General features: G+C 41.0%; 2 protein-coding genes across 6 annotated transcripts; both read right to left on the minus strand.

Moving 5' to 3' along the window:
• Window positions 1-3,153: 3,153 nt before the first annotated feature.
• Window positions 3,154-12,835, minus strand: HSD3B1 (hydroxy-delta-5-steroid dehydrogenase, 3 beta- and steroid delta-isomerase 1). Of its 4 annotated transcripts, none has more exons than XM_048926929.1 (4): window positions 12,723-12,835; window positions 12,281-12,488; window positions 8,026-8,190; window positions 3,154-4,903 (listed from the first exon to the last, which is right to left on the minus strand). In XM_048926929.1, the coding sequence occupies exons 1-4, from the start codon at window positions 12,774-12,776 to the stop codon at window positions 4,089-4,091; spliced, it is 1,242 nt and encodes a 413-aa protein (XP_048782886.1). In that variant the 5' UTR covers window positions 12,777-12,835; the 3' UTR covers window positions 3,154-4,088. The 4 variants fall into 4 exon arrangements, with proteins under 4 accessions (XP_048782886.1, XP_048782906.1, XP_048782896.1 ...); XM_048926949.1 differs by having other exon boundaries at window positions 12,281-12,492; window positions 12,723-12,834; XM_048926939.1 differs by having other exon boundaries at window positions 12,281-12,492; window positions 12,745-12,814.
• A 5,189-nt stretch (window positions 12,836-18,024) lies between these two features.
• Window positions 18,025-31,752, minus strand: HAO2 (hydroxyacid oxidase 2). Of its 2 annotated transcripts, none has more exons than XM_048930857.1 (8): window positions 31,630-31,752; window positions 29,179-29,332; window positions 28,300-28,451; window positions 26,569-26,852; window positions 25,995-26,210; window positions 24,104-24,262; window positions 21,114-21,183; window positions 18,025-19,800 (listed from the first exon to the last, which is right to left on the minus strand). In XM_048930857.1, exons 2-8 carry the CDS (start codon window positions 29,307-29,309, stop codon window positions 19,745-19,747), a joined length of 1,068 nt encoding a protein of 355 aa, XP_048786814.1. In that variant the 5' UTR covers window positions 29,310-29,332; window positions 31,630-31,752; the 3' UTR covers window positions 18,025-19,744. The 2 variants fall into 2 exon arrangements, with proteins under 2 accessions (XP_048786814.1, XP_048786823.1); XM_048930866.1 differs by having other exon boundaries at window positions 21,114-21,188.
• Window positions 31,753-72,089: the final 40,337 nt, after the last annotated feature.

Here is a 72,089-nt window from a genome sequence, read left to right on the forward strand (position 1 = left end):
ACGTACTGAGGAACGTGGTTTAGTGGGAAATGCTGTTGGTAGGTCAATTTGCAGTGAATCATGTTGCATGTGACAGAAGCTTATTGAGCCCCACGGTGACATTTTCTTATTTCCCTTCCCTCATATATAGCAATGCCATGAACTGATAGAACAGGGTAAAGGAAATCATGACAGAAGTAACTGCTTTCTCTCTGTAATCATGTCAGTAGTATATTAAGAGGGCTCAGATCAAGTCCCTAGAAGCCAGGAAACTTGAACATTACAAAACATGCCTGTCTCAGCCATTCCTTACAGACAGAGTCTGCTGTGCTGTGCTCAGAGTAGAACAAATTTCACGTGTCCATTGTTCCTTGTGGCAGTTCTGAAATGTGACCTGAGACAGGCAGCACAGCTTCACCAAGGGCAGATTGTGCCTGACTAATATGATGGCCTTCTACAGTGGGTTGACAGCATCAGTGGACAAAGGAAGAGCAACTGATGTCACCTACCCAGACTTGTGCAAGGCCCGTGGGACTTGGGAGCCACATCTCATCCTCATCTCTAAATTGGAGAGAGAAGGCTTGGAAGGCTTTGCTGTTTGGGGGTGAAAGATTTGGTTGGAAGGCTGCAGCCAGAGGGTTGTTACCACTGGCTCTATGTCCAGGTGGAGGCCAGTTGTGAGTGGTGTCCCCAGGGTTCTGTCTTGGGACCGGTGCTCTTCAGCATCTTTACCAGTGATGTAGATAATGGAATCAAGAACACTCTTAGCAAGTTTGCATATGACACCAAGCTGAGTGATGCAGCTGACACAATAGAAGGAAGGGATGCCATCTCAAGAGACATGGACAGGCTTGAGAGGTAGCCCATGAGTACTTACTGTCCTTCGTGGGGTAATCATTCTTACCCAGAGATATTCTGCACCTCAGAATCCTGCTGGGCAGAGAAGAGACTTGTATTTACCAGTCTTCTGGATAAATTGTAGGAAATGTGAATACAATTCCATGGCCTTGGACCAATCCGGACTTTGACAGCTGAAGCTAGCACAGAAGCAAAGCAGAAGTACACTCCCACCTTTGTGTATTGTGCACTTGCTAGCATCCAGATGAGGGAGAGATGACTGCTGCTGTTGTTAAACAGTGTTTTGCCTGATACAGAATGGGTTTGGCTTCATTTTGGTTAATTCTGGAGCCTGGGCTTAAAAAAAGTGCAGAAAATCACACAGCTGGGCTAAGCAGCAGGGATTTGATCCTCCCAGCCTGGGAGTGGAAGACCATCTTAAACATTTGCAAATTGATCCCATGAGATCAATTCAAACAAATCATGGCTTCAGTGGAGAACTAAAATATTTATTAAAAATTTCCTATTCTTTTAAGTTCGATGCTGAGGAACGTGGGTCATGCCATAATGATAGCACTGCTGCCTTACAGTCCTCACACCAATGTGCTGCTCATCTACCTTGAGCAGAATAAGGTGAGAGAAATGCCTCTTGTCTGTTTTTGAACTTCAGCACACACAGAAATTTTCTTGGCGTAGGTTCTATCCATGCATTTGCAACTCCAAATCTCTCCTGCAAGTCACTTCTCCTTCAAGCTATCTCCAAGCCTCCTCATTCTATAAAGGACTTACTAGCACACAGTGCAGCAGGGATAGATCTTCTTCAGCGTGAGACAGATCTGTGTGCATGTTAATAACGGATAAGCTCTGACAGAGATGTTCAGTGAAGTGATGGCATTCATTCAAATAACATTTGCAGAACTAGTTTGCTGAAAATTTGCAAAACCTGCGATGGAATCTCAAATGGCTTATATCACTGTCCCCAGAATATGACTGGAAGTTCTGGTTGCTAGTATTCTACTGCTTTGGATATTGCCTAGTTAAACTAAAATGTTACTAAAGAAAATGGTGATGTTTGCATTAGGACAGTGTAATGTCTAGGACATTGATTAATTAAGATCAATACAGACTTTAAGCTGCCAGCATATCTGAAATCTAGTCTGGTAAAGTGTTTCTGTTCCTGAACATCCAACCATCCTGAACAGAGCATCCCATCTTTTAGAATTGTTTTCAGCAACTGAACTGTAGATTTAAGAATAAAATGTTGAATCATACTTTATGTTCAGGAAAGGCATTTGTTCAGACAGTTGCTAGATTTTTGGACCTATGTTCTCACTCCAATTTATAGGAGGGAGAGGAGGCTCTTTAGTACATGTATACCTGATGGTGAGATGAAGACACAATGGGTCGAATGTTAGCCAAACCAGTTGATTACAAATCCGAGTTGCTCAGGAGTATGGGGAAGACGGGTGATAGAAAACGTACAGGAAATAAAAGCAAGGAGTCTCTGCAGAAAGAAGACAGGTGGTCACCACCGTGGGTGCTGTTGATCCCAGGAACTCGTTCAATCACTGCAGGGGATGGGAGAAAGCCAAGGAGCTTTGCAGCAAGCGGGCCACGGGGAGGGGGGGGGGAGGGATGCTTTTTCCCCTCAGGGAATTACTCCGTCCAAGGTTTTTTTTTTCTTTGGGAGTTCTTCTCCAAAGTACTTATTTTAGGGTGGGCCTTTTATCCTCCACTTTTCAGTTTCCCTTTTATTCATTCTTCTTTTCTCTCCATTGGTGTGACACCCGTGGCCCAACAGATCAGCCAGCAGGGAGTGGTGCCTTTCACACCTCCTGGGGGCTCAAAGGTTGCTTGAAATCCATGCTTAAATAACCGTCCACGGTGGTGAGGAAGGAAAAAAAACACCAGTAAGCATAAGGGAAAGCAGGGTGGGGGTAAGGGAAAGGGAAAGGTTCCACAACTGCTACAAAATATTTCTTGGGCTTGGTTATACTCCATTTGGGCAGAGTGAAGGTATTACTTACACCACACCACATCACTGCGTGTTGCTCCCAAGTTACATATGAATAGAATTTTCCATCTGAGCATTTCCAAATCAATTCAAATGCTGAGAGATATATGCACTAGTTTGGTGAGTTCAAGTACTGTTGTAATCTATAGAAATTGCACAAGATAGTGTGTGTAGGGTGCCCCACCATACAAACCATAAGAGTACTACCACAGACACACACATCTCTTATCCAAAATCAAAAAAGGCCTCACAAAACTAGGTTTGAGCCAACCCCTCCTCCCCCCCCCCAAAACAACCAACCAACCAACCAACCAATCAAACCATAACAAAACAAAATGAACCAGTTGTTTTCTTTCACAACACAAGCTGCACAGAGCCAGAAGGAAAAAAACACAGGAATGGGATACATGCACATGCACCTACTGGCTAATGTTAACCTCTGCTCCCAGGTGAAACCTGAAAATAGTGTTACATTTCTTTTCAGCCATGTTTGTCATTTCTCCAGTGTTCTCAAACATCTTTAATCTGCAGCGGAATGTCCCCAGTGACCAAGGCTGTCCTGCAGTATTTTTCTCCTTTCCATCACGTTGCAGCTCTAGTTCTCCTGGGCTGCCATCAAGTTTGATAAATCTTAACTAGGAAAATGAGAAGAGATGAAGAACAGATATAACGTCGTTCCTTTCCCTCTACACAGCTGCCTTCATTAAAGATAATGTTGCACCGAACACTGTGCTGTTGGCTTACTCTGCCCATATTTCCTCTCAGGTTGTACTGTCAGTACTGCAGAAAGCTGGGCAACATTTTTGAAAAAGTGAGCAAGATTAGTGACTGCTTTTGCTATCGAGTGGCTTCTGCCTGCTGTGTAATGCTGAATGAGTTGGGTATAGCTTAACACACTCGTAAACTGTAGTCATCTTTCTAGAGCAAATTGTGCCTTTATTACTTTAAAAAGCCTTAAAGAATACGTGGAGTCAGAAGAAGGGCTGTGTGGAGTCTTATTCAACATCTTCGTGCTGCCCAAGTGTAGGACTAGGACTATACAATAACATTACCCTGATCAGACTGTTCTTGACAAACAAACGGACATTTCACCTTTATTTATTTTGGTTCTGGGGATGATTGAGGCTGCTGTTACACTTTCTTTTTTTCTCTTTTCAATTAAACACTGGGTAGTTATTTGCTGTTGCTGTTTACCCAGCTGCCTTCTGGTTCATGAGGGGCCAGCCTTGGTGAGGCAGCCCTCTGCTCTTCTTAGCATTTAGGCTTTCTTGCTTTTTAAGTACTCCCTCCTCTGTGGGACGATGGAGGCAATCCACTGGCTGGTGTACCTCTTTGCCTCTTCCCATGTATAGCGGGGCACGTAGCCAAAATCCCTTTGTGCCTTTCTGTAGGAGAAAGTGAAGGGGGTGTTCAGCAGAGTGACCAGGTGGCGGTTGGTTGAGGGGATGTATCTGACAAAGGGCCTGAGCATGAAGCTCACGATCTCCAGCAGCAGTGAGAAGTAATACAGCATTGTCAGAGGCATGGGGAGCCAGGGCTCAATTCCAAAGCCCAGCTCCTTGGTCAGCTCGTAATTTAGGTCTGCGTAGCTCATGTGAGGAGTGTCATCTGAGATGTAGTAGAACTGCCCCCTGATGTGTCTGGCTTTCTGTGGGACCTGCAAAGCTTTGGCCACCTGCACGTGTGCCCAGGCAATGTTCCCCACATACACGGGGTTTACTAAAGCCTCCTTCCTGGAGAAACGCAGGTAGACGTTTTTATTCAGCAGGCACTTATCCAAATGACCTTGAAGAAATGGACATCCTTCTCCAAAAATGTACATGGATCTCAGGGCACAGGTCACAAGCGTGCCTCCATCCTTCAACATCTGGCCATCTGCCTTCAGCACAGATTCCTCTGCCAGCCTCTTGCTCTGAGCATAAGGAAATTTGGATGTACTCTCATAAGGTGTATCTTCATCACCGTTGAAAATTGGGTCACCCTTGCAGTTTGGGCCTGCTACCTCTATGGTGCTGGTATAGATGAAGTGCTGAACATTACCACGAGCACATGCCTCCAGCAGCATCTGAGTACCTTCAAAAGAGAAATATGGAAGTTAGGAGGCATGTAGCTGAGTCAACTGAAATAGGCTCCAGCTGGAGCTTCCCAGATAGAGAAAGGTGGACCTATTAGGTCAAGGACAGCATCTCTGGCCTGAGCTCCGCCAGATCTCCTCTCTCTACAGCGGTAGGAATCCTGTCCTGAGCTGGACATGTTCATTGATACTAGGCCTCCCCTGAACCTGTTCTAAAGTGGTGTCAGTGTAGCTGCAGAAGTTTTACAGGAATGAACATTTCATTTTAATTCTGTGGGTTGCTTTTTTATGCTTGAGTAAAATGTTGCTCCATCAACACAATGTCACAAGCCTCCATCTCATCAGTTTTCTATGGCATATGCTGAATATTTTGCTTCCTAGGCTTAAGGATGCTCCTGGGTGGTTTCTAAGCAGGGACAGAATTAATGTGGAACCTGATGGTTTGCTTCAAAACTTCACCCAATGGGAGTTCATCCATCATTCAAAGGGAATCAGGAGGGCTTGAAGAGAAAGACCTTATGTCAGAACGACACATGATATCAGGTAATCAAAAACCACAGATTAATGTGCGTGCTTCCATTTCTGGAATATCCTGGCTTTTGCTTTTAACTTCACTGCAGCTGCTCGTAATGTGACTTTTTGTATAATATTTTCAAAATGTGGGATTTCTTACTTTCAACATCTTATAATAATGCTTGTCTCAAGGGTAGGAGAGGTAAGAGATATTTTAGTATTTTGTTTGAATTAAAAACTGACTCTTTTTTCTTCTGAGTTTTGAGGCAGAAATCACCTTATATGTTGTGCATGGTGTAATGAGAGACATTACAGATGAAAGAGACAGTGCCTTTGAAAGAGAAGATACAGCTCAGAGGTTTGAAAATCCATGGACATGAAACAGTAAACCAAAATCAGAAAGATATCACTAAAAACCTGGAGGATAAAATCCTGTGTTTGCAGTAAGGCACACAAGTATGTTAGCAAGTCTTCTCAGTCTATTAGGACAACAGCCAAAGGCAGCACAAAGCATCGCAAAGGAAAATATAGTGATAGAAGTGGTTCAAAGGAGTGAGAAATGTTGCCAGCAAAATATGGCTCCATTAATGAAGAAGGGATGAAAAGAATTTAAATTGTTAGGGCACAAAAATTCTGTTTTCCAACTTGAACAAGAAAATAAGAGATGTTGAAACAAATGCAGTGTGAATCTGGGTGAGGCTGTAGGAAAAACTAAAGCAGTACAAAGAATGAAAAGTTACACAGCTGGCAATAAAGTTTACATGAAAAGTAAATCCAAGCAAATCACTGTGTTTAGGTAACACACAGGCCAGGCTGTTCTCAAAAAGTAATGATTAAATTACATTAATTTAAAAATTGATAGTTTAATTAACTATTCCTGCTATCAGCGCTGCTTAAAAAATGTAGGAAAGTGGAAAAGTACGGAAGAACTGGGTAAAATCAAGTGGAAAGCAAGTCTAACTCAACAAACATAGCATCATCATGGCAGTTGCTTTCCTTTTGGGTTCAATTTCACCCAAACAAAACGTGCTTTATTTGAAAATAAAGGTTGTGTGGTAAAACATGAAAAGCTTCTTACAGTAATGAGAATTTAAGCATCTTTCATATATCATGTCATAAGGTAAGCCTTCCATGGACCCGATCTGCAAGTTGGAATTGAGCAAAGTCCGTCTTCCTTCCATGTCAATATTGCAAGAACAAGGACTAAACACAGACCTGAGGATCTGATTCACAGGGAGTACATTTCTGGATTACAATTACTTATTTTTTTCATTCCTTTTCTCCTAAAAATTTAATTTGTTTCCCTTCTCTTCCTAATTGGATACTCTATCCTTGAGGCTTTGTGTGAAATATGAGACAATCTCCACATCATGGCAAATTTAACTCACAATTTATTGATCTTCTCACACTTTGACATGAGGTTTGAATTTGGAGATACCACGTGTGCTTGCTTTGTTGCATTTCTTTCTAGAGATCCCATTCAAAAGGCCTGAAGTGGGGAGGTTCCCACTTGAGAGTATGGTTGCCAAAAGAAGGCCAACTTCTCACAGGGATTGGACCCATCCCTTACACGTTCTCAGGCTTTGCCAGTTCCCTTGAGGGATCCACTCACACCCAGATTGCTCCAGTTTGTGGAATATAAGATCTAGGAACTTTCCCCTGCTGAGTATCCTATGTTTGTATGTCCAAATTAGAAGCCAGGAAGATTTAAATCAAAAATTCATTGGGAATTGAATGGATTTTTTTGTTTGTTTCTGTTCTGGTTTGTGAACATGCACATCTGGTTCCTGGACACATTTTTGTTATAAATGTTATATTTCTGGGAGAAGGAAAACTTTAATCCTACATGCTTGTGAAGTACATAGCAGTGTCTTGGTTGGGCAGAAAGCCGAAAGAGCATCAGAGTGGATATGGAAGGGAAAAGGGAAGAGAACTTTGATATTTAACATCAGATCTTGTTAAAACAACAACAACAACAACAGATTGTAGCAGGACAAATTATCTCTCTGAACTACTCCTCCTGTATATTTATTTTTTCATACCACACAATGGACAGCTTTACAGGATCTTGCCTTTTTGACCTTCTCTCCAGCAGGGTCCTTAACAGCTACCTACTGGGCTCCAATTTGTGGTCCCTGCCAATCTGCAGCTCTGACAGACCAGAAATGAAAGGGTCTGGAAACTGAATATACAGGTGATGGGCCAGGCTGAAACAACCAAAATGCCATCCCACTGTTTTAGAATGCGTGTAAGAGCGACAATACAACTACAAAGACTACTCTCTTACTCTGGACATGGATGTGCAGTCAATATAAGAGTGTAGTCTTTTATATTGTAGAAATGTGTTTTGCGTATTTCTACAGAGGAGGTCCTTCATTTGTGGTAGAGAAGAACAAAGAACCAAGAAAGTTCTTCATGTCAATAAGAACATCTTCCCCATATCCTCACCTAGGAGCTGAAGCATCAGTATGCACAGAAGGCAGGCAGTGCACATTCACAGCACAGAGGGTTTGTGGATCAGAGGGATGAGGATTAACTTTTTCTTTTAGGGAATATAGTGAAATTTTGTGACAGGCAGGGGCCTGAGGAAGGTGTTTTGCCCTCTCACCTGTCACGTTGACTTCCCAGAGCAGCTGCTTCTCCACGAGGCCCAGGGTATCGATGATGGATGCCGTGTGGATGACGAGCGAGACCCCCTGACAGGCACGGTGCAGGAACTCCACATCTCGGATGTCCCCTTCCAGGATTTTCACCTCAGTCTTGCCTTGAAACTCTGCAGAGGCAGCAGAAAACAAAGCAAAGTCCTTCTAGGGATCCTAATGTGAGTGCTGGCAGAAGTGATGGAGGGCTGTGTGCTTGCTGAAGCTGGTGAAACAGAAGGAATTTTCCAATGGCTGTAATGTCAGGGGCTAACTGCAGAGCTATAAGGCCTATGTTGCATCACTTACCACACTTTCAGAGCCATATTCAATGTAATTCCTTATATATATATATATTTTTTTTTTAAAAGAAAATAATAAGAAATCCTTTCCACTGCCAGCAGGGACCTTCAGGTATGAAACTGATCTATTTTAAATTTCACAAGGGGAGCAGCTCTAGCTATATATGTTCTAGAGGCTGGCTTCTTATTAAAGTATTAACCCAAGCACCAAACAGCCAGACACTGTGTGCTCCCGTCTTGAACGTGAAGAATGATCCCTCTCCACCTACAGGAGGCACAGAGGAACTTACAGACTGAAGCCATGCTGCTCTGCTGGGAATCTGGTAACCTGCCTGCAGCTTTGTCAGGGGAGAGGTTTTCTCAGTGCAAACTGTGTCTTCTAAGGACGTGGTGTCTTCACAGCAAGTCCTCACCCAGATTTGCTATGCATACACTAGAGGGCTCCCCAGGCACAGACAGATGCTGTGTCTTCTTCCAGCTTCAGTGAATGTACATAAGGCAAGGACTTGATTAATTCACATAGCTTTTAACCTCAGCCATGGCTAAAATTGTGTGCATGCTACTGTTTTGTCACTGGTTCTGAAGCAGGCAGGATTTTACCCCGTATCTTTAATGGAGAAACACTGACAGACACAGCTGCTGAGACGTGGAACTGAGTGTGAGATACCACTTACAGTGGTTTTCTCTCTTCATCTCATAACCTAACAGGATTTAATCCTGCCTTAGTTTAACAATTGTTCTGTCACAACAAGTCTGAGGGCCTTATTTTTTTACATCCTCTTGATCTGGAATATGGAACAAGAGCCTAATTGCTTAGTGTTTCCAAAAACTCACTAAATTTAAAGCTGCTGCTCTCCCACCGCAATCACTCACATGCACCGTCCTGTGCTCTTTAATTTTACAGAGCACACTTATTTCCTAGGGCTCTGTTTTCAGGTGGTTTACACTGATCTCTACCCATATGGATGGAGATAGGCTTTTTGTGAAGCATCTGGTAGATTTGCTCGAACAAATATTTGTCTTTGCATAGTCCATAGAGGGATGCCTCCACGAGTAATACTTTGTGGGGATGCACTAATCCAAAGGACTGAACTGTGTGATTTTCACGATGTAAATTCTGACATACATGTACTTTAGAGTGGTTACTGTGGCTGGGCACAAGCTAAGCAAATTGAGGGTTTTACACATGAAAATCAAAGCTCTCAGGAAAAATATAAAAGGAACTGCCTTTTATAAATCTGATCACAGAGATGGTGGGTATCAGTCGTTGGAAAGCTGCGGTCCAGCTGCTTTGTGCTTTGCTTGGGCTTGCAATTGAAGTTGTGGTTATAAGAAGCTGAGTTGTAAGCAGTGCTTTCCACTTGCTACATGGTAGTTTCTGTTTGGAAATGTAATGTTTACTTAGTAAAATACAACGTCCTGTCGTGAGCAGTGTCTGACTCAAAAATCCAGTCAGATTATTACAAACTCTCTTTCTTTTTTCCTATGATGTCCTGTACATGAGAGCTTTCTACTTTCCTGGGTAAATTGATGGTTCATTAAAGTTCATTAAATGGTTCATTAAAGATCTAAATTCACTCATTCACAGGACAAAATTGAAAACTGCATCATACTTTCATATGTAAAGGGCAATGCAGGCTATTAGTTTCTTTAGCCCAGGGAGGCTGAGATGTTTATTCTGTTCCCATTTCAGCTGCTGAGTTTTTCCACAACTACTTTACATTTCTTTTTGAATACGGTGAAAAAGGCAAATCTACCACATTGAACTAAAAGCCAGGAGACTTCCCAGCTTTCTCCCAACAAAAGTACAGGGTGAAGAAGAAAAAAAACACCAAACCAAGCCAAAACAACAAGAAAACTAAAAACAACAAAGCGCCATTCCTTCCTTCTCCCCCTACTTTTCCTCTACTTTGGAGCATCTCTGGATTAGTAGTGCAAAAACCTGACCTGCACGCATACTTGTAAACAAAAAGAACTGCATAACTGAAACCAGAGAAATGATGTAATGGAAATGAGAGGTAGAAAACCTGTGGCACCAACTACCTTGTTCCATACCACATTAATTCTCAACCATGCAGTACAACTGGGCAGGTCCCAGCTTGCAGCACATTACATTGAGGGGACTCTGCCAGACTCCCTATGGGTGTGGAAGACAGCAAATGCCACTGTTCTATATGGACTGGGTGTGATTGTAGAAGTCTCAGCAGGAAACTTGCTTCAGTAAAAGACAAGCGTCCTTGAGTGCCCTCAGCAGAAACTGGCACAAAGAGCTGCAACTTGCACATGCTCCTGTGTCTTATTAACCATGAACCTGACTCTGCACAATGTTCCAGACATAAGGTACTTGGAGACAGAAAGTGACTCGGTCAGACAGAAAGTGACTCGGTTCTGCTCCTGGGTGTTCAATAAATCCAAATGTGTGCCAGTAAGCCAAAGTCACTGCAGTGAAAATATTGGAGGTGAGAAGACTTCAGCCCCATGTCTGCAGTAGCTTTGCATTTGGAGGAGGGATTGCTGTTCTAGGGAAGGGCTTGAAGGGGAATAGTGGGAAGCTACATCAGATGTCCTGAGCACAGGCACTTGAAGACATTCAGCTACAGAAGCTCATAGAAACAGAAGGTCCAATAGTCAAAGTGCAGCAGCGTATGGCAGTTAAAACACAGCTGAACTGCATGCCAGCTGTACTTAGTGCCTGTTTGTGGGAGGAAAAGAAGGGGGAAAGAAAGCTCTGATTTTTCCTGAGCTGGTTCTGAACAGCTCAGGTTCAGATAGGCAGCAGGAATGTAACAAGAGCGGGAGAAGGCAGTGACTGGGCAATATTCTGGGAAGGGAAGGGGGAGGAGGGGGAAAGAGGGCACAGCTCTTTTCTGTGAACACAAAAGAATGGCGAAACTTCTGCTGCAGCCCAGCCGAACTGTGTTCACACACGCTACTGGTGCTGCCAGAGCCCGTGCAGCTGCAGGCTTTGACACTGTGGGACCTGCCTGGAAATCAGAGCAGAAAGGGCTGCTGCAAAGCTCAAGGGCATCTAGCAAATCCACAGAGGAATGGTGAATGAGATTTAATGAGAAGGAAGTTTCATAAAGGTCATATAAAGCCATTCTGAATGCTTGCACAATTTGCGCCAGGTTTATGGTGTACTGTTACTACTTTTCAATGCCACTTAAGCACTTTGTAGAGAGATTGTGGCTCTTAAGCGAATTATATTGGGGTATTCCATAAAGGTTCCCACAAAGGTAATGTCAGCCTGGGGGAAGAATAGCTTTGAGGGTATGATGTAATGAAAGAATGCATGTCAGTTAAATGTCCAGTCAGATAGACACTAAAGAATATGATTAGGTACCCATGTGGCTTGTTATAGAGGTGCTCAAGATCCCAGGAAATGGGGTACAGTGAAGTACAAAATAGTTTTCTGAGCTGCTTTCTCTACCACAGACTGCTGCTGACAGTGAATGTACTTCTCTTTTATGCTGTTTCCAGCCCATTCAAAGAAACAAAGTTCTGGCTTGCCCTTTGAAATGGGTCCTGTCTCTTCTGGGCATATCACAAATTTTCTGCCCTCCAAGCAACTGCAATAATAATAATAATCAAATTTTAAGCTATATCCACAGAAACCTCAGCCAGTGCCGAGAGTGCAAAGGGAAAGCCAGGCTGAAGGCAGTTTGTTTGCTGCACTATCAGTACATTGATCTTAATGAATCCTCAGGGCCTGGTGAAGAAGACTCTTGCTATCAAGTCTTATGACTGATTTCTGTGCTGGAGAGAGAGAGAGAGAGAGAGATAGGAATAAAGCAAAACTTCCTTGAAAGAAAATCTTTGCCAACAAAGCTGGGTTTGAGTGAGAGGTAAGGACATCCAACCATCCACCTGAGCCAGAACCATGCATACTCATAGCTCACCATGCTCACAAGATGGTACTCACTTCCAAAACTCCAGAGTGCCTCCCTGCTGAAGGCTTTGTCCAGCAGCCGGATCTCAGCCAGCGCCTCATCTTCTTCCAGCAGTAAGCAAACAATCCTCCGGCCAAGGAACCCTCCTGCGCCGGTCACCAGGCAGCTTACCCCTGCCAGTGACATTGCTTTGGTTGCTCCTCTTTGTCTCTGTAGAGCTTTGAGTGCTCCAGTCACCTCCTGCCTGAGAAAACAAACATGGGGCGTCAATCTCCAGAGACAGATCAAAAAACAGAAAGAGAGATTATTGGAAAGCAAACTGACCCTCACATTAAACAACAATTTCTAAAGCATTTCTTTCTTTTGCTAGCTACTGCTACCCAGTAGTAGCCTATGCTACTTTCCCATGCAAAGTAAAATCTATTTATGAACTATTACAAACCGAGGACGTTAACTTATCTGAAAGTGCTCGACCTCAGTGCTTAATAAACCCCACCAATGTCCGCTTTGGTTCCTCCTCTCTAGCATTCAGAAGGCTGTGGAGGAGATTTGCCTGTATTTATGCACCACACCACTTTGATTCCCCTCCCTCTCACACGTCTCCTTTGCTACAAATATGGTACTTCCACCCCTCCTCTTTCAGAGTGGAACGTCCTTGGTGCAATTGGGTCTAAACACCCAATTAGGCTTGGTCCTATATCCTAGGAGCAAAAATCCTTGTTCTAATCATTCTCTAGCTGTGCTTGCTTCTATAATAGTAATAAGGGAGAGAACATTAAATGTAAATAGAAGGAGTAGCTGTTCATACTATTTGCAGAGTCTTTCTGGATGCTGAGCTCCCCCATTACATTAAGGGTTTCTCACTCTGTGCAAAACAGAAGATTTTTTATTTGTCTGGAATATGTGAGGCTTTTAGATTGATGAAATGGTCTAAGGTATAGAGTGGTTAAATTTTAGCTGCTGGAAAATATTCACCTCTGAAATGTCTGGTGTGGAATGTCTATTAAAGTAAGGGTGTGGCTGGCTACACAGTGAATGGTGTCATTGTTTTCTATGCCACCAGAAAAAGGGGAAAACACTCAGTTACTTCTCACTAGGGTTTCATCTCAGTTTTAGCAAAATTCTTTCCAAGGGTGGGACCAGGTTAGGGCTTAGGTGCCAGCTTGAAGTGCATAATGTCCTCATTGCCTTCCCAGGTTACTGTGTCCTAGCAGGATGCCCTGACTTCTCCTCTTTCTCAAACATGGACAGTAAGACTGAAGCAAAACTGTTGAACAGGTAGCCATTTAAAATCTGCCAAGGGATATTACAAAGAAGCCCAGCAACATACCTGACTGTGCTGAAATTGCTGAAAAACTGGAGTGGATCTAAAAAATGCTTAATTGTGCTTTTGCAACTAAACACTCCTAAACTCCCTGTTTTATTCTGTGATTGATTTTTGTTCACTCACAAAAGAGATGCTTGAAGAACAGCTATAGAAACTGTACCTCCAGATAACAACAGGAGAACAAAACCATCTTTGTTCCAGGAGAATAGAGCTTCTAGCTGACATGTGGTAAAATTTTGGCAACTGTTTCAATGACACTGTCCTTGAAATCCCTTCCTGACCCCAAAAAAGCTTTTTAAAAAAAAAAAAAAATGTTATCTGTGTTTCTTTCCTTGGCTCCTCTCAGATAGGACCTTGATTTTGTGTCTTCTTATCAGAATCTGGTGCAAATTAGTTTTGTGCAGCAAAGTTTGCACGATTTGCAAGGAAAAATGTACTGTATAAAGACTTGCAAGTGGTGCTTCGTAAGTTAACTTTAGAAAGCAAATAAAATGCCCTAAAGGTGTATTATAAAAAGAGTCAACACAATGGAGCCTCTTAGGATATGAGACATTTTCCTACATCGTGCTTACCTACCAGTATGCCCAAACTTAGCTGGAACTTATGGAACAGCTTCCCTGAGCAGTGAGTTCAGAGCACACCAGACTCCTGACCATCAGGAACAACTTGAAAGAATTCAAGGCTATATTGTGGGTTTGGGATTTGTAAACCAAACCATAATTTAACAGTGTGTACCAAGTTAGTCATTTTTTAACTATGTTGTCTTCCTCCTCCTTGGCTTTATCACAAAACAAGGCCTTCACAATCTGACATTTTCCTGCTGTACACAGTCTAAGAGTGGATGTCCAAAAGTCATGTTTCAGAAAATTAGAGCTTGTGGATTTTGGCTCCTCTGGGAGAATTGCTGCACATATAGACCAAGCAGGTCATCTGGTATAAATGCAACCTATTGTGTCCCATTGCACCCATGTCCCCCAGTATACTGGCCCAGGAACTGTGTTGGTGCTCCAGGTTTTTGGCTGCTTACCATGACAAAAATACTTCGGGGTAACAGTTGGCTGACGGAGAAATGAAGAAAAAAAATCACATCAGCAATGAGAACAAACTGAATCATGATACCAGAAGGAATAAACACAATAACCTTTGCAACGCACAGAAGTTTTAGGTGGCATAAAATAATTACACTTTTACAGGAGGTTAATTTGTTATTGTGCAATCAGGCAAATGGAGCTATCAAGGAGCAGGAAAAGAAGGAAAGATCCCATCCCTTTGGGCAGAAATAAAACCTTAAGGGTTGAGGAAGGAGGTCACTAGATTGTGCCTGGGTGTCCAGAGTGATGACAGCTGAAGCAGAGAAAATCAAAGACACGTGTATTATTTTAACTGGACCTTTTACTGTCTAAACATAGAGTAATTGTGACCAAGAAAAAAAGCCATGAAAAATCCACATGGTTTTCATATCTAGTGAACACACTTCTTAACATGATATGCCTGTACGCTCAAAATGCCTACATGCTGGCAACTCTGGGAAGGAGGGTATGCTTTGAGATGTAGATTTACTTAAGGAAAGCTTCTTCCCTTCCAGACAGGGGGCTCTGTTACCTGGAAACATTTTTCATTCACTCTGATTACAAATTGACAAGGAGCAACAATACTTAAATAATTAACTTTTGGACAACTATGCTTAATGAAATTCTGAGTTATCACAACTTCACACACTGGAGAACAGTTTTAAGGCACATCAACCAAAGTCTAATGATGACCACCTTAAGAGGACTCAGTGTTTCTGTGCATTCAGGCCTGACCAAAAAGCAAAACCAAACCCTCCTATCTCAGTAGTATCAGTTTCTTTTGGCAGAAGGGAGAAAGTGAATGTAAGCTTTTGTTACTTAATCTTCAGGATTAGAACTTTAGTATTCTTTTTTCATATGTGTTGCAGCAAATGTGTTGAGCAATTAACTAGAAATTAACATTTAGTCTCATTTTCCCTTTAATCTTAGGTAGAAGTGTATTTTCTCAAGTGTAATTGATGGGTAAATTACACGTTTAAAGGTCATAGAAATTTGCAACATATGCCAAAGAAAAATGTTTAATTTGGATCCATTTTGCAGATAAACATTCTTGTAAATTGCCTGACTGCCTGTTTCTGCCACATCCTTCAGGGATGTTGAGAAGCAGCAGGGTTTGAGTACATACATACATGTTTACAGTCTTTCTGGATACAGCTTTTTTGGAATATTTGATCTTGCTTGAATTTTTATGAGAGATACAACAGTCACACACAGAAAGCAACAGGACAGAGTGTGTCTTTGGTATGCATTGGCAAAGATTTATTCCAAAATCTTGGAAAACTTGAGGAATAGGATTGTACAACACTGTCTCAGCCTAATGGAATCCCATGAGCTCTTCTTTTAAGTTCATTCACCAAATATTTTTCTTTTTTTCCTGAGAAAATGCATTCTGACACCTCTTCAGCAGAGATTTATGTGCTGCCTCAGAAGCCCCATGATAGTAAGGCAGGGTACAGATTTGATGTATTGCTCTTATTTTGTGATTAAATTGATGTTCCCCTACAATTTAGATTGGAAGAAGCCTCTGGAGATCTCAAAGCAGCTGCAGGTTAAGTGAAGTTGCTCAGGGCCTTGGGCAGTTAGGCTCTGAATACCTCTATGGATGTAGATATCTTGAAGCCTCTGGGTTCCTATTGCAGAATGTGACCGCTCTCATGACAAATTTTCCTGCACTAATTTCAAATTGGAACTCCTCACATTGCAACTTGCACCCACTGCCTTTCATCCTTTTTCTGTGCACAAGCAAGAAATTTGGCTGCAGATTCTGTGTCCCCACACTTGTGTAGTAGAAGGCAATGGTAAGATCCCCTCCATCAGCTTTAACCTTCCAAAGCTAAGATTAACAAACTCAGCCCATGTGGTCTCCTCTTGTACAGCCTTGAAGTCCATCAAAGGGTGTGATGTGTTATTATTCATGAGTCTTATCTGCCTGGCTGTGAGTCTGCCCACAAGGTTTGTTTTTACTGGAACAGAGAGAAAGGCCTCCATGTGAAGGCCTCTGCAGGATTACTGCAGCCACTCTTATCTCTGTGAGAAATTCAAGTCTAAACAGCATGAACTAACATCTCTTTTCTGTCTGCCTAAGGACACTTTTAAGTAGGGCATACGCAGAAGGTCAGTTCTTGGTAGCTTGGCTCCAAGGGAAGTGGGCAATGTGACTGCTACCAGCTGCACAGCTCACTGCTGTGAACTGGATGTATGTGACCAAATGTGCAATGGTGCAAACTTTTTCCATTTCTTCTTGGCAACTGCTCTGCATCCCACTGGAATAAACTGGTGCCCACGGCACTATGGGAGAGTACAGCTAGGACATTCAGATCCCTTTTCTTCACTACTACTCACTGTTGTGTGACACTAGCACAAGCTTGACAAGGAAAATCTTCCCTTCTCCTTAGACCCTCATTTGTACATTAAAGAATTAACAGTGGAATTACAGTCTTGGTTGATGATACTGCTCAGTTCTTAAAATCCTCCTGGCTGTGGAAGGGAAGGGATGGCAGGGGACAACGTACATAACAGCTCTGAAGTCTGTTGTCTTAAAAAAGAGAGCTGCACAAAAATGGTGTGGCAGGATGTTGGAAGGTCCAGCAGGTTTCATCATTACTCTGTGTTTTTGTTCCCTGGATGTACAACTCAGAAAAATCTGGAGAACATCCAGCAGAGAAAAAGTAGAAATGTTGGACCTCCTGAGTCCCACACCAACACCCTGGGCAGAACTCTACTCACTCTTCCAGAATTGCCTTTGCACTACAACTATATTCATATTAAAATGTATGGCTCTTCTGCAATAACAAGCAAAATAATTACAGAATCTGGTGATTGTGTTGGCTTAAAATCTACTACAGACTACAGACAATCTTACTTTTACCTCTTATGTATCATGTGAGTCCTTAAATCTCCTTTTATTTCACCATCAGTTCCTAATCCCTGCACAGCGGGTAGAATGCCAGGGAGCAGGCAAATAACAGACATTACCTGCAGCACTTCTATGCACACCAAAAAGGCAGCAGTAGGGCCTGGTGGGATTTTTTTGAGCTGGGTGGTGGAGACTTGGGCAGCAGTTCTGGATTCATGTATCTTCACATCAGCTGAGTCCTGTTTGGCATGACTCAGTCTCTCCTATTCTTGCAAAACCAGGTGATTAGCAGAGAGGAGAAAGAAGAAAATAGCTGCAGGTGTACAAGAAATGGATTCTTGTGTGCATGGGAAAAATGGGAGGTGCATGAAACAGAGGATGTACCCAGAATCTTGGCACCCCTCTGGCACTAAATGACATTTGGTGTTCTCAGCATACTTCAGCCAAAAAAAAAAAAAGAAAAAAAACAACAGTGGCTGTCTGGCCTTAAAATTTCCTTTAGAGAAAGCAAGGAGTCAGGTGTCTTAGCAGATATTTTTATTGCATTTTTAAAGATGAAACACATTATCAGTTTTCATAGGTAGTTTACCTGGGCTTATTTAAAAGACTTGATTAAGCCTGAGTAGTTAAATCAGCTGAAGTCTTTACAGAGATTAAGCTTGTTTCCAGTTAAACTGGACTGATTCCCCATTGATTTACACAACATCACAACATATTTATAAGAAAGACCAAAAGACTATGCAGCAATTTCAGCTGTTTTAGATGAATTCTGTTTATGGCTATACTTGGACAGCATTACACAAAGATTAATAATTGTTGAGCTCCTCCTAGGCAGATGACCTCAAACACAACTTTAGTGGCAGTATGTCATAGCTGAAGTATTTGGGAAAGAAAATTGCTGAAAACCACCTTCTTGGTACTCCAGAGGCTAAAGCTAATTACAAATAGCACAAAAATAAGTGCCACTGCTATGTATGGAAATGAAACATGCAAACCACTTTATAAGAGCCTGGTGGGAATGTGTGATTGAGATAGCAAAAACAGACTGGAAGCATGGAGTCAGACATTGGCAGGAGATAGCAGCCAATTTTAGGAGTTTGGAGAGAGGAGGTTGTGGCCACTTTTCAGAGATCTGCAAAGCTGTGTGACACTGGGGGCTTGTGTTATCTGGTGATGTATAAAAATAGTAGCCTAGGTGAGGACTGAAATATTTCTGAAGAAATATAATCAAAATAATGGAGAGGGGGGATTGACAGGGGCAGTGAGATGATGAGAGGAGATGGAATAAAGAAGAAAGGGAAAGGAAAGACTCAGTGGTGTCACTGAAGATTGTGTTCTAAGGAATGAGACTGAAAAAGAAATATCCATGTGAAAGAGGACATCACCACCATTGATGACCAGGGGGTGGCACAGGCAAGGATGTGCTTCCTCATGGGAAGGGACAGGGAACTCTCAGTGACAGGGAACCAATGAACATGCATTTCTGCTCCTCAGAGGTGTATGCTTCTTGCATGGCAGCAGGTCTGGGACTGAAAAATGTGTACTGCTGAGGTGGTACCAGCAGCTCCTACCTATCTGCAATAACTCATCCATAGGCAAAAAGACCAGGAAGCCAGGAGCATCTGATCCATTTATTTGGTACATTTATGCATCCAGACTACTGTTCTGATGAGCGTACAGACCGTATTAACCATCTTCAGGAGGAGATGTGCTCTGCAGGGAGCAGAGCCCATTGCTTTGATGTGTTTCTCTACATTCTGAAGAAGACAATATCTACTCCACATTAAAGGGGAGATATGGTGTCTGTTATCTGATTTATCTAGTTTCCGTACCTGCTATGAATTCATCCAGGAAAGCCCAGGCTATGGAGGATACAGCCACAGTACTGCCTGGAGTAGAGAAGCATGTAGCTTGAGCTGCAGTCAGACTGTAATCTGGCTGCCAGAAAGAACTGATTTTTGGGAGTAAAGCCCAACACAGAAAATGTCAGGAATTAGTCACTTTAAATTATATGTATTTAAGCAGGTATAATCTATCTGAAGTGTTAAAGAAGTCACTGGTCTCAAAAAATCAAGTAGTGATTGCTGCTAATGCAGAGAGCCTTTCCCAACAGCCTCAGGAGTTTCCTGAAGTCCTTCTCAGTCATGTTATATACTCAACATTTTCACTTCTTTCTCTTTCTTCAGTCTATTGTGGAACTTCAGCCATTGGCTTCTTATGCTCAGGTGTTGCAGGAGACTGTTTACAGCTTTGAAAACTGAACCAGGTCTTGGCCAATTTCTGAGATGCTGGCACAGCCTGAAATAGATGAAGAAATGAAACACATTAGTGAGAGAGAAAGGTCTGCACATAAAATGTCTCTGACTCATAGCCTATAGGCCTCATCTTGTGTGAGCTACATGTGGGCAGGTTGGCATCTCAACTGCTCAGGTCCCTGTCACTCAATGGCACCTTCTCCTTTGAGATTAAGCACTGGGCTTCCAACACAAGAAGAGTTGTACATGGTAAAAAAATAAAAATAAAATTAAAAAATTCTCACTCCAATAGTAGGGAGTAGTAGGGAACTATCTGATTCAGCCAGAAGTGAAAGAAGACAGAAAGGACAGAGGGCTGAGAGCCAAGTGACTGGAGAGAGATTTACAGTGTTGTTTCATTTAGTCAAATCTGAGTGGAATTGCACAGTCCTTCCAAAAATCCCCAACCAACCATTCTTCATGAGTTTGGTGCCTGTTTGCAAGTATAAGAGACTTTTGGAAAAAACCTGTAGTAATCTTTACTAGTAAAAAAGTAGCCACCCAAAAAGCAGACTATGAAGAAACCTCTGAAGAAACATATGAAGAAACCTATGAAGTGGGATTTCAATCCCAGTCTTCTAGTCAGCATTGCTGTCCAATTGAGTTTATAGTCACTGAAAAAGAAAAGTCTTTAAAACATTATTAGAATTGCGACAGGACCTTTTTGTTGATGTTTAAATACTTCTGCACTGGACCCTATTGCTCTACTTGTTCATGTACATAACTGGAATCCAGACTGCAAATTTGCTTTTCAACACAGGGTCAAACATGGCAAATAGAGGTGGGAGCACAGGTGAGAAACTGAAGTAGGGACAACAGTAAAATCTCAGAGGAGAGAGAAGATTTTAAGCATGTGGAATGCAGAGATTGGAATCAGTATATATAGACCATACTCTGCAATAGACAGAGAAAAAATCTGCTTTTTTTCTGAATTTTCCATGTGTTAAAAAAAAAAAAAGACAACAGTACAGTTCCCATCAAAACAGAAATTCCAACTTTTGCTCAGCTCTATTTAGCAGTTTTACATTTCATTTACATTTACATTTCATTAGTTTAAATTTGACCAGAAATCTGCTTTAATGTACTTCCTTGCAAACATCATTGCTGTGACACCTCAGATGCAAAGTAGTGCAAAGTAGTTTTGCAGGAGCTACAGCATCATCTTAAATATAACAACCAGAACCAGCACAATTTCATTTCACATGGATTCCTTTTCTGTGACCACCAGGCTTATGATTTAAATGCCTTGCACGTGGAGCTCTAGTTGTATGTCAAACCTCTGTGTCACCAATTACAAACCACCTGCCAAATGCTTACCAGCTAAGGCCATCGACAAACGAAACTCATCATGCAGAATCCTCAGAACATCTTGAAGACCTTCTTCACCCTGCTCTAACAAAGAAAACAGTCAGGGCAAAAGGAGCACTGGCACAGATCAGTGCTGCAGGATGCTTGCACAGTGAGAACTGGGACAGTCCCTCAAGGCAGTGCCAATTCCTGTCTCTCGAGCAGATGAATGATTAAAATGATATGCTGGATGTGCTCAGCTCATTGCAGATTAATTCAGATGTTTTTCCTTTTGGGATACATCTGAACAGGGAAGGAAAACAAAGCTGTTTATCACTTCTGACATTTTCTAGCTGTTAGGGTTTTTTTTAGTTTTCAGCTAACCTCCACCAGTGGGCTTGTTTTAAAATGTCAAGTCTTGCAATGCTGACAGTATTTTGTGATACAATGAGAGTTTCACGTATGGTAAAGCTTTAAAAACTTTAATTTAGTCAGGTATGTTTTTAATTTTTTACTTCTTGCAACGAATAATGCTTTGGGGGCAGCCTATATCACAGCTTTCATGTGTCCTTCCTCTATTGTATGCTAGGATAATCCCACTGAAGAACATTTTTAGGAATACTCCAAGGAATGTAAGACTAAAACACTGAACTATAAAACAAATCCCATCTCTTGCCTGTTTGCATTATTGAAAATATAGGTAGGCAAATCACAGCAGCATGAGGTCGCACCTCAAGTACTGTGCTCAGTTTTGGGCCCATCACTACAAGAAGGACATCAAGGCCCTGGACTGTGTGCAGAGAACAGCAGTGATAGTGGTGAGGGGTCTGGAGCACAAGTCTTATGGGGAGCAGCTGAGGGAACTGGGATTGTTCAGTCTGGAGAAGAGGAGGCTCAGGGAAGATCTTATCGTTCACTACAGCTAGCTGAAGGGAGGTGGTGATGAGGTGGAGTCACCCTCTTCTCCCAGGTGACAGTGATAGACAAGAGAGAATGGCCTTAAGTTGCAACAGGGAAAGTTCTCTGGAGGTCCCTTCCAACCCCTACGATTCTGTGATTCTGTGATTCATTTTGGTATTAGGAAACATTTGTTCTTGGAAAGAGTGTTGAAGCACTGGCACAGGGTGCCCAGAAAGGTGGTGGAGTTACTGTCCCTGGATGTGTTCAAGAAATGTGTAGAAGTGGCACTGAAGGACGTGGTTTCGTGGTCATGGTGGTGATGGTGCATGAGGTGATGATGTTAGAGGCCTTTTCCAACTTTAATGATTCTATGGCCATATGACTCTATGACGGGCCCTTTTTTCACTGTTCACTGGCAAAAGAAAGAGAGCTGACACCTATTCCATATTTCTTGCAAGACTCAAGTGATTTCTTACTTAAAGCCACAGTAACCACACTACTGGATGGAAGTCTCATTTCAAAGACAAAAAATGTATCTAGACCATAAAAATGTGTTTTCTTCTCAAGATAAAGCTTTAAAGCTGCAATTCATAAGCTAAAAAGCCAAAGTTTATCAAAGCAAATAACACTTGTATAATTACATTTTAAATATTATTTTAACTTTATATTAACTTTGTATTATTTATATTTATGTTTATGTTAACTTTATTTTTATAACTTTATGTTAAATATTATGTTAACTTTCTGCATCAGAAGCCTGATTCATGATTCTGGATCACAGCAATATGCTAGTAGTTAAGAATTAACAAAACTGGAATTGAGACAGTAGTGGCACACTTAGTCACCTCCAGGACTTGTGCTGTGTTCTGTCTTGTCCAAAATGTTCTCAGTATCAGCGGGAAAAAGTTCCATGTATATATTTCTAAAGAAACCATAATACCACTACGAAATTTCTGTGTCAAAACCATGGATTGTCTTTGAACAGGCTGGCAGCAATTAAAATTTTCAGACTCATTTTTATGGCAAATAAGCTTGTCTCCAGCTTTCAAATGCACTGATGGTCCTGATTCCTACAGTATTTTAACATCAATCTTCAATGCCAAGAAATCAAAGCCCAAAGAACAATGCTATTGGTTTCAAAACCGTATTTTAAATCATAAAATCCAGTGTACTTTTAAATGAAACAAAGTGTCTATGTTTGATTCAATTTGTAGCAATGCCACTTAAAATCCAACAGAAACAAACAAAAAAATACTTAAGATTGAACTGTTTCTATAAGAATGTCGAATAACACCTATGGAGTCTAGGGGAGTTTGAGGATAGATATGCAACCTGGGACTGTTTAGCATAGAGAAGACTCAAGGGAATCTCATCAGTGTATATAAATACTTGAGGAGAGGGCTCAGTGTAGGTAGAGTCAGGCTCTTCTTGGTGTCCAATGCCAGGCAATGGACACAAACTCCCCTGTGGTGCCCCTCTGACCACCACAAAGCATTTCTGTGCTGTGCAGATGACTCAAGTATTGGAAGTCTGCAACGAGGTTTCCCCAAAGCCTTCTCTTCTCAAAGCTGAATTAGTCCACCTCCCTCAACATTTCTTCATCTTCCTGGCCCTCCTTTGGGCTCTTCAACAGCTTCACGTCTTTCTAATATTGAGGGGCCTCAGGCCTGGATGGCCCCACTTCAGGTCGAGCCTCACAAGGACAGAGCAGAGAGGGACAAACTACCTCCCTCCTTCTGTTGGCCACCCCTCTTTAGGTGGAGTCCACGTAGTTGGTTTTCTGGGCTGCAAGTACACACTGCTGGCTCATGTTCAGCTTTTTATCCACCAGGAACCCCAAGTCTTTCTCCACAGAGCTGCTCTCAAGGAGTTCTTCTCCCATTCAATAACCATATTTGGGGTTGTTCTGACCCAAGAGCAACATCTTGCACTTGGTCTTGTTGGATCTCATTAGGTTCAACAAGATCTCCAGAAGCTACCTGGATGTGGCCTTGGGCACCCTGCTCTACTTGTTCCAGTTGGAGTAGGGATTGGACCAGATGGACCCAGAGGGACCTGCCAACACCAACTGTTCTATGATTCCGTGATTCCTTGATGTAGGCTCAAACCTTTTTACTCACCTTGTAAGCCAGACCCCATAAAGCTGGTCTTCCAATAAAGACGCATTTTGCTCCCAATGCCAGTGCTTTCAATACGTCGCTTCCTTTCCGTATACCACCATCTAAATAAACTTCAACTCTGCCTCGTACTGCCTCCACAACTTCAACCAGAGCATCTATCTGGAAAGAAGAAGCCATTTGCAACTTAGGCTCATCTTTTGGGTTCAAGACAAAGAGGTAATATCCCACACAGACAGACAAGTATACTAGAACAGAATAAACTCTCAAAATGAAATATGGAAAAGCATCATAAATAACTCAGTACCAAAAACTGTATAATACAGTGCTTGTCCTTGCTTTTTTTGCCAGATAGTTTTATTTATATGGATATTCCTATATGTGAAAAAGTAACATTTTCATTTGATTTTGGTGTGGGTTATTTTTGAGATTTAAACAATAAATTTCAATAGAAATAGTATTTTTTAGTATCTTACTTTCATTTGAGACAATGATGAATTATACTATTGTAAGAAGAGTGTTAGACTTCTCTCTACAACTGTCTAAATTGCCAAACTCACTTTTCATCCCAATCCTAGTGACCACCCGTAGAAAACCTCCTGAAAACCCATAAAGCAGCTATGAAGGATTTCATTAGCTATGCAGCACAATCAATATATACTGTTTCCTTCAAGCTACATCTCTTGATTCCCTGAGGTCTTTTCTGCAGTGCTAGGCTGGTAGCACAGAGCAGCACCATGCAGAGAACTGGTTCTAGTCCCAAGGGCACTATCACAGTGGCATGACCTTGCACAAAGCACAATTAACTCTCCACAGCAAACTCAAAGATTCTTTTCTTCAGTCTCTTACACTCTCTTCCTTGATTCTCACCTTCTTAATGAAGGCAGCTACAACTAAGATCACTGAATAGATTTTTCCAATTAGTTGTCACTTCTCAGAATTTCAAGCTGAAAATTTTGGGTCTGAAATTTTCCAAGAGTAGCTCACCAAGAGCACTGGTAGTAGCCTCTGTTGCCAGATTTGGAACCGGAGGAGTGCTGAACTAAGTATCTACTGTTTCGTCTGTGCATGAAAGAAAATTTACATGAACATCATTTCCATTATTATGTCTATAACATTTAGAAAAATTATTTATTATTATCACCCTTGACATAAAAGAGAATTTCCTGGCACTAATTTTATTTTACAGAGGAAAACAAAAGAAAGCAAACAAACGAAAAAAAATCTGTAAGAATATGAAACTGCAATACAGACATGTAAATTAAGAACAGTTGGAAAAATGGAAACAAAATTAAAGCAGTGAAGTATACATAAGACCAAAAAACTATTATTTCTTGGTATAGATTTAAAAGTGGGAGAATTTTTCTCTGGATAAATTACACTTCTTTTTTTTTTTTTCCCCTGGCTTCATGAAGTCAGGATTCCTATTTAGACCTGAGTCTACAATGATGCAAACAGATCTCTCACTAAATCTAGTTGCACTGTTTGTGCATATTTTGGCATATGTGAACAATGAGAGTACATTATTCTCTCATTTACACATTTTTGGTTCCAGAGCTTTGTTTTATTTTTCATGCAGTGTAAGAAGAACATGTGTGCACTGCATCAGCTCACGATGAAAATTTTTATTAAGTTAAGCCAGCAGTTTTGCTACAGTAATGGGAGCTCAGTGATGGTTATAGACCCTTCCTGTGACACTGAGGAAATACTTGAGTAGGCAGCCCATGTTGAGGCAAGCACCTCAGTTGTTTAAATCTATAGCATACCTGCATATGTCCGCAGATGTGCAACACACAAGTCTACCACAGGCATATTTAGTAAGATTTGTGTGCCAGTAGCCAAGTTAGCACAAACACGCACACAATACTCGTGGGACATCCATTTTCTCACTTACAGTGGCAGGTGCTCCATCCAGTTGCCTTCCGCCATGGTTGGACACGATAATTCCCTGAACTCCATGCCTCACTGCGAGCTCTGCATCTTCTTTTGTCAAGATCCCTTTGATGACAATGGGCAGGTGAGTCAGGCTCCTCAGCCAGTAGATATCATCCCAGGTGACCGAAGGATCCAGGCTGTTGGGTGGCAGTCCATACTCAGATCGGTCATTTCCCTACAGCCATGAAACAGAACAAAACCCCATCTGTACTGTAACAACAGAGACTTGAATTCTTCCCCTGCCCTAGAAGAGATTAATTAAACCTCTAGCAATCATGTTTAACAGTGTTGTAAAGCGTGCATTTCTAGATGACAACAAAGAGGATGAAAATCAGTGTCTCTGAGGAAGCTGCACTGGGATCTTAGAGCCAGTAGCCAGGCTGGCAGGAGGTCAAACTAGAAGGGTGCAGAAAAAGGAGGGGAAAATCTTTGTCCAAGATGTAGCAGATACCGAAGCAGCAGTTACGCAGTGGTTTTGTCTCATGTGGTACACACCAACACAAGGAATGAAAGAAGGAGATCATTTCACAAACCTCAAAGGCTCCCTCCAAGTTCTTCAGTTTCATGTGGGGAGGAAGTCGGAAGCCATTACGGACATCATTGCGCCTTTTGCCAGTGTAGGGCAGATCCACAGTGAGGACTAGGCCCTGGAAGCCCAAGGCCTCTGCCTGTTGGACCAATTGCCTAGAGACTGTCCTGTTGCGGTGGATGTAGAGCTGGAACCACCGAAAGCCACCAGGAGCAGCTGCAGTGATCTCTTCCAGCGAGCAGGTAGAGTAGGTGCTGGCAATGTAACAGGTGCCCATCGCTTTGGCCGCTTTGTGAGGTATTGAAAAATAATCAGAATGAAGGTCACTTGAGCATCGCTGCCAGACAATGGCTATGATTTTCTGTTTGTACATTGTTCACAGAGAAAACCTGAACTCCTGTTGTTCGTATATCCTACCAAAGACAAAGGTCTGCCAGCTGGCAAATACATCTCAGACATTAAAAACAGCTGACTTTGCCACATGCTGTTGTAGGATCGTGTTTAGGGAATTAAGGTAAATTACCAACTGTTGCTTTCATTTCTCAAACTTAGTACAAGGGAGGTGATTGTTCTCCTCTGCTCTGCCCTGGAGAGGATCCATCTGCAGTACTGCATCCAGACCTGGGTCTCCCAGTACAGGAAGGATTAGGAGTCATTGGAGCAGGTCCAGAGAAGGGCCATGAAGATGATGAGAGGGCTGGAGCACCTCTCCTATGAGGAAAAGTTAAGGGAGCTGGGCTTGATCATCCTGGAGAATAGAAGGCTGTGGGGAGAGCTCATTGTGGCCTTCCAGTAAATAAAAGGATGATTTTCACACAACCTCATAGTGATAGGAAAACAAGAGTAGTATTAAACTAAAAGAGGGGAGATTTAGCTTAGATGTTGGGAAGAAATCTTTATTCAGAACATTCTGAAACACTGGCACAGGCTGCCCAGAGAAACTATGGGTACCCCATCCCCAAAAGTGTTCAAAGCCAGATTGGATGGGGCCCTGGCCAGCTTGACCAGGTAGGAGGTGTCCTTGTCCAGAGCAGGGGGGATTGGAAATGGATGATTTTTAAAGATCCCTTCTGACCTAAGACATTCTATGATTCTATGATCTTAGTAATTTTTTAAAAAACAGGGCCTTCATCCTCTTGCATGGAATCGTGTCTGCTTCCTTGTAGGAACGCACATGCAAATGCTCAGTGTACACAGAAATGCACACAGGAAAAAAAACAAAAAACACTTGTTGCTCTCCAAACTTAACATATGATTATGCAGAGAGGCCCTGCTTTTCTCCAAGGCTGACACTGTTCTGATCAGCACTGAGGAATATACAGGCTGAGTCTTGTCCACCTCTTTATGTCCTACCTAAAGCCCCTGACACTGTGTGGCCCCTTGGTGTAGCACAACAATGTGTCCATAGTTTCTGACTCAGAGGCAATATAGGGCTGATCTGGTAACAGTGGCAGCTGAAGAAGTGCAGCAATACTTGGCTTCTCCTGCACTCTGTGGTCATTCATAAACAAGGATGAAATAAGGTTTGTCCTTTGGAATCTGAGCACTTTGCTCAGTCATACTTCAAACTATCCTAATAGCTTCTCACCTGTGAAGCTGGAAAAATAATGTTTTATTTTATTTTATTTTATTTTATTTTATTTTATTTTATTTTATTTTATTTTATTTTATTTTATCTTATTTTATTTTATTTCACAAATCACATTTGCTACATGATAGCAAAGCAAAAGAGTACCTCTGGCTGTGCTTTTCTCTCCATCAGGCCATGCTAGTTGGTGGAAGCCAGTCGGGGCGATTCCTACTGGAAAGCTGATTTCCGTCCCCAGGATTTTCGTCCTAGTGTCCAGTATAGACACATCTCGCAGCATACGTGGCCGAAAATGAATCCTGCAAGGCAATAGAAATAAAGCACCCTTCAGGATGGTAGTTGCCTGGTGGCTTCTCTGCTTTTCAAGCTCTGTGGAAACCAGGTCTACTTTTACCCACTAAAATGCAGCAATCAGAGCTATTAAAGAAATGAACATATAAAAAGGCCCTTCATCCTTTTTCTTGCCAATTCAGCTATCAGTTCTGCCACTACCAGCTGTCATTAATCCCATACTCTTGCCCACTGGTCACAGTACTTCATTTTTACACTCCCACTTCAGACTGCCACGGTTTACCTTCCTTGTTCTCCTATTGTCCATCCCACAGATTATTTCTACTTGCAGCCAAGTCCCAGGTCTCTGTCTTTCACTTAGCAATCATGCCTGTTCTCATTGTACATTGTACCTGACCTCGGTGTCCACAGCATATTTTCCAAATCTCGCACTAGTTGCAGGCTTCCTGCAACTGGCCACATGCTACACATTGCATCACATTCTGTTGTAGCCACACATTCCCTTTCCTGTCATACCGTACCAAACACACCACACCATTTGCCTGCATCCTCAGCATCCCTTGTGTCTTACGCAATTTGAGCCTCATGGAGGGTAGCACCATAGCACACAGCATATATTATTCAGTTAAGGGCAAGCAAGGTGTTAGGAATCTTTGTGTATGAAATGCAAACACTCGTACACGAACATAGTTTAAAAGCTTCCAGCACAATACCCCCACTTCCTCTCCACGTTACCTTTTATATGCTAGGATGTTTTCATCTCGGGTGCTATTCTCATCTGCTCCTGATGCAAAGAAATCCCAAGCAATCTTAGGTAAATATTTTTCTGCATAAGCTTCAAAGTCCAACAGAGACACCATAGCCATTGCACAGAGATGCTCTGGAAACCCTGGAGAAAAGAATAACACGGAAATTAGATTCTTGAACTGTTATTCTCTCTTCCAGAAACACCAGTGTCATTTAACGAAAACCTTGGTCCCCTCTATTTTGTAGCTTCTTCCCTTCTATTTGGTCTTCTGTGCCAAATACATAACTGGCAAGGGACAGACATCACACACCACATGCTGGTCTGCAATGTATTTGGCTGACTTATAAATTTCCTGTTGCCCTTATAGGAAATATTCCTATTGGGAATAAAGAACATGACTGAGGCAGCTCTCATGATCAGGATTATCTTGAAGTAGTACTGCTTCACTTGGCACTGGCCCTGAACACATTTAATTTATTCACATAAGATCCTAAATATCCTGTAATTGTGTCCCAAAATACTGACGAGATTGCTCTTATGCAAGTTTAGAGCCCCAAGGCAACATGTTGAGTTTGCTCTGATCTTTTTTGAAAAATAAGCCCAAAATGACATAAATGCCTGCTTAGTTGTCACAGAATTGTGGCAGAGTTAGCAAAAATAAGGGACTTAAGTCAGCTAATCCAACCTCCCTCACAAAGTGATTTTAAAAGATACATCTGAGTCATCAAGATACATCTGCTTGCTGAACTTGGTCTGTGGTACGTTCTATCTCCCACATACAATCATTTACATGGCTGATACTTATTTGGGCATTTCCTAAAATGTAAAGTCTTAATCTTGCAAGTGTGATGACCTCAAGAAGCTCCACAAAATTACAGGAGCTAAGAGTAGACTCCGGTCCTTAGCCTGTTGAGATTCCTCTTGAATCAGAATTTCTTTCCAACTCCAGTTATCCCTTATTCAGGCTATGATTACCCAGTACAAATAACTATTTTATCTAATTGCAGGCAAATCTTGCTATCTGTCTTCTGCCCTACTGTAGAGAAAGCTGGTAGATGCAGACACAAGGGTAGGAAGAAGCTTGCATCTTTATGCCTCTCCTTATTCTGTCTTAATGTACACAAGCCTAAAAGAGGACACTTGAAGTCCCTTGCTATTTTAAGACACAACATTTATCTAATTTTGTCATAAATTCCATCTTAAAATTATCTGGATTATGTTTTCCAATAATTCTCCTCAAAGGCAGTCCCATAACATCATTTGCTGGATTCCCTCAGGATGGCTGCCTGACCAATCATTTAGTTATGGAGAGCAGTGACTAAGTGCAAGCCCATAAAATTCAGAAGCATGTAAACACAGAGTCTACATCTATCCTGCTCCAGCATGAACACATTGCAAAACTATGGCCAGACTCACTGTCAAGGTCAAACATGAAGTATTTTCTACAGATCTTTGGTTCTCTTTTGTAACAAATACATTCTGGGTGGCATTGCATACTAGAGCACAGATACACACTAGAAAGGGAGCATACAAAATTCAGACAATCTTAGCAGTCACAAAAACCAATTTCCACAACAAGAAAAATAATTCTAAGTATTGCACTTGATCTTTCAGGGAAAAGAAGAGACACCGTGAGGCCCAGATGTCTCAGCAAAATAGCAGAAGTGCTGACTATTAAATGCCTGCACTTACATACTTGTGATGTAGCCAGGTCTAAAAACTATGCAAATTAATGTTTTAGCCAACTGTACCCATATACAAGGAAACATGTAAAGAGCACAAGACAAAATCAATCTTCTGTATTGTTTAAGTTACTTCCATGGCTCTGATTAAATAGGTATTATTCAAGGTATACAAAAGCATGAAGTTTTAAAACACCTGTGGTTCTGATCTGATTTCTCTGCAAAAGTGCAGGAAAAAGTAAATATCCTAGTTTCCAGATTAGCCTCCCACAGCAGATTATCAGGTCTGCAAGCTTCACCAAAACCCATCCCATGATTCTGAGGTTGTGTGCTCCTGACACAGGTATAGTCATCTCACTATATGGTATCTCACTGACTGAGATACCAGTGTGTAACTTGAAAATTAGGGCATAATTCTCTGCTAGCAAAAAGTAAAAAATGAGGGAATCCCTGGAAAAAGAAGGTTGACTGATTTCTTCAGTGTTGTTTCGTCTCTCCTGGCAGGTATCTGGTGTCAGGTGGTGAAAGTCTCTCAAGCTGTCTCCATAAGTCTTCACGACATTCAACCACAGCTGACAGCACTAGATTTCATGTACCATATATCTTGATATACCACAAATCACACATCATGATTTTTTTCTCTTCCTGCGCTTAGGAAGGCCAAAATCAGGAAGCACAAAAGATAAATCAAGCAGAATAAATGGGAACTTTAAGCAACCCAGACCCAATCCTTGCTGTCTCTCATTTAAGACTTACGTTGGGTTTTAGAGAGAGGAGCAGTGAGATCCTCTGTTTCAAGGCAGCTTACAAACAGGATGTTGAGAAGGCCTTTTCACTGAGCTTCTAATTTTTCTGTTGTCAATAAGCAACCACAAGAGATTAAAGCTCAACCCTGCAATAAACTTTGTACTGTTTGTATAATACCAATGTTTTGTTGTCAGAGCATTCCAAAAAAAAAAAAAAAGGGCTTCACCTTGTCTACTTAGCAATTGTCTGGGAAGCAGAGCTGGAGCTGTGCTCTTCAGCAGTGGCTGAGGGCTGTGTATTCCCCTAGGGATGTAACAGTATTTCTGCATAGATTTGTTGCGTTTACCTGCTCGTGACCAACAAAAGTCTGCAGGTAATTTGCTCCTATATATGCTACAAACACCACTCAAGAAGATGATCCATGGACAGGGCCAATGGTTACAGCTTGCTGCTACAGAGCCTTGAATCTTTACCCCAATACGTGGAGGAGATATTTTTCACTTCCTACAATACAAAATCATAGAATAATTTGAGTTGATCTGTAAAGATCATCTAGTCCAACTCCCCTTCAATCAACAGGGAATAAGGAAAGCAGCCAGCCTTCTACCATTTTTACACTCTCATGACCCACTTGCAGTCCCCCTGGGCTTTATGCCCCCAGCCACCTCCAGGAGTTCTGTTTGTCCTCTCTCTTCCTATGCCTGAGAACTGGTGAGCCTTCTCTGTGCTTCCCTTCCCCTCTGTTGCTGAGCATTACAAACCAGCTCTGAGGTGCCAGCAGATTTATGATATTGACTTAAATTTGTGAGATATGAAAAGTAAACATTGGACAGTTTTATTTGTCCTTCATTGTTTTTTAGTGTTTTGGGTTCGTGCTTTCAATTCTTCCACAAAAGCATGAGAACTTGAAACTTATATTTTTACTATCTGAAAACTGAGGTGCTTTTTTCCTCCATTAGCATGTGATACCAGGTGCAGAAACTGAAGCAGAGTATTATGCAAACATTCCTTAAGTCCTACCAGCCTTATCCTCCCAGCCCAACCAGCACAGCAGAGGCAGTGAGTGAACCAAAGGATAGGGAGAACTGTGGGCTGAGCAGCACTGCAGCCTCAGGGGCTGCTCTCCAGGGGGCTGCTGTGATCCAGAATTGCAGATCTAAATCCAACATCATGGCACCATTTTCTGCAGCTGAAGTGAACATTTATTCTGCTATGAGATGTATTCCAGGTGCTCTACCCAAACTCTACTAGGCATGATCATCCAGACCATTGTCTTTTAAAGCCATTTTTAAAATCCTGCCTTTGGAGCTTTGGACAGCACTGTGAAGCTTTTGGCCTTCAGCTACCGATAGACTTATTACAATTGAGAAAAGATTCACGCTTAGCCTGAGTGCCAATGAGCATCTTGTTTTGAGTGCCAATGAGCATCTCGTTTTGCTTTCCTGCCCAGGAAAATCCACTTAGAAATCCACTTAGTGTGACATTCAACATGATCTCTGGAAAAAAAGAAGAAGGAAAAAAAAAAAAAAAATAGAGCAAAACACCATCTGTAGTTCCAACACACTGAAAAATACACGCCCGGGAAGAAGAAAAGTCCTGTGACCTCTTCTTTCCACTAGATGTCAGCCTTGGGTCATATATATATCAAGCCTTGCTGGTAAAAACAAATGGAGACCATCAGTACTTTACAGCCTGCCAGGCACTGCGGCCTCAAGACTGATAGAACCATTTCATGAGACTCACAGCTAATATGCTTGGAAATATCTTTGTTTTATGCTTGGAAATCCTCGTTGTCTTTGTTTTCTTCTTAACATTTTCTGATCCACAGTGCAGCAATAAATGTAGCTACATCTGGTCTGGCCTGATTTTCATTTCAGACTACAAGTGATCTGTGGGGCCCTCAGTCATATTCGTCACCGTGCTGATCTCAGTTCCCCTCTCCTCTAGGGATGCAGATTGCAGCCAATTTACCAAACCATAAAGTTTATAGTCTCTTGGTTATCGTAACTTTGCATGAATTAAAGATTGTTTGCAGCCATTGTACTTTGGTTCTGAATCTCTACTTTTGTACTGTGACTTTTAGGAGATGGTACATCTGGACATATTTATTTCTTTCAACAATGGACTCAGTTCAAAATAGCAAAGACTCCTTGTCCCTTAAGTAGCATTTTCTGTAATGCTTCTGATTTAGCTGGGAAGCTCTAAAGTTCTAAGGGAATCAAAGTTTGCCACAGAGATAATATCTATTATGAGAGCACTTTCTATATAATTGGAGAAAAAAAAAAAAGTGGAGAAGTTTTAAAGTTCTGGAGCCTATTCACTGAAATGCAATAAAAGACTTTAAAAGACTCTCTACAAATTTTACTGGAAGCCTTCCTTGCTTCCTTCTTCAGAGAAGCAAAGAACATAATATACAAAATAGTCACACATCTGGTCCAGCCTTGCAGGTAGAACGTCAAGCAGTCAACGGCCAATGCTTGTTTTTTTCCACAGACCTGCACAGCTGGAGTTTTGCAGCTGCTTACTTTTAATAGTAACAGAATCAAAGGCTTGTGAGCCCAAACACAGAGATCCCATGTAAATCTGTGCTCAAATTCCTGCTACAATCACGATGCTCATTACTCTGGTTGGTGATATTTGTTTGCTTTTCACAGATGGCAAATTGCCATGGCTCAAGCTGACATCTATCTCCCTGACACATCCACTAGTGGTGGGGTCAGCTCGGGACTTTACAACACTTTAGTGAAGGATCTGGGGAAGGATAGAGGAGAAAAATAACTCTAAGTAACATAAACCAGATCACATAGCAGTTTGCATACAGTCACCACTGGCTTTCCTTATCAGATGTATTTCTTAGGTATGTGCCCCATGTTTGGAAGGAAAACTCTTTTTGCGTGCATGTCAGTCAATCAAGGAAGCTCTCCCAAAATTAAATATTTAAATAGCCACCCTTCTATTAGAGGTGGAGATGGCAACAAATGTTGTATTTAGAGTCGCCTAACGCTTTTGATTATAAGATCCAGTTTTTGGTTGCTTTTAATTTGGGCTGAATTTTTTTGGGAACACTTCACTGAAAGCTGGTCAGCAACTTCCAAGAATGAGGTTAGGGAAAAATGGTGATTGGCCTATGCTGAAAATGTCTTGCAGTGATTTCACTGCAGAGCATAGGCAGTTCAGTGCTCATGCAGGGGACTGAAATTAGCAGGGGCTGATCCCTGGGGGCATCAGCATGTACTTGCTGGCCATATGAGAAACCAACCAGTTCTGGCCTAGCTGTAAATCACTGTGCTCTGCCCGCACATGCCCAGCAGTGTTTGTCTGAAATCCAGATGTTGTCTTTACTGCAGACTTGTTGAGGGCAGAGCATGCTTCTGCCCAGGGCCAAATAAACTCAAACAGTCTCAAACACAGGCAGAGAGTAGAGAGCTGCCTCCCTCGTGCCACCTGCACCGGAATTCAGCCTTACTTAACACTGGAGGGGAGAAGAAAGAGAAAACGGCTCAAAACTGAGCTGCAGAGCAACTCATGGGTACAGACTGGATGGGATGGGGCAGAGGTGACCAGATAAGGGATAGAGCAGGTAGGAGTACAACAAGGTAGGAACAGGGCAGGATGGCAGGATTTCAGGGGGGGGCAGAAGAATCTGGAGAAGGGAAATGATTAGGGGACAGGCAGATGAGGACAGCATATGACATGCTGAGCATGAAGGTGGCTACCAAATATTTGGCTGTTCTTTCTGTAACCACTTCCATCTCTGAAAACCCAGAAGCGAGCTTGATTTATTCTCAGTGTTAATCTGCAGAACAGCATATAACTACAAAGCCCTTTGGGAAAATATGTCTCATCTACCCCTGGTGTTATTGATTCAAAAAGGAGAAGTGCTTCCTGCTAGTAGATGGCTCCACTCTGGGTGTCTGGAAGTCAAACCATATAAAGTCTCATATCTCTGGTGCACTGTTAAGGTGGAATAAAACATAATTTCTGAGCTTTCCTTTCGGGCTTACCTAACTTGCTCTAACCATGAGTTTTCATGTAAGGTATCTGCATCTTATTTTGACAGCAGCAGCCCTGTTACAGAGGGCCTGAAATAGGTTGTGTTTGGTCAGCATGCAGCAGGGAGCACAGGGGAAAGATCAGCTAAACCAGGGACAACAGGGCACAGCACAGTGAGTGGCAAGATGAAAAAATAGATTGGGTATGAAAAGAAAAGGTGAGGGTAGAATCCACAGCTAGTTAATTGCTAGTGATGCTCCTCGCTTCCAACCTGTGAGCACTCAGAGCTGTTCCTGCAGTTACAGGTGCCCTGGTCCTATCCTCTGTGCTCTTGGAGAGCCAGTCCTGCCTCCCACACCATGTTCCTCTTGCCCTCCTTGGATAAACTCTCCAGGTGACCCTTCTCCATAAGGACACTAGAGTTGCAGTCTGACAGACCTCCTCACCAGCAGTGCCAAATCAGGCCAAAATGGCATTATGTTGGGATAAGAGATCAGACAGGAGAGTCATTTCCCATAGTACAAGTAGTTATGGGCTAAGGGTGGCAGGGAGGGAGTGCACAAGCAGGATGACAGGCAGAATACAGCCATACAAAATTAATTCAGAAAGAGGTTCAAAAGTCATGTAAGTGTTGCTGGGAAATGCAGAGGAAAGTAGGACACGGGCTGTCTGTTCTCAGCACGAACATGTACAGCACTGCTCATATTGGACACGCATCTAACTCCAAGCAAATAATCTCACAAATAAAGGCTGCTGAAGTACAACTTGCAGCATGCGTGTAAAATAGGGAGAAAGGTGTGAAGTCTGCAAGACAAAACACAGTTTAGAGGGACTGCAGACTGTTTCCCAAAGCACTCTTTGGCCCTCAGAAAATGCTGCAAAAACTGCCTCCAAAAGTGCCGAGCTGACACAAAATAGGGGAGCAGAGGAGCTCAGGCATGACTCAGTCTTGAGTTTTCCTCTTGGTTCGCATGTGCAGCTGTCCTTGAAGCCGGAGTCATATGTTATGATATTAACCATGTTACACCCTTAAGTAGGGTTGGTTACAAGTTATTTTATCCAAAACTTTACTTGGCCCAATAGGCCAGTTAGGACTGCGTAGATATCTAACCATTCTCTTTCTTCATCATCTTTTTTTTTTCTTTCTTTTTTTTCAATTGCCATTGTACTGGAAGTGAAAGAAGCAGCTCTCTCAAACCTACAGATTACAATACAAGTGGAAACAAGAAGCACCGTGGAGTTGTACCCACATAAGAGGAAGAACACTCTGGGCTTGTTGCCCCATTTCTACCTTATAAACTGGGCAAAGTACTCCCACCTGCAGTGGAAATGATGACCACCACTACACGGGAATCAGTGAGAACTGAGTCTTCATTTGCTGTGGCTTACTCATAATAGAAAAATAGAGAAATAGAGCTGAGAGGAGGCCAGAGAGGCCATTTAGTCTGCTTCTTTTCCTGAAATCAGATTCACCCAAACCTGTGCCAGTCGCCACTGATGGAGATTCCACATCTTCCAGAGAAAACTTGTTTGTCCTTTATTACCCTTAACACAAGGAAAATTTAGAGAGGTATCACTTGGATCTCTACTGCCATAGTTTAAGTTATTAGCCACTTTCAGCAGACACAGAGAAAGACTTGCTCTCTTTCTCTTTATATCTATGTTTAAAATACTTAAAGATGATTACTGGCTATCCATTTCTTTTTATCTTTTTTAGATCAAGCTATACAAGTTCCTTCAGCCTTTCCTCATGAGACATGTTTTTTATACTTCTCCCTTAGTGAAAGCATCAGAAACTGCATGTGATTCATCAGCCAAGTCCTCTGCTGCCCTTATCTGAATCAGAGCATGAAAAGTATGGCAATACTCCTGTTTATTCAGCTGTGATGATAGCAAAATATTTTTGCATTCATTACTCTGCGTTATGTTCCTTAGTTATTTCTTCAGATGTACCATTCCATCCAAAGATAAAAGAACCAAACCTTTTTGCACATCTCTTTGAGACAAAGTAATTTCATTGCTTTTCCAACTCACAGAATCATTAAAGCTAAAGTACATGTTACTGCCACTCTCCCTTCTCTATAGTTCCTGTCACAGACGGATATTAGATGTGTTTGATATGATTTGTTCTTGATAGACTGATACTGGATGTTACTCACTTTGCAGTTAACTTCTGAAGGCTCAGTGATCACTTCCTTTGTCCCCCTCACCATTTGAAAAAGCAGTAAGAGGCAACACACTTGCCTCTGTACTCCATGATTCAAAGACAATAACTAATACTTCTGGCATTGCTTCAGATGCTTCTCCTGGTCCCCTAGGAGGAATTTCATCAAATCCACCTGATTTGAAAGTATCTAGCATATCTAACTCTCTGCCATGACACTGCTTGGTTTCGGAGAACTTAGAAAGCATTCTCAGTCATACTTAGCAAAATAAAGGTCCTAGATAGAATTCTGAAATGAAAATATTCCCTTGCCAGATGGAGAAACTAAGTAGTTGGAAAATCTGACAGGTGTGGAAAAGTCCAAATTCAGCAGGAGTTACCCTTATGAGGAAAAAAAATGGGCAAGTTCTAAATTCTCAAAGAAAGCACAATTCAGAAGATGCAAGTAAACCAGAAGGGAACTGAAAGCAAATATATTGGTTTTTTTTTCATACAAGGAGCCAAAATAGAAAGAAAAGCAAAGCACTCACTTCTTCACAGTGTTTGAAATCTATGAAATAAGATGAGGAACAAGAATGCCTAATCAATATTCAGACATTGATACAACAGGCATATTAGAATTTTTTGGGAAAGACAGTGGGATGCTAATATCAAGAAACAAAATACACAGTAAAGATAAAACATTCCAGTGGCAGAACAGCAATCTGCACTTTGGAAAGCTCGGTATCATGCTGAATTTGTAAGCTAATCAACTCAGTATGTAACATAGTGTCTATACAAACTGAAATTCTAGGACTAAGTATGAAAATACAGGTACGATAGATAATGTTACTGACCAAGGACAATAAAATGCCTCGAATTCAATAAGCTGAAGAAGATCAGAGTGGCAGTGTGGTCAGGAAATACAGCAGTAATAAGAAACTTCAAGTGTAGATCGACAAATATCATGCCAGGAGTTGAAGCAGATGTAATTTTTGGACTCTGTCAGCAATTATTCCACAGAGCACCTGGTTAGAGAGCCCATAGGAACAAATGCAGTTCTTGGCTTTGTACTGAGAAATGCACGTGATCTGGTTCTAGCCCTTCCAGTGGAAAAACCACTGTGACTGTTACCAGAGAGGACTCAGTCAGCAGCTCCGAAGGGGCACCACAGGCTGAATGTTCCACTGCCATTGTGCTAAGCTTCAAAGAAAGCTAGGCGAAAATCAAGAAGCTTGTTACAAAGAAACTAGAAAGGTCAGCAGAGAGGATTAATTCCTAGCAAGCAGCATGGAAACTGAAGAATACCAGACTAGAAGCATAACACTGCTGTGTATGACCTATTGAGAAAGGCTGGAGAATGGATTAAAAGAGGCCAGCACATACAAATGGCCAAGTAAGCAAGTTTATTAGCAGTATGAAGGCATTTTTTCAAAAAGATGTCTATTGTATCCAAGCAAATAAAACGAAATGAATCACGCAGCCTGGCAGGTTAAAAGCAAAATCCTAATTAGCAAGGCTAAAAAGGACTTCAAAGAGCACTAACTAAAAGAATTAGAGCTAGTACTAAGCTCTGCAGGGAAAGACCTGCATGTCCTGGTGGACAGCAGTTTGGCCATGAGCCAGCGGTGTGACCTTGCGGCCAAGAAGGCCAACGGTGTCCTGGAGCACATTAAAAAGAATGTGGCTGGCAGGTTAAGGGGGGTTATCCCTCCTCCCCCCCCTATTATCTGCCCTGGCGAGGCCACATCTGAGAAAGAGAACACAGAGGAGGGATCTTATCAATGCTTATAAATAGTTCACGTGTGGGAGTCAAGTGGATGGGGTCAGGTTATTTTGGCAGTGCCCAGCAACAAGACAAGGGGCTGTGGGCATAAACTGTAATACAGGAAGTTCAATCTGAACGTGAGGAAGAACTTCTTTACTGTGAGAGTGACAGAACATTGGAACAGGCTGCCCAGGATTTGCAGAATCTCCTTCTTAAAATATTCAAAACCCACCAGGACTCTTTCCTCTGCAGCCTACTCTATGGAACCAGTTTCAAGAGGGGATTTGGACTAGATGATCTCAAGAGGTCCTTTTCAACACCTGCAATCTGTGATTCTGTGATTCGTCATACAGATTGATGATCTCACAGGGACCATCGTCACTAAGGGATGAAACATGAAGATACAATTCCATGAAGGCACTGGTTCTGTGCACAGGAGCAAATAAAATGCTAGTCAGAAGTTGGGAGTTAGTAAGAAAGTAACAGAGAACAAAACAGTGAAAAACACCTTGTCCGCATGTAAACCCATGGTTAGTCCCAAGCTTGAATCCGTGTGCAATTCAAAACCTAATACCATCTCAAAAACAAAAGAAAAGAAAAAAATAAAAATAAAAAACAGAGCTAGAAAGCATTCAAAGAAAAGCTACAGAGATAATCGAAAGTATGGAATGACTTCTGTAGGAGGATTAACTCAGTAAACTGGAACTTTTCTGCCGAGGAAAGAACAGATATACGTGAGATGTCTACAGAAGCCTTAATGAAGTGGTGATTATGCATTATGATACACATCATGTCCAACTCAAGATCTAGGGACCAAGTTCAAAAACAACAAAGAACAGTGAGCTTTCATACACGTAATAAAATCATGGAATACTCTGCCAGAGGCGGTATGGATATGAAAAACATGAGTTCAAGGAGACACCAGGCAAGCATTTAGAAGCACTGATCAGAGGATATTAAATAGGAAAAAAAATATCAGGATCAAAAAATCGCTGGTAAGAAGGTACTGGGCGTTCTTCTTTCCACACAAATTCTGAACCTCTCTTCCATTCTACATTTTTAAATAAATAGAAACATGAAGATTCTTTACAAACAAGAGCTGCAAAAACTGTTGCCATTTCACATCTTTGTTGTTACACAATGACAAATGCTTTTCACAGCTTATACAGTTGTCCAGGTGCAACCACACTTTGTTGTTAAGCCTGTGTTAGGATCAGATTTGCCATTGAGCCTGCATTGTAGTTGTTTCATCAATTATGCCAAGATGTCACCAATGCAGTTCCAGTCCGATTCTCCCATCTTATCACCCATCTCTCCATCTGAATCTTCCTTATTTTTCTTCATATTTATGATAGGTCAAATATGTATACTTTCACACTATTCCTGAATGTTAAATTTACAGCTCTGGAGGAATTACTTCTTCCCTTCCCTTCCCTTCCCTTCCCTTCCCTTCCCTTCCCTTCCCTTCCCTTCCCTTCCCTTCCCTTCCCTTCCCTTCCCTTCCCTTCCCTTCCCTTCCCTTCCCTTCCCCTTCCCCTTCCCCTTCCCCTTCCCCTTCCCCTTCCCCTTCCCCTTCCCCTTCCCCTTCCCCTTCCCCTTCCCCTTCCCCTTCCCCTTCCCCTTCCCCTTCCCCTTCCCCTTCCCCTTCCCCTTCCCCTTCCCCTTCCCCTTCCCCTTCCCTTTCACATGTAGTATCTAATACAATGAGAAATTTGAATTACTGTAGAATTTTGAGAGTGGTTTTGATTTTTTTTTTACATGCATCATTTATTTCTCATAATTTTCTCATAATTTAAAACAAATAAAAGTTTGGGGGAAAAAAAAGTAATCAGTCTTCCTTAAAGGATATCATAGTGAATTTGTGGAAAGCAGGAACAGAATGAGTTTCTTTTCATTTCCTCACTGGGAATATTAAATGCAATGCAGCTAATTTGCCTGTGAGTTAAATTTCCAGCTTTATTTCAGTTCTTCAATGTTGCTCTTTTCTTTTATTTTACCACCGCAGGGGAAGATGCAGTACTATGCTATCTAATGTGTAGTAGAGGGAGAAACGCTTTGTGTTATGGTTTCTTTTTCTAGCACTGAATTTCTCTAACAGAGACAAATATATACAGAAAATGGTAGGTGTAGATGTAGGAATCAATTGCTTATCAGTCTCCAACATCTGCTGAAAAAATAATTAGACATATATACATAAGATGAGGCTTTCTGATGGGAATTTCTGCCTTTTTAATGTAGGCTTATTTCTCCACTTACCGTATTTCACAGATTTCATTTCTGCTGATTCCTGTCAGACAGAAGAGTTTGAAAGAGTACCTTTAAAACCAGCCCTCTGAATGCAGTTCCACCCAGGTCTGGAGCTTCAGGAAGGTTTGTGTGATGGAGCTGTTGGTAGATGGCTGTGGGAGGAATCCTGACCACCACAAAGGACACCAGAACTGCTTGCTGTGTCTGGATGCCCTCCAGCACCTGCAGCCTTGTTCTCTCTACAAGCAGTGCCAGTACCATCCCACAGTCAAGGAGCTGTCCTCTTGAATAGGGTTGGGTTTTTTTTTTTGTGGGTTTCTTTTTATTCTTAAGTGAAAACCTTAAAGAGTAAGCAGAGCAGCCTATCTGCTTGTACATAAGAACCTGTTGACAGTCCCATACATTCATCTTCTCTGCCTCCCTCTGCTCAGAGGGCTTTTTAACAGTTCAATGACTATTGCAGATGTGCTGCTTTGGAAGCCCAAAATTCTGCTGTTGGCCAGTTAGTTTGGAGTTTGGTTGGAAACACTGCTTATTTGTTGGCTACCACATTGCTCTCCTGCTTACTTTTCCTTCAGCAAGGCCAATTCGTTCCCCAGTGAAAGCATTATAACCTCAAGTATAGTAAATCATCTCACTAATAATGTCACAGTAAAATTATTATATCTCATTATTCTTAGATGAGAATAATTCACTTATTTTGCAGTGTTTCCACATTTTCCCCCAAGCTCCATGCTGGAGGATATACAGCCTTTATTTTATCAAAATTAAGGATGCGCTCCAAGAAAGACCTTAAGGTAAATTTTAGTGAAAACAAGATCCATTTTTGTCCCCGTATCCCAGGTTGAGGGTACATTTTGTATGTGACAGAGTGGACATTTAATGTGTTCATACCAAATTTAACAATCTCACAAACACACAAACATTCACACGAAGTCTGCATGCATTTGTTACATGTACATGTGAAATTGATCATGTAAAATAGTCTTGCCCTGTTTAATCCAGAAACTTGTAAAGCATACCACACTGGTATTTCCATAAACAGCCTTTTCATGATCTGCTGCTACACTTTTCCTTTACACCTACATCTGCCTGCTAGTGAGATAATGGAATAGAATAGGAAGAAGATTATTTGTTCGATTGATTAATTTCTTTTATGTTTTGTGGATCTATTATTTGAGCTACATTCCTTCTTTACAAGCTCTCTTAAATAGCTAAGGAAAGCGAGGCTGCTGAGGCTAAGAAGCCTGTGAAGGCACATGTTATGATCTCCGTACTCTCCTAAGGCACCAGTAGGCTAGGAAAACTTTAGCAATTCACTTCTCTGGCTGTTCTTTTGCTTGGGACTTCTGTTTTTAGGGGGACAGCGTCCTGCAAGATGTGCACCTATAGATTGTGAAGCATCTATATAATCTCATAATATATATAATATATATTATATATATAACCTATATAATCTCATGTAGAATACATGACAGAATACAATTGCTATATATTGGCAAGTAATTGCCTACTACATCAACAGTTTCATTTTCTCTCCTTATCTCCAAAAAATGTTTACATATATTAGGGCATCATTTTCTAAAGCACAGTTCTGAGAATCCACAGAAGTCATAACTAGCACCTGAGGTAAAGGTCTAATGAAGGTATTCCTAGAGCCCCATAGCTAGAACTTATACCCTGAGAAACATCCATCCTGTTCAGCAAGACCATGGTCTGGCAAAAAACAGCAATCCATCAGTTCACTGAGCTCATCTATATGAGCGTTTCATATAGAAGGACAATTTTAATAAAGTGGCGCATGAGAAAAGGAAAGGAAGAAATTAGCAATGTGCCAAAATAATGAGTAATTTGTATATACGCAGGGAATTTTCATAGGGACTGGATACAAGATCCCAGCATAAACAGAGCCACAGAGGAGGCAGGAATTCAACTGAAGGCACATCCTGCCAAAATGGGGCACCTGGGGCTTAAACTGCTGCAATACACATGGAGAATTATCCTTCTCAGCATCAGAAATCATGCGGGGATTTGGAAAGGAAAGCAGCTTTAATAGTCTGCTGGTTGGCCTGCTCTAGTGCCAACACACCCTAAATTCTAGCCAGCCTATGAGCTGATGCAGTACTGATGCAGTACTGGTGGATGATCTGCTGGAAAAACAGAAAGACCACAAGTCCATCCTGAAGCCTCTGGGCATTTGAGCACTGTTCAGGCCTCTCTTATGGTACCAACCAGTTGAGTGGTGATCTAAGGTACGGGGTGCTGCTGCCTCCTGGCAAGAGGCATTCAACAAGCTGTAGTGGGAAGCTGAACCTTTTTACCTGTGGAGTTCAGGAGGCCTGAATTGGCTATTATGAAAAAATTCTTCACACAGAGGGTTGTGAAACATTGCAACAGGCTGCCCAGGGAAGTAACTGAGTTTCTATTCCTTGAGCTATTTAAAAGATGTGTAGATGTGGTGCTTGGGGACATCATTTAGTGGTAATCTGGGCAGCACTAGGTTAACAGTTGGACTTGATGATCTTAGAGGTATTTTCCAACACAAATGATTCCATTATTTCTACAGTTCTGTGTTTCATCTGCTCTCCAACTGCACATCTCAAAGTGCACACATTCAACGTTAATTCTTAGTTCTTATTGAGCCCACCATCGCAAATAATAAGGGATAAGAAACGCAGAGCAGAGTCATGTCAACAAAGTGTCATCCTCAACTGAAAATAGCTCCCAGAGCCCACGTGAAAATGAAGACAAAAATGTCTTTATGCATTTCAAAGGAGACAAAGAAATAGCGAAAGGCGAGGCTGGCCAGTACTGCCCTGTTTTGAAGGAACTTCTGGAAATGAATGTTTGAATGCATCTCGTGCAGCTTAACATCTGGTGGATTAGAAAGTGTGGGTGATAGCTTTGGATCTAAGTCTGAAAAATATTTGCATATATTAAGGTCACATGTAATTCATGTATTTGATCCTGTTAAGCTCTGTGATTTTGACTGGAGAAAGAGCCAAAGAAAAAAGAAAAGAAAAATTAAAAAATTGGAGCCTGTGTCCATTCTCTGCTATTCTCAGCACACTTAGAGTAGCTGGTTTTTCTTGTGTCTTTTTTTTTCTTTCTTTCTTTCTTTTTAATGAAAAAACGTACATACATGCATTTGAAGTCCTTTTCTCCACCTATCCTTTCCTCAAAGAGGCTGGGTCTGGGTTTATCATTTCCTGCTACAAGCAGGCCTTTGACACAGAAACAGGGTCTTAGAAATTTTGTTCAGAAAACAAAATAAAAATGCCTTAATTAATCTACTTTCCATGCACTACAAGGAATTCACATGCTCTCAGACAAAAAGCCAGCATCTTCCCTTTTCTATATAGTAAAGTTTAACACAGAGGCAGTATGCAGAAATATAGCATTTAAAAATAAATAACACAGAATCTGCCCTGCAGAACTAAGAGGCAATCTGGCAGCAACGGTCAGCTTGAGTTTCAAATTTCTTCCGTGAAAACATGCATGAACTGCAACAAGGTTACAGCAGAGTGGTTAGTACTGGCTTAATATTGCACTAGCCTACTCCCAGGATCTGTTGTTCCCTTCACTTAGATCCCTTTCATTTGCACAGTTTGACAGTATGAGGACAACTGATGCTGGAAGAATATGGACTCAGTATGTTAGCCCAGGAGGAGATGAATAAGTATCACACAGATGGTGTGTGCTTAGAGGAGAGGACAGGACGGAGACACTCTACTCATAGCTGGCCCAAAATGTAATCATCTGTGCACCTGGCTTCAGACAAAGCCAGAGAAGAGATGTGGTTTTAGTTAGCAATGTAAGCTGCATCACAAAGGCAGAATGTCTATTAGTTAATGGCTAGTATCAGTTTTCAGTCCTTTTAAGACCATAAATATTTTAAATATCAAGGCATTTTTCTTTCATGTGTGTATCTATTTCTCTTAAGTGCATTCCAGTGTTGTCCATCCCTTTCTCCTCTCCACTACCCTGCCAAAGATCAAACACATGTTTGTCTGAGGGCCACCTCCAAGCCCTCAGCCACAAAAGGTGCTCCTGGCTCACTACAGGTCATGTGAGAACATTTTGTGACTCTTTCATACTTCCTATTACGTTTTAGAGAAGGCTTCAAATGATAGGACTAAGCAGTTAGTCTCACAAGGATGCTGGAATATCACAACAATTAATTCAGTGAGAAGCTGTGACTGTTGATAACCCACCTGCCTGACTGTAGGTGCTTGGGACAGATTCAGACACCACTAAGGGACCGATGCAGAAGCACAAAGCAGGCTTGCCTGACACAGAGCAGATTCTGAGAGCCTCTAAAATGCAGGGTGGAGCCTGACAGCACCATTTGTGTCCGTTTGATATGGAGAGTTACTGTTTGATTTGCCAGATGTGCTTTACCCTGTTCCACTCACCCATCATCTAATTTCCTCTCTGTCAGTGGTAATGGTATGTGGAGCGTGTTCCTACATATGAGGGCTTTCATATTGTACTCTACATGGGCTATGTGAGTAAGGCATTCTGTTACTTTGCTGCCATGATGAGCAGTATACTGGCCTCCCTTTTGTCTTGCTTAACTTGGTTCCTTTTTTATTTCTCAACAGGCAGGACTGATACAGGTTAGTCTGTTTAGCAATAGAAGAGAAATCCATTAATGATAGTTCTAAGACTTTCCCTTTCAGCTTTAGTGGATGAATAGTCTTGTTTTCCTCAATCATTTTGCACTGGGGACATAATAGAATACTTCTATCAAAAGACACAAGGACCTTTTCCTAGGGTTCCACATATATGGTTTTAAAAAATGGCTCAATGTGGCCCAATTAGCAATGGAAATTTTCCAAAGTGGGTAAAAGTGTGTCAAGGCCTCAGTGATGAAGTTGACAGCAAAAAATGTGGAAGAAGGATGGGCACTCAACCACCTTAGATACCACTGAGCATGTCCGAAGGGACATTAGTACGTATCTATGAGTCCTTGAAAAGGAATGAATCTGCATGCCAGTGTACTGCATATGTATGTCTTAACTGTTGAAATGTAGAACCTGAGCTCTGGGAGCGTGCACTTGTTTGTCAAGTTGCCTGATACCTATGGTGAGGAATAAAGGAATGCTGCTTTCCATCCACAATGGTGTTAGGGATTTTTCTTCCTGGATTTCAGATGACATGATGAGAACAAATGGATTTGCTTTCTCTTCTATGCTATTTATTCAATGTCAGAGAAAGTGCCCGCTGTTAAATAATCAATCACATTCATTAGACTTCAGTATTAGTCAGTGATGCCTTTTATTGCTGTCACACACAATAGAATTCTGCAAGTGAGGAAGAATTCTGCACAGGTGAATTGTAGAGCGGTGGAGAGAATCAGTGTCTGTGAACTTACCCTTTGAGAGAACAGCCTAGAACGTGGGTGAGTTCTGGGGATGAGCCCAAACCCTCTGAATTTCCCTCAGAAACACTCATGCAGCTTATTTAGAATAGATAATTCTGGTTTCTCCAACTCCAGTTGTTGTTTGAATAATGCTGAATGTTAAATAATACTAGCAGACCTCATGGTTTCAGAAGTAACAATAAGATCTAAGCAGTAGCTAACTCCTGACTGCACAGTGTTGGCGTCAGTCGGATGACAGAAGTATAGGAGAAGGGCAGAAGTTTAGGGACAGCAGAGAGGTAGCTCCTGTATTGTAATTCTGCTTATACAAAGATGAATACTCCAGATTAAGTCTCTGGCATCATCTGGTGGCAGCAAAATATGGCAGAAAGTAAAGCTTATAAAGCTTGTCTGTCCTTAACGTGAACATTTTGAATGCACAACTTCTTAAGTTTTGTCATTTTCTGAAAGTGAAAGACACCCTGCAGAACTGGATGTATGTTCATATTCATCTCCATGAGTGATTTGGGTTATCCTGGGTCTCTGTTGGTGAAGTGATTGGATTTTCCCTGCAGGCATTTCAGCGCTAAGACTCCTCTGCATCACAGTAGTGGCAGCATGAAATTCTCTACTTGTATCTCCAAAGTTAATAAATAGGTAACTTTGTAATCACTTGCCTGCTGCCGAGTGTCCAAAACCAGTTTAACATTCGTAGTCGTACGGTGCTCAGTGTAAATGGCTCATTGATATACTAATTGTGGCTTTCACATTGTCCTCTATTTGTTAGACCTCCAGCAGCTGGGGTCCAGATTGGAAAGAAGATGCCTACAGCAACTGAATGTGTCATTTAACATCGTAAGCTTCACAGAAGGTGTTAAAGGGAGCTGGCATGCGAGCTATGCAAGGGACATAGGGATTCAATAACACACTGTGCAGTTTGAGACAACTGAATTGGAAAGAAAGAATGAAGCGAAATTTGTGCTATTATCTAGGAACGGTCCAAAAGACTTTGAAGTCAATTGAAAGATTTTCACTGACTTCCAGAGCTCTGAATCAGATCCTGGATAGTCTTAGGAAGAATGACAGGGAACCTTCATCTTCAAGAATTCCTTTCAAGGGATGCTGCATTAGATGGCTTTAATTAGCTGTGAACGGAATTAGCAATGAAATGGAAAATGCTAAGATCTTCGTGGACACTTCAGCTGTTGTCCCCTAAGCATTTCAAATCTAGATACCTTCTCCAAAATGTATACATCTATACTTAAGATCTATATAACTGAGATCAGACACAGGGAGGACAAGCTCTTAGCACTTACCATTGAAGTTAACCATGACTGTGGGTGATTAACAGCTGTAAAAATCTTAACTCTTGCTGAGAAGCCTAAATACAGATTAATCACAGGGATGCATCCAAGAATAGATCCTGCAATTAACAATGTATTGTTAAAGCACACATCATTATTCCTATGCAAATGTGTGCAACTGGACAGACACCAGCCATTCCACTAGCATCTCTAGCAGCTATATACCAAAGGGCATAGCTGCAGTCAAGCCAGACAGCTGTTTGGAATTTGGATAAATGGCATTGTCCCAATATTGTCATATATATATGACACATATATGTGTCAGCCCTAATAGCTCCCTCATAACTTTTGTTCCTTTACACTGGCTTTTACCAATTTGTCAATAACTGTCTAGTAATAATGCAACCAGAACCAAGCACAATGGGCAGGCCCTCAGCTGGTGTTAATTGGCAAAGCTCCACTGACTTCAAAGTTATCAAAACTTTCAGGTGTGGTCACACCAGATATGTAGAGAGTAGGGTTTATTACCATGTTCTCTGATGTGGTGCCTTTTTGTATGCAGCCCAAACTGCATTGCTGACACATTGCAAACTCATGTCCAATTTACTGTCCGCTCTCAAACTCAGGTCTGTTTCAGCCTGTCTATTTCCATGGTTCCCTTGGTGAATAATGTGTTTTAGATAGTTTTCCCCATATGTATTAGTTTATATTTTTTTCCAAGTAAGGTTTCATCTTGCCACGCAGTGACCTAGTTTCTGGTTCTTTGACTTCTTCAGTTTTGTTCTATTCACATTAGTCTGAGGTCATGCCCTCCCACACTAGGATTGTCAGCAGACACGACAAAGTTGAGATTTACCCTTTTTTCTGTTACAAAAATGCTAGAAAACTTCACAATCAAACTTCACTCAGTGTGCAAGATGTTCTGCAAACTTCTGAAGAGCTATTGACTGTAAGCTGGTACTCAGGTAGTTTTCAGTTCTATCCATATTGACAAAACATTAAAAATTGTGAAATTAAATTAACTGAAAAAAAATTAACTGAAATTAAAGAGCTACACATGGAACTGCAACTGAGATATGATTGACACAGACACAAATCAGGGCAAAGCAGATGCCCACAGCTGTGGTGGAAGCCAGTCCCAGGAGACATTCAAGGACAGGCTGCACCAGGCTCTGAGCAACCTGGTCGAGTTGTAGATGTTCCCATTCATTACAGCAGAGCTGGACTAGAAGACATTTAAAGATCCCTTCCAACACAAATATTTACATGATTCTATGATCTTAGAACCATGGTAGCTTAGCAGCAAAGCATTCTCAGCACCTCCAAATCTGGCTGCCAGGCAGTGCCTCCTAAAAGTCTAAAGTGCTTGAAAGCTGCTCTAATTCATCTCACCTCAGGCAGGTGGAAGCCAGGCATAGTGGGAACATTGAGAAATAGAAGGGGACATGTCTGTGTTGGAGACATGGAGTAGGGATAACACAAACAGCTGGTTTATATCCGGGGGTCCATGTAAGACACAAAAGTCCAGTGTCAGGCCCGCTCCATGTACTGCTCATCCCGTTTCCATTAATCTCATGCACGACTGAAATCTATTTTAAAAACTTTTACCTGACAAGATTTTCCTACTTTCTCATCATACTTCTGTGATATAAATTCTGCTGCTTATTTATCCCTTGGCAGCTGTGATTAGGCACACAGGACAGGGGCTCAAAAGACAGCACTTTTTAGGCAGTTAAATGATGAACTTACTGTGGACCACTGGGTAAGCGGCTATAGCAGAAAGCAAGAGCTGAAATACAGTTTTTGTCACGAGCTCCTTGGACACAGTGTGGTACCCCCAAACCGCAGGACCAGATAGAGGAGCTGTGCTCTGTCATCTCAGTATTAAACCACTGAAACTGCCCCTGTTGCAGCCTCCACCCGGGCATTCTCTCAAACATTCTCCAAGGATCACTCCCAGCTGGCAATCAGGACACAGCCATTCTGCTTAGAGGACTGTATCTCAAAGCCACATTATGACAGCCGGATCTATTTGTTTTGCCTGCATAAAAACATCCTTACCCCTGTAAACAGATAAAAATAGGATCTGAAAATGGAAAATTTCTGCAATGAAAAGAAGGATTCAGCAAGTAGATTCAAACAACATGAGTCCAACTGGTTCTGTGAATGCTGACATTGTAGAGTGAAAGAAGAAAAGAGGAGAGGAGAAAGGGGCAGATATAGCAAATTGTAGTGGAAGGCAAGATAAAAGCATTTTTACATAAGGGAACACACAGCATATGGGAAAGTTAAAGTGTCCAAAAGAGGGCCACAAAGATGGCGAAGGTTCTGGAGGGCAAGGCATGAGGAGCCGCTGAGGTCCCGTGGTGTGCTCATGGCAGAGCAGAGGAGCTGAGGAGAGTAACTGCCAGCATCTTCTTTCTCTTGTTGCACTTTATGATGTAATTACTTTGGTGCTGTTAATGACCTGCCCAGCCATTAGTCTCTTTCACACACACACTAACTGAGCTGTTTGTAGGGATGGGGAATTGGAAAGAACCAATACAAATGGGAAGTCTTCAGGTTTAGGATGAGACAGTAACAAAGGGTAAACAAAAAGGTCCATCCAAATGACTTTTCTTCCATATATACACTCCATCACAATGCAGAGAACATTTCTAAAACCTGATTCCTAACATAAGACCTGTAGCAAAAAGAGCAAAAGACACACATACGACTAGAAAAGGACTGGGTGAGATGAAAAATTATCCCAAACTTTAAGGGAAGCATTTTGTGCAGATTCTGGGATCACCAGAACTCTAGTTAAAAAATAAAATGCTAAAGGCACACTGGCCCTGTAAGAACTCTAAATTCCAGCATATTCTATATCACACTTTGAGGATAGCCAGCATTCAGTAGAAATCTAGGCTGCACACAGGTTATATCCAGTCTTGTAACAGGAAGGTCTTCAACATCTCTGTTGCAAGTGTTTTTGTCTAACAGCATAATCAGGAGAGAAGGAGAAACAACAGGAAGCTGCACCAAATGCCAGTAGCTCAGCAGGCAGCCGTGGGATGCAAGGCTCTTCAAACAGCAGCACTGCCTGGGGTTTATCCCATCTCCACATCAGAAATCATGTCAGAACTGGTGCATGGGTGCCCAGCAAGCAAGAAATTTTAGCAGCTATTTCCACTAGAAAGCTATTTCCTCTCTTCCATCTAGGAAACCTTGGGGATACAGGGCACAACAGGTCAGATGTAGCAGTTGTGCTGAGCAATCTGACCTGGAGAAAGATTCATTTTTGACCCTAAATCTGGAGAATGGAGTGTGGAAACAAGCCTTATCTCCTGGAACATAGTGGCATTATTGTGTGTATATGGGTGAATTATCTCTGGTGATAGGAAACTGCCCCTTGAATAAATTAGCAATGCAGTTCATATATACAGACTTCCACTTCTATGTCTCAGCTGTATCAACAGCCACACTGCTCCACTGTTGCTCATTGACTTTCTGCAGAAACATCCAAAAATGTTCTGTGAAAATAAATGCAAAACATCACAAGGAAAGCAAAATGTAGATCAATATAGCTTAACTCTGTTTTCCCAGATCTCAGGATGCTGAATATCCTGGAACTGCAATTCCATCCATATGCAAAAGACAATTGTTTTAATTGATTCTTATTGGCAGAATCCCCATCTGCAGATTGAAATACCTGCATAACTGCTAAAACAGATCTCTTGGCAAAGCACAGAGAAATTGATTTAGCAATTGGGAACTAAGGAAGAGGGGAAGAAACTTCCTCTTCAGGGAAGAAAACTGGGAAACAAATCTAAAACTACATTAGAAAATCGTTCTCCACAGGTACCAAAATAAAACCCAGTGAGATGTCCCACCTACATCCTTCCTGTCCCTTCTCCCCTGTTAAGGACTGAGAGGCAGGTATACCCACAGCAATTAGACTTAAACAAACAAAACAAATTGGAGAGGTCATGAGTGTGCTACCCAAGTGTAAAGAACAGGCCTCTTGCATCAGCATTTAGTGGTCCAGTATGTGAGAATGATGGATGGAGAGTCTGGGGGAAGGGAGATAAGGAAGTGTCCTTGCTGTTGAAGCCCCCATTGAGTTTGATGGGAATATGTGAGCAGGAGACTTGCAAGGAATATGGAGCTGATAATCAAAAACATGACAGGGAAACAGATGTTGCCTGCTTTGGAGACTCTCCTTGCACATTCAACACAATAGAAAGGGCTCAGATAATAAAACAGAGAGGATCCCGGCAAGAAATATAGCGTGCTGACACTTTTATGACCTGAGATGCTTACAAAATACAGAAATGGCGTTTTGTTTGCTTTCCATGCGCAGCTTGATATCACATGCTCAGCTCTCTCTGCTGCCACTCGGAGTCAGGAAAGACGATATATTTTCCTTTCCAGATAAACCTAGTGATTCTAGTCAGGTGCAGAAAGCAAATAAATTACATAAGAAGACTTTTTGTATCTATTAATCAAGAGGCTTGTCATTTTCCAGGCCTTGATCCACATGAAAGAAAGTGAAGAGGGGGAGGGGTAGTAAGGATGTGGAAGGGAGCAGAAAGACTGCTCTTGCTGGAGCTGCTTGAGAGTTTTCTCATAGCACAGGACCACAGCTTAGGCAAACACATGGAAAAACAACTCTCTGCCCACTCTGTTTGGAGCTTTCTCTGCAGTCCAAGGGGGGATGCTCCAAAAAGAGAAATTCATGAACCAGAAATATTCCATTATGCTTTTGGGGCAGTTATTCTTACATTTCCTTTTTCTTTTGAATGTTGAGAGGAAAATATCCTGCTGCTGAAAAAAAAAAGGGGGCATATTCAACAACCTGTCTTCAAGTATATCCCAACAGACCAAGTCACAGACTTAGAGGTTGTTTTCCAGTACATGGCTAGATATTTGTGAAGCATAGCAAGGAAGTCATGAAGAGACACAGTTGGTTCCTTACATTCCTTACACAGGTAAAGGAGATAGTTATCACACTAGAGTGCAATAATACTAATATCAAGTAGAAAGATTCAATGGATTCAGCCGTTTTCATGAGAAACTGACTCTGTTTCACTCTGCAACTAACTTTATATGCAGCATTAAAACAAGACAGAATAATCTTACTAAGATCACATTTATTTTCTTCCTTGTATTGCTGTGAATGTAAATCAGATAATATTTATGGTGTTTTTGAAATCTTCCAAGAAAACAAAATAGAAAAGCATAACATTACTGTATGGATGGGTTGAATTATTGCTTCAGATCAAATATGAATCAGAGAAATATCCCACACAGAAAAATGTCAGGAAAGTTCTTGAACCAGGAGCCTGGTTCACAGCCAAAGGGTGAATCTGGTTCTCTCTGAATCAACTACCTGAGAAAATCTGTCTACTCTAAGCGTGTATGCAACGTGGGTGAAGGAAATTTATCTCTGAGGCTAGTTACAAAGGTAAATATTGCCTTAGGGAAGTTGGTCTCTCTAAATTCCTTCTACTGTCTTTAACAAAAGAATGGCTTTTCCAGAAGGCACCTTGGGGCACCAGAGCTTAGACTCTTTTGCACTGATTCCTGGAGGATTCCTGGAGGATTCCTGGAGGTTCCTTTACAAGAGTGAGCCTTTCATCTTTCTAATTTCTGCACAAGAATGAATATGCAGAGAAAGAGTTAATGCTAACAGTTAGAGCATTACTGTGATTGGAGTGGTGTTTCTGATTCTGGTGCCTGCGTTCATGAGAGGATGGTAGAAATTGGAATGAATTTGGAAAAAAAAAGTTTAATGACTAATAATGAGGTCAGGAAAATCTGCAGTATAGTGAGGAAGGAAGAAACATAAACCCAGTAGCTTATCCAATAGATATTCGAGATTCATTTTAACATGGACACTATTTTGATCATAGATATCAAATATCTATATGAGGAAAAGGTATCCGCAAAGAGAGAGCCTTTTAGCAAGAAAAGACAGTGTGAAAATAAAAAATTTCAGTTGGAAGGATTTTCTAATTAAGCACTAAAATAACCTACTGAGAGACATGAAGGATTTTCTGTTCTAAAAAACCTTTGCATCAAGACTGAAAAGATTTACAAAGGCTATGTTACAACTCAGGCACAAGCTACTAATGTCACAGAGTAAAAAAAAGACAAACCTAAAACCTTTTGTTTTATGACTTTAATCTTGAATTCTCTAGAGGCCTACAGTTTTTTGCAGCTCTTCCAATAAACTCTTAGCTTGTTGGCAGTCTCTACGCTAAGGCAATATTATCAACATATTCTGCGTCAACCAAAGATGATTCTGTAATTTTTATTCCAACGTTAGCATCTGTTATCAGATAGTAAACTGAAACACGGAAAACAAGGGTTTTTCCAGCATATCCCTGTTGAAAGCAAATCCACAAGACAGCCATTAAGTCTTTCATAATTAACAGCAATGTGGTAAATTTTCTTAACTGTCTACTCTAACTCCTAGGACGAGGGATTCATCTCTGTGATTTATATTGTGATTTGCTACATTTATATGATCTGCAAGCCCTAATAGTTATAAGAGAATACCAGCTATAAAACTTTCTCCTCACCTGGGTTTCTTGTAGAGATATTTTTCTTGCTTGCTTTTAATTAAAAATGGCGCACACCCTTTCATAAGATTACCTGTTCTGGAAGAATTTAGTTAGTTACTTTACTTAATAAAGTTCTCCTTTAATATTTTTTTCTGCTTTGTGAGGGTATTCCAAAAGTACTTGCTGTAATAAAATGTCGAGGTATTTTCAACATTTAAAGCATATCAGTTCCCTTTCAGTTGGAGTTCATATAATTTTGCCAGGAGGGGAGCTAAGGAGCATCACTGCATTGATCTGGATTTTAATACCCTCCACAAGCAGCAACAGTGGTGTTTCAGGGCCAGCAACTGCCAGGTATTCCTCAGAGCTTGTCACCACTCAAGTGTGTAGTTGTTCTTGCCAGGGAGATTCTGGCTTGTAGAGCACAACCAGGCTGTGCAGCCTGCATCACACAGATTCATCCAAAGCAGACAACAATGATCTGCCTTTCCCTCGATACTTTGGAGATGCTCTGGAAATCTCTGTGGTATGTAGCTTTCCTGTTCTTCATTCATTTATTTTCTGGTGGATCTTGAAGTGTCCATTTCAAAATGACAAATAATAAAACCACTTGGTAGGACTCAGCAAGGTCTTCAATTTACAAATATCCATTTTTCTAATAGTCCCAGCTCTTTAATCAACTTTTTGTCTGTTTTCTCTGTATAACCCTGTGATTCTATTCTAAACACTTCTAGATTATATAGGAGGTGACGGAATGGGAAGATGTGTGATTTGCAGCATGATGAAGATCACTTTTTATAAAAGGTGTGAGGAATTTAGAGATGGGACCTAATGGGATAGCATCATATTGTGTCAGTACAGTGAACGTCATCTTTCAGCTCCGACCACGCATACTGGAGGTTCTTTCTGGTGTAGACTGTATTGTAACACCTCTGTTAACGTTCAGGGGTTAGCAGCAGAGGATGGCTTCGAGGGTGGTTGTGCACATCCATCTTCAGTTCCTGTTTTGTTTTCTGGTTGGGCCATCACACATCTGTGGTACATGACAGATGGGCTGGAATATCCCAGTTCATCTGTGTGTATTTAAAATGGTCGGAACTTCTGAGGCAAAATGAGCCCTAGGTGGGAAGTTTGTGAGAATTTACGGATGACTGTCAGGCATCAGGGTTGCATGCTGTTGAGCCCACACAGCAATTCAAGGTCAGAAACGGATACAACTACCTGACAGAGGCAAGTTATTAAGAATATAAATTACAGTCCCTCATATTGCAGAGATGTCCACCACAATGGACGTAGACGTTTATACCACATGTATTCTCCTTTTATTTGTTTTATACAGTTGATACCCAAAATATTTCTCTCTGCAATGGTTCTCATCCTCACCATTTCCATATGCTGAAAGACTTGACTTAAATACTAGAAAATTCACCATATCCCTAAATAAATTGCTTCAATTACTTCACAGGCATGCATGTTTCATAGCAGTTTCAATTTGACCAGACTGAACTTTCAAACACTGCACTTTTGTGTGTCTTTATTACTGAAATTTAAGAGCTGTAATCTGTCTTGTAACACATAGCTTAGGGTATGCTCCATATTGGCTTTTAAAAAGCTAGATGGCTAGATGGCATAATCCGATAATAAAGACAAACAAACAAACAAACAAGGCCAACATAGAAATTTCTACAGAAGATTCATTTTGTTAGAGGAAAGGCTCATAGTGTGATTGTCTTGGTGCAGCTCTGGCTGTCAGACACACCATGAACTGTACAGAGGTTTCTATTCAAAAGAAGAATAGCAGAAACTAGGATTGATGATTCTGAAATTATCTCTGCTAAAATACATGGGCCCACCACTGAGGAATCTTAATCATTCTTGGATTTTGTTTCTTTTTGTAACTAATACACATGACATCTTTTTCACCATAATTTTACTGGAGTGTAATCAGCCTTTTCCAGCCGTAAATAGAATCATCAAATCCCATTAGCCATAAACCAATGAAAAGGAAGAAAGCACCAGAGCCCCAGAACAAGGGTGCAACTTACACACGTCCAACAGGCAGAATTTGCACCCAGTCTCCACCCAGCACGTATTCACAGATAAAAAATTTTTCTCCTTTCAGTGAAACTCATCGCATCTGCACCCAAATACTCTGCCAGGCAGCTACCTGGGCTGAAGGCAACTGTATTTGAATCATTCTGATTCGCTTCTCAGTTATGAAAGCAAGTTTCATCTAATGTTTGGGATACATTTTGGAAAGACGCTCTAATCTGTTATAACAGCATTGCATCTTGACAGAGAGATTTCACCTGAAGTAATCCCTACCACAGAACTGCAGAAATTCATATTTGAAAAAGAACCTTGAGCATTGCCATAACATGCCATATGAAATTCCACGATGTGGTATTTTTGCAATGTGATGTGATCATTAAAATACTTAAATAGGGAGGAGACTTCTACAAAAAAATGGATACAAGCAAAAGGCAATCCAGTGACTGGAAAATGAAAGAAGAGAATTTTGGGGTATAATTAAAGTATAAATTCTCGTCCATGAAAGTAGCTATTGAAGCTATTTACATAAGCTTTCCATCAGTTGATGTGTCTAGATAAAAAATGAATGCATTTCTAAAAGGTAGTTTAGAGATAAAGCAGAAGATACTATTCTGCTGATAGAATTACCAATTGCAATTGCTTGGCCTATCCTACGGAAAAGCCTGGGCTACAGTATTGCACTGGTTCCTCTGGGCTTTAAGATCTCTGGAAACATCATCAGCTTACAGGAGTTTAGTCTTTGTTTTACCTCTTCTGTTTCTAATAGGCTGATTTTCAGCTTTCAGCCACATGTGGCTTCTTTATATCTAGAAGTGCCTGTGTCGAGCAGTCTCCTTCCTTCTGTGTACAGGGCATCTTCAATGGAAAATTTTGCTCTCTTGAAAAAATACTGATCCAGGCAAAGAACAAAATATGGTTCTATTTAGCCTACTGTGATGATGACATTTTCCCCTGAGATAGCTTTCTCAGTAAGTGATGTTTCCACATCTTCCTTCAACAGAAGACTGAAAACAAACATGTCTCTCACCATTGGCAGACCTCCCCCCCCCCCAGGTTGCAGTGTTCACAGTGGCTACCCTGGGCTACAAGAGGAATGGTAGATGTGGAGTGCTGAGTGACTGAGGGCACATGTGCTGAATGTTCAGAAAACATTGGGTTGTAATACTGGGGATGTGACAAAGGAGCAGGAATTTTTGTTTCTGCCTGAGTAGGTTGGACATGAAACACTGAAAGGCGCTGCTTGAGAGATGTGGCCAGCAGTACCAGTGAAATCCAAGTGTGGGTACCACAAATGGCAACCAAAAAGGACTTCTCATCAAGATCTATAATTTTCAGACTAATATGGACTCTTGAGCTTTGCTGGCAAACTCAAGAAGCCTATGCCTACCTTCTTCCCTACTTTGTCCTGCATTACATCTATTACCAGTGTTTACATCCATGTGAAACAAGTGAAGCTTCATTTATATCCAATTGCATATCATGTGGTTGGCTTTACCTCCCAGCTCCAAGGTGACAATGGACAGGTCTCCATAATACGGATTGCTTTCACAAAAATAAAATCATTCTTCTTTCTCCTCACCCATCACCTTCCTAATAGTTTCTCCACCTGAAGACTCAAATAGTAAACATGTGCTTTTCTGACTGGGTGAGAAATGTGACATAAAATTTATATTCCATTTTTGTCAAGGTCTGCAGTTTATCTAAATAGTTTGCAATTATCCCCTCAACTTAACACTTCTGGGAAGCTGGAGCTAAGGTTGCATACGTTGCCTGTAATTTAGGAACCTGATAAAAATATAGATAATATTGGTTAAATAAAATGAATCTGAACTGTAAGATATGGGAGGTAAGATTACAGATAAAAATATGCCGGAAAGGACAGAAATGTAGAAACAGCAGAGAATGTAGCTCTCCAGAGTATGTCTTTTAACATGTATTCAATTTAACAGGTACTGTGATCTCCTGCATAGATACACAATATTCAATCTTGTCATATATTATATATCTGGGCAAGTGTAGCATACCTTCGTATTTTGCTGGCAGCTTACAACTCCCAGGTTTCAGTTTATGTTACAGACAGTATGTAGCCAGTTCCCAATGAAATCTGATTTAGAAGTCGCCACTGAGGATTGTAAGGAGATTAAATACTTTTAATACTTTTAATATATGGAAGGAGTAATTTAAGTGGGAAGCTGGGGATCTTCGTTTCTTAAATGAAACACAAAAGTCAAGATTTTACCTTAGATACAAGAGTTGGAAGATAGTTTCAGATTGTCCCCTGTGTGTCCTGGGTGGGTGATTTAGGCATTCTTAAATCACATATGTTGCACACTGATACTTCATCTTGTCACTATACACCAGGTCGGCAAACGTCACTATTTTCATTATTAAAAATTGAAGATGTGGGATGAGACAAAAGCAAACTAAAAGTGGCCAAAATCTCAAACTTTCTGGGGTTTTAGATTTTTTAGTTACCTCATTAAATTTCCCACTAATCCTACTTATTTTAAACTCTGATCTTTCACCATTGTTTTTCACTTTTCAGACATGAACAGTAATTTTTGTACTTAAAAAAAAAGATTTTTTTTTTTTGTAATGACTTTTCTGTGGACAAATTTTCACTCTTCTCTAGACTGAATCCATCATGTGCAAAAAACAAACAAACAAACAACCCAACTAAACAACAACAACAACAACAAAAATCCCAGCACAAAGTCTATTGTAAATATCATGGTGGAACATAAGATCTGTGTGCTGGACACTTAGTTTATCTTCTGTTCTCACTGTCACACTGTCCTAGCAGCACGGTATCCAACTGCCCATCACTGCCATTATAAAAATAGGAAAAATCATGTCATCTTTGCTTTTAGCTTAACCTTCCTCAAAGCTTTAGACATACATGACAAACTACATCCGTGCAACTCTGGAATTTTTGATGTCTTTACGAGCAAGGAGAGAAAAAGGAACAAGAAAAAGTTGGAGGTTTTCCTCTCTATTCTACTGGCTCCCAAGATACAATGAATCACATTTTCTACTATTACCATTTTGTGCTTTATTTTTCAGCACACAACGTACATTCTCAAAGCACCATTTCTTCTACTTCTGGAGATGTTACAGTAGCTGATAGTAATTGACAGTACGAAGAATAAAAAAACACAATAATTGCATTCTGACTGCAGAGGGGGGAAAGCACCTGTGGCCTTGTATTGATGGTGTTATTTTGGAGCAAAGTCAGATATATTTAGTTCCCAGTCACCTGCCCTGTGTTTCTTCATAGCTGGGGTAAATTTCCTCTCACACACAGAGAGCACAGCAAAAATCTACCTGAGAACAGAGAACGCAGGCTTTTAAATGCCATAGCTGGCAGGAATGGGATTCTTCAGGCTCATAAAAATCAGCAAGAAAACCTCGTTCAGCATCCGTAGATTTTTTTCACCTTAGCCAATAAACTTTCACAAAACTAGTAATAGGTATCACTCCTCAATGGGATCATCAGAGGAAAAAAAATGGTAAAATAGAGCTGTGGCAGGTATAGGTATAAAGAAATAATGTATTTGTCCCTCCCCCCAAAAAACATTGTGTAGGGTTAACCAAGACACATTCACACATTCATACTGAGTTTGGCAAGTTTACAAAATGTTCTGGGAAGGAGAGAAAAAAGTAATTTCAAAATTCTGATAAGTATTTCAAATTTTCCACAAAATATTTAGGTTTGAAATTTGCCTCCAGGTAGTGTTCTTCAGAACTAAAAAACAGCTCACAAAATTAAAATTAATGTTCTGCTTTGTTATTAAAGAAAAAAAGGCATCCTGAATTTTTAATTTTGCCATCAGAAAAAAAAGAAACAAAAACAAAAAAAAACCCAAAACCAATTTGTATTATCCAAAAATATATTTATTTCAGTATTTTCAATTCAGAACTCAAAATGAAAAATCACCTGTTGGTAAAGTGTCAGTATGATGTTTCAACATGCAGTGATCAGCATTCAGTAACCACAATGAAGCTCAGTACTGAAAGTACATAGACTTGGCTGAAGTTGACCAGTTTCTTGGTGATGCCATTGCTATACACTGCAAACTCCAATTTGCAGTAATTTATTCTCGTGTCAGCCACTGTCACCTCACTCTATCCCTGGGGTTGTGCTTCACACTGAAGGCTGAGAGCAGGAGAGGGATTCTTTTTCCACATCTTTTGTTTTCTCAGTTATGTATTTCTACTTACTGAAGGCTGGAGAAGTGAGCAAATGCAGCTTATGAAGTGTTGAACAGAAAAATACATGAATTAAATGACAGCTGGGACACAAAAGCTAGCTGGGAAAGAGAGGTGTGAAACAGTGACAAAACAGAAGCCATGGATGCGAGACTGGGAAGTTTACACACAAAGGCAATTCATATTGGCCTGTTGAAGCTGGCCTTCGCAGAAGAAAGGCACAGAGGCAAAGACGGTGGCAGTACACGGGGAAGATGAACATCCAGAAGGAGCCTGGAATATGCCAAGAGCTTCATTCTGCTGATGTGAATTGGAAGCAAAGCTCTGGAGGGCCACTGGCTGCCCTCGTGCCTTCATTAACATACTGTCTCCAGCATACAGGAGCTGAACGGTGAGCATCTTCTCATCCATCTAAAGAGCTTCACTCTTCCCCTGGCCTCTGACCCTCCGGTTCTTCAACTGATAGGTAACAGGTTGTGACATGAAGTTTGCCCTTCAGTACACATGGCAGTGCCAATTGGCAGCACTCCATCAGGCAGGGAATGGAGAAGACCAATCAAAAGGTACTGCCCTTTTCACTGATTTTACTCTGTAGGCCTCTAGAAGAACCTGAAAACTAGAGCCTTTGGAGAAAACCCATGGTCTTGGCAGATTTAGAATTTTCCAATTCATGTTGCTTTTGAGTCATGACAAGCCAAAAAAAATAAAGTAAAAAAAGAAATCAGTTTAAAAGAATACTTCAGTTTCTATATTAATCCAAGAATGCCTCATCCAATCTGCCTCAGATTTTCCAGAAAACTTCTACTCTGACATGAGATCATATATATGAAACGTAAGGCAGTCTGGTCCACAGTTTTCACAAACCTGGGAGAAAAGATAAATTGTATTTTGGAAAGTATTTTTACATTTGATTGTATTTTGAAAAGGAGAAACAGGGTCTCATCTTCGAAATGAAAATCACCTACTTAGGCAAGTCCTGTCACTCCTAACACTTCTATGATTAGAAAAGTTAAAATGAGTATCAAGTGTGTTATTTGGAACTACGTTGCACTGGCAAAGAGAGAATAAAACATGGAGGAGGAGAACGAGGCAACAACAAAAAAAAAAACAACAGGGATGTATGGGGAGATCACAGATATTAAAGAGGAAGGGAGTACAAAAACTTCTGGGCAAGCTGTGTGCAAGGAAGAGCTGGCAAGGAGCTTATGGGGTGCAGTAGGATATCAAGAAGCATAGGGAACCAAAAAATATGGAAAAGAAAAAAGGAAAAAGCTAAGGAGTTGAAGACCCCCATGACAAAAAAGAAAGAAATTAAAGGCCATCTGAGAGAGGATAGAATAATGGGAGCTGTTTCAGGAGAAGAAAAAGGCATTTTATGCCATTGCTAGCATTATTTGTGCATGTGAGTGTGTATATATACTTATATAGATGTAAAAGTAAATGAGCTATTCACCTGAGTGGGCTTGGACAAAGCCTGTTGTGAAGGACAGCTCCAGCACACCACTGCACAGTTCCTTTTGTACTGTCAAGAAATGACCATTGCTCTCCCACACTGTACCCACGCAGACACTGTTGAAGAGCAAAGCAGGCACAAAAATGTAATTTGTAACCCGTACTCTCAAGATACTTTAGTAGCAACTTGTACGGCTTGTAACATGCATTATACCCGAACTGTAGAGTTGAGTAAGATCACCCGCTTTTGCTTTCAGCATTCTGAAGGTTATGACTTTAAAGAAATGAAATACTTCAAAATACATAGTGGTACATTAAGGGACATAGTAATATTCTGCAGCAAAATAATTCTGAGCTAGAAATCCTGCAACTCCCTCCTTAAAGTCCTCTGAATATCTCAGGATTATGGCTCTTATTACATTTTGTCATGATTTCGTTTTTCCTTCGCAAGAAAGAAAATCTCTGTTACTCTTGGAAAGACAAAGGAGGGAACTTGAGGTGTCATACAGCTCACTGCCAGAAGCACATATGAACGCAGCCTATTTGGCAGGCAGAAAATGACTGGCCCTGCCTGTCAGCTGCATGTGTTTCCTGGTCTTTATTCTCCCTTAGCATTACCACATGTCACAATGTAAGTTACAAAGCATTAACAGCAATTGCAGGCTTTCCACTCAAAACCATACAAAGCAAATCTGCAATTAAGTATTTGTAACAAATTATGAAACCTGAAGATTGCTCATTGCTCCTTCAATTCATGAAAATTTTTGACTTTTCCACTCTTCTAAGGGGGAGGTAATTACTCGGTCTCTTGAAGGGAGAGGCAGGACTATGGATATTTAGGTGATGTTATGTACTAGATGGCAACCATATGGAGAACAAGAAATAGAAGTTTTCTACCCAGCTCTTGGCAAACCTGCAGCAGATCCCACATGACCACAACCAGAAAGAAGTGCTCCACAGAAACGCAACAGCAGAAGTCCTCATCCTTTAAAACACATCGATGGGCGACTGGAACAAACTCTGTAATTGATCTGTGGGCAGACTTTTTATCCTAGCACACAGAAGGAAATCTCTTTTAGCTGTTTAAGCGCTGGCGTCCAGAGGACTGTATTGTCTGAAGGGCAACAGAACACCGGAACGTCACCAAAGCAGGTAATCACACCATGTAATCTTTTAAATATAATTCCCAGCCCCATCTTAAATTTTGCTCAGCTCCCACTTTCCATTTTTCCTGCTGATGCGTTTCCTCACTCTTTCAGTTCACAGCACACACTTGCTCAGAGCCATCTGTTCTTATGCCAGAGTGGTCACACAGCTTACACACTGCTCTTCTCTGCCCTAGCCACTTGGCCCTGAAGTATGCATAGAGGACATTAGTGCCTTCCTCCTGGTCTTCTCTTGGCTGAGTTAAAAAAAGACAAATCATCTTGGTCTCTAGACGTAAGAAAGGCCTTAAATTCACAATCATTCCAGCAGGCATGCATGACAATTATACCTTCAGCCTGTCTTTTGCCAGGTACAAACTGTGTTCTCACAGAGATATCACGCAATGATAGTAAAAGTCAAACTCCATTAGAAATATTCCACTACACTGTATGAGCACACTTGTTTTGTCCATAGTCATATCACACTGGCTCTTCATGCCCAACCTGCAACCAAGGAGAAGTCTTCCATTTTAATCTTTTCCTCAACAACCTTACCCTTCCATTTATATGGAAAAATATTTGAGACCATCGCTTTTTCTTGCGTGAGTTCTGAACTTTCCTGCAGCTATGAAGTCCCCAGGACTGTGCCATCAATGCTTCCTCATTTCTTTGTCAATTACTCAAAACCATCAGATGAAATCCATCCAAACCCAATACACACCTCCCATACTGGGTACCTCATGGAAAGGTGCCCAGCCAGAGAACCTGGTTCCCAAGGGAAATCAGAAATGCGAACTACACTTTAATGCAGTCCATTAATAATGGAATATGACCTTTTTTAAAAAAATCAAAAGATAATGTAATTCAGGGATGTTGAAATTTTATGATTTAGGTGAACATTTCCAAAAAAACCACAATTTTTCTGTGTAAAACTTATTTCTTAAACAAGTATTACCCCACTATTTATTTCTATTCATCACTAAAATTCAAGATGATCAGCTACACGAGACTCAGAGAATCAAATCTAAGGCGAATGTTAACATATTTGTACACTGAATGACACAGGTGACAGTTTGCATAGTCATCAATTAATGAGCAAAAAATCCCCAGCAAAGCGCAGGCTGGATTGCAACCTTGCTACTTGAACAATACTCTCCTTATCAATGATTTGGATTTTATAACCAGGAACAATATCTACTGGTACTAATCCAACTTCCAGTGGATATCTTAGGCCCAAGGCATACCCTGGGACAAAGGAATGCCCTGCACACGTGAAAACATTCTCCAGACAACAGGCTCTATTTTAATGTAAAAATCACTCTTTTGCAATCTAGGACTTTATCCCATCAGAGTACTGTAAAGCCACTCCATTTCAGTATGACACCACTTCATTGTGGAAATAGAGAATATTCTGATAGCAGATCCTGTTGAGAATCTCCTTATGCAGTCAGACCATTACTGCCATCACTTCCACCCAGCAAAGACAACTGCAAAAGGCACAGCTCAGCAGGACAGAAGAGGGTGCTTGCTGATATTGTAGACAAGGAAGGTAGAAAGATCTGAACACTTACCTGTGATGGCACACCTACCTGTACGTCCTTGCTTAGGATTATAACCTCATTCTCTGTCAAAGCAGAATTTAACTTTAAACTTGTTGGAAAAAATTAAGAACAGAGAAAATATCAGTGCCTGTAGCTTTGAGGAGGTTCAGGTCGAGCATCTGAAGACAGCAGTCTTCTATGTTCTCTGTGAGTAATTACACGTATATCAGGATCCATGCTATCAAACTCCTTCCATAGGTTTGAGTACCAACTCTGTGATTTGAAGAACCAGTTCCAGTTCACACATGTAATACTATTCAAAACCTTTCTCCTCCTCATCTTCACCCCTCTCTCATGCTCAAGGATGCAAAACTCATGGAGTTAAGCAGTTTATCCTCATATATGCCTATTTTTTCAGTATGGTATTCTCCACTATTGTTAATCCGATTGCCTCACGCTGGGTGAGAATGAGCCACGATTTCATCTTGAATTCAAAACAAAAACTATTACATGAAAACACAGACGTATGGGAGAAAAAAATCATAAATATGTTTTGTCTGTTTAAAAAATGTCAGGATTTTTAATCAAATTTTAAAAATTGACTTTGTGGAGTAATCATGCATTGCAAAACACATTGGGCCAGCTTCTGCAAAATAAAAGCCAAACTAGTTTCACATGAACAGATTGAGTTCTTTTATTTTAATTTCCCATGTTTTGCTTTGTCTTTGCTAGACTATGTCAAAGTGAAAATGCTGTATAAATTATAGACATGATCTATGACGCAGGACAATATTTATAACATGCCTTTAAAGTTATGTAATGTTGAGAACAGAAATGCAATTAAACTAGAGAGGAGAGGAGAGGAAGTTCTGCACACTGCAGAGCGTGCTGTCTCATCCCTTAAACGATGCAGCATGATGGAAACCAATAAATGTTTCTGCAGAGGTAAATGGTTTCTTGTATGATGTATTGATATGGGAGGGATTGATCTCAGAGAAGCATTTTTTCAAAATCTATTTTTCAAATTCATTTGGGGAAAACAATGACATTTTCATTTTCTTTGTAAGAAAAGTATGTGCTATCCTTCCATGTGTTCACAGAAGAGTGCAAGCAAAAGAAGGCATTTGGAAGTTATTTCCTAGTTTGTACTCAATTACTTAGTAAGTTTCAAAAAAAAAAAAAAAAAGTTGTGTTTATACACATGGACATATTTCATAGAGAGACAGAGAGTGGTCACCACTGGAATGGGCTGCACAGGGAGGTGGTGGAGTCACCGACCCTGGAGGTGTTCAAGAAACCTTTAGATGTTGTGTTGAGGGACACGGTTTAGTGAGAGTTGTTGGTGATAGGTGGATGGTTGGACTGGATGATCTTGTAGGTCTTTTCCAACCTTGGTGATTCTATGATACTCTGATTCTCAGAAATGGGAGCCAAAGATGATGGTGGCGTCAGCCATTCTCAGAATGTCAGCTGCACCAGATATAGAGGTCTATGTTTTCCTCTGAACAACAGTAGTAATTAATTTCATGATTTCACTTTCACTGTAAAAATATATATGCATGTACACAGCATAGCAACTTAAATATTTATCTCTCACTAGTTTCTGTCATGTTCTGCTCTGTGTAGTTGTTTGTGGTTAATAAGTACAAGGAATGTGCCAATTATTCCTCTGTGAAAAATGCCCATAGGATAGCAGCATATATTCCTTGCCATAAAAATGACCACAGTATAACTTTGCCTTCTAGAATTCCAAATGAGGGAAGACATATCAAAAGAACTGACAAAGGCAGACACACAGCCAGGACTGCACAACACCTGTAGCAGCCTGGTTTGAAGACCAGCCAGGCTCTCTCCTGCATGAAGAAACCAGGGCAGTAGCAATGTTAATGATGTGTGAGGTTGGTAAGGGATTTGAGAGAGGAGGAGTGTGTTTGAGTGCACAGTCTCTCCAACAATAAAACACTGCTACCAGGATAATGCACCAACCACTCTAAATAAGACTGCAGTAGTTACACCAGATTGCACAATGTTTTCATACTCTAAAATATATTTTATAGAGATTCTAAAAGACACGTACAAGTTAAACTCAAAGAGCTTACAGCAAGAGAGTAAAACTGAATGTAAAACAAACAAGCAAACAAACAAAAAAAAACCCTTTAATTATCTTCTTTTTTTTTTTTTTTTTTTTTTGGAAACTTAATTTTTTTTACTAGATAGATGAATGTGTTTTTTCTTCAGGGCTCATGTGAAGACTTAAACCCTTTCTAGGGGAAAAACAGCATTTTCTATTGAGAAATGTTAGCTAGTGTCTTTGAAGAGCTGTTGTTTGTGTAACTCATGCTACTATGCCTTTCCAGAATAGCATTGTAGATAGCTTCTTAATGCCCTGCCACAGTGGTGGACCTGAAGAGACTTACCACGAGAAAGATGCCATGTGAGACTATGAGATACTAATCTGAGAACAAGAGATAAGAAAGGCATCAAGGAAACAATGCAAATTGATACCTTTACACTGAATATCTCCACTTTTTTTAGGGCATGCTGATTTTTTACTGAAGAACACTGGGAAATGTTTACTGAATTCCCTGGGTAAATGCCAAAATAAATTAAAAAAAAAAAAGTGACACATTCCATCTAACTCTAGGATGTAAATAAAAACACGGAGTGAAACTAGAGAAAGGACATCCAACTACCGTAATTTGGAAGTGCTTTGTGCTCATTATTATTTCATTTACTTGATTTTCTTTAGGGCTCTTTTGGGAATATGAATTTTGTCTTTCTGTGTATTAGAAGAGGGGAATGAATATGAAGGGAAACACAAATCAAAGCGGACAGGAGAGGAGAGAGCAAAAAACTAGAGTAGAGGAAGGGAATGGATCAGGGATTATTTTCCTCAGGGATCAGTACTGGGACTGGTTTTATTTAACATCTTTATAGGCGACATGGACAGTAGGATCATGAAGTTTGCAGATGACACCAAGCTGAATGGTGCAGCTGACACTGTAAAGGGAAAGGATGCCATTCAAAGGGACCTGAACAGGCTTGAGTGGTGGTTCCATGCCAACCTCATGAAGTTCAATAAAGCCAAGTGCAAGGTCCTGCATCTGGGTCAGGGCAATCCCAAGCACAGATACAAGCTGGGCAGAGAATGGCTTGAGAGCAGTCCTGAGGAGAATTTAGAGGTGTCAGTTGATGAAAGAATCAGCATGAGCTGCTAATGTGCTTTGCAATCCAGAAGGTCAACTGTATCCTGGCATCAATAGAAGTGTGAATGGCAGGTTGAGTGATGTGATTCTGCCTCTCCACTCTGCTTTCCTGAGATCCCACCCGGAGTATTGTGTTCAGTTCTTTGGCCCCCAACATAAGAAGAACATTGAGCTGTTGAATAGGATTCAGATGAGGGCTGCAAAGGCTGGAGTACCTCCCCTATGAGGACAGGCTGAGAGAGATGGGGCTTTTCAGCCTAGAGAAGAGAAGGCTCCATGAGGACATTATAGCAGCCTTCCAGTACCTGAAGGGGGCCTACACAAAAGCTGGGGAGATACTTCTATAAGGGCATATAGTGACAGATAAAAGGAAATGGAAGAGGGTAGATTTAGATTAGATATTAGGAAGAAATTCTTTACTGTGAGGGTGGTGAAACACTGGAACAGGTGCCCAGTGAGGTTTTGGATGTCCCTCCCTGGATGCATTCAAGGCCAAGTTGGATGGGGCTTTGAGCAACCTGGTCTAGAGGGAGGAGTCCCTGCCTATAGCAGGAGGGTTGGAACTAGGTGATCTTAAAGGTCTCTTCCAACTGAAACCATTCTATGATATGATTCTATGAAGGAACATGGAGGAAAAGCTGAGAAGGCTATTCAGAGAAGTTATTAACCTCAAAATAATATCCAGCTACAGAGGATTACAGCCAGAAGGCATCACCAAAGGTGACAGAGAAAGCAGTGAGGATCACAGTTGAACTTGGAGAAATTCCTTTCTCTGTTACTACATCTTTGGCTGTGTGCTTCCTTTATGTTCTACGGCACAATAGCAGCAGGTGAAGGTGTTACACCAGGCCTTATCAACCTCACAAAGCAGAATAGAAGTGTTCTGGTAAATCTCTGTGTATATGATGTGCAAATGCACTTTCCAGAGAAAGAACTTAATGGACCATCCTCTTCTGTGTTAAATAAAGAAGATCCTGGAGGATCCTGGGCTGATTTGCAAGACTGGAGAGAGATAATTAAGATCTTGTGTACTAAGGAATGTTTGACAAGATGGAGATTATTGTTTATCACAAACTCAGTAGTGAGAGATCAGTTTCTTGCATATTTTAAAATTTGGTCCCTCTTTGCACTGAGGCTCTCAAATCTGACTGTCACATCTCCTTAAACTTGGCCACATGTCATTCATTCGAAGTAACTCAACATTTTACAGATCTGAGCTTATTCCACTATGCCACAGAGGTTTTAACCATGTTGCAGCAGTGACTCGGAGTGCGAAGTTCGGGGTACTGCTATCTTAGCCGTGTCTCATTGTATTTGCACTGAGTAAGAAGAGGGTGGGCATGACATTGCTGAAGTTTCCATTTTAAATGATTAGAACTGAGAAAAGGAAAAAGGGAAAAGGAAATGGAAAAAGGAAAAAGGAAAAAGGAAAAAGGAAAAAGGAAAAAGGAAAAAGGAAAAAGGAAAAAGGAAAAAGGAAAAAGGAAAAAGGAAAAAGGAAAAAGGAAAAAGGAAAACAAAAAGAGAAAGAAAGAGTAAGAGTAAGAGTAAGAGTAAGAGTAAGAGTAAGAGTAAGAGTAAGAGTAAGAGAAAGAGGAAGAGGAAGAGGAAGAGGAAGAGGAAGAGGAAGAGGATACTATCACAACAAACACATTTTGAATGAGATAAAAAGTCAACAAATTCTGGCCTCAAAATGCTTAAGCTTAGAAATGGCAATCTAAAATTTTTGCTCTATGTTTTGAGAAGAATATGTGAACAATTTAGAGAAAAGAAGATCATTTCTGATGAATCTTCCATTTTCAGTAAAATCTTATTCTTTTTTTTTACAAAGTAAAGTTTGGATGGAAAATTTTTAGCTGTATGTACTTGCAAATCAGACACATATCACAATGTAAACTCTTCTCTGACTTCACAGTTAAGATAGAAAGACACTTGGTTATGTGAGACTTTTGCTGTCCCGTTATTTTGTTCTCTCTGGGTTTCACAGATATCTTCAGACCAACCAGTTGCAATGTGATAATCTTGGACTTGTGTCATGGCACAGATCAAAACACTATGAGGCTATTTTTGTGCAAGCACTCTGAGTAGTTTTATAAACCAGATGGAGAGCATACATGTCAACTGGTGAGCTACATTCTGCCATCCTGCCAAATTTACATTGGTTGGATGTGTTAATAGGGACAGGCCAAACAGACTGGGGGCAATTCATGCCAGATATAGAAGCAAAGGAAATCACAGTCTGCCCCATAGAACTTATGCTACAGACATCACTGACATCACTGGAATGACTGCCATCATTCAGATTAATAATATTGTCTTCATCTGCAGAAGAGACTTTCTTCCTAGAAATAACCTAGCCTACCTGATTTCCATAAGCTACTTAAATCTTAGAATTACGGTAATCCCCAGGGCAGTCCCTTTCATCTTAATGAATTTCTCTCACATTCCATGCGACACATTTGAGATGCTGCAGACTGGAACCTAGAATATCCCACTGCTGTATAATTCTTTGATCTCCACTCCAGAACAGTGTGTTTGTGCAGCAAAATCACTGTTCTTAACTGGACTGTCTTCAATTAACACATATAGAAGAAAATGTTTAAATTAAATAAAAGATGGCAATAGGTATTTCACAATCTGTGAAGAGTTTGGCAGTGGGAACGGTTCCACATTTGGATAAACTAGGTGTCACAAAATTGGAATCAATCTGCATCCACAGAAATTAGTGGAAAATTATAAATGTGTTTAAAATATAATTGCACTACAAAGCTCATACAAAACTCCTGACTCTTGAATCAGGGGACAGAGACACAACAATAGGATCTTATTCTTCTCCTATGGCAGCTCTTCCTAGTACTGTATTTAGCATTTTCCATCAAGTTCTTTTGAAACTGTGAGTTCACTTAGAGCTGGTTCTCAGATGATCTCTCTCTACCAGCTGCGCAGGCTGGAGTTCTCTGTCAAGGGGGCAGGCAAATCACCAGCAGATGTAGCATAAGTTTCTTCATGGATTCACAGTACACAACACAAGAAAAAAAAAAAAAAAGAAAAAAAAAAGATTTTTGTTCACACAACACACAATTACTTACACTCTCAAAACTCACTGCACCAGGAAACTGCCACAGCTCAAACCTTAATAGCAAAAGAAAATGACTGAATATTTACATGGTTCTCAAGAATGTTCACAGTTGTCAAAGGGAACAATAGCAAACATTCTTTATTTGAGGCTTAATCCACTTTCTAGCTTCATGGGATCCAAATAGGACAGAACCAGGTCGAATCAGTCTCTTTTATCACCCACTCTGCTACAGGATCCTCAAGTCTTTATCTGAAGACTGTTCAATGTCAGGTGGTACACTGGATTTATTGGATGGACAACATCTGACAAGGCCATTGGCTTCCATTTACCTAAATCACAGATGAACTAAAAGTGGAGATTACTCAATATTTTTTTCATCTTCATCATCACTTGCTGAGGTTTGGTAACAATTGTCAC

Source organism: Lagopus muta, chromosome 1, assembly GCF_023343835.1.
Source record: "Lagopus muta isolate bLagMut1 chromosome 1, bLagMut1 primary, whole genome shotgun sequence".
NCBI classification, from domain to species: Eukaryota; Metazoa; Chordata; class Aves; order Galliformes; family Phasianidae; genus Lagopus; species Lagopus muta.

Bases quoted from the DNA above. Each gene is read 5' to 3' on its own strand.
- HSD3B1 (XM_048926929.1), bottom strand. From the start codon at position 12,776: ATGCTAGAGAGGAGGAACCAAAGCGGACATTGGTGGGGTTTATTAAGC. The intron at 12,489-12,722 runs GTCGAGCACTTT...TTTCTCAGGCAG, and splicing joins GGGGTTTATTAAGCACTGAG to GAGGTGACTGGAGCACTCAA. The intron at 4,904-8,025 runs GTGAGAGGGCAA...TCTCTTTTGAAG, and splicing joins CTGGGAAGTCAACGTGACAG to GTACTCAGATGCTGCTGGAG.
- HAO2 (XM_048930857.1), bottom strand. From the start codon at position 29,309: ATGGCTATGGTGTCTCTGTTGGACTTTGAAGCTTATGCAGAAAAATAT. The intron at 26,853-28,299 runs GTACTCTTTTGC...TACCTCACAAAG, and splicing joins AGAGAAAAGCACAGCCAGAG to CGGCCAAAGCGATGGGCACC. The intron at 19,801-21,113 runs GTAAGCATTTGG...CATCTATTTCAG, and splicing joins TTTGTCGATGGCCTTAGCTG to GCTGTGCCAGCATCTCAGAA.